This window comes from Mirounga leonina, unplaced genomic scaffold, assembly GCF_011800145.1.
Source record: "Mirounga leonina isolate KUSES-001 unplaced genomic scaffold, KU_Mleo_1.0 Mir_101609, whole genome shotgun sequence".
NCBI classification, from domain to species: domain Eukaryota; kingdom Metazoa; phylum Chordata; class Mammalia; order Carnivora; family Phocidae; genus Mirounga; species Mirounga leonina.
Window position 1 is genome coordinate 473,395 of NW_023270164.1, and position 72,089 is coordinate 545,483.

Consider the following 72,089-nt stretch of genomic DNA (forward strand, 5'->3'; position numbering starts at 1 on the left):
TAAATTGTAAATCTAAAAATGCTCCAGTTCCAAAATAGATAATATGTAAACCCTTCTAAGCATATAAATGCATGAAATTTGTACATATTTATAATAATAAATCAAAACCAGCCTTAGTTTAGGAAAATAGCATATTACATGTGTTTTCCCTGTCCGAACAGCACAATAGTCAAAGAAACCTAACTGAAGCCAAACAGTGCTTTTGGTTTGAATGGGCATAAGAAGTCTTAGTGGTTGCCTCAACTTCTAGAACATTTCTAATTCAAAAATGCTATGCAGTCATTGACAGCAGGAGGTTGGATCCTGGTGTGTAGGATCATACCTGAACTTGCTAAAGCTCAAAGACCTGGCTAAATATGTACTAATATTTATTGACTTTTGATACAGATAGGGAAAAAATAATTTTATACAGGCCTGAAGAAATGGGAGAAGGTAACTCAAAGTACTCCATGTCTTGAAAATTGGCTAGAAAGATGTGCTAAATATTGAGGCTTGCACAGAAATACCCTGAGAATAGATTTTTCCAAAATTCTGCTTCATTAAGCAGCATTTAAAAATATCAAGGTCTTCAGAAAATATAACTGGAAATTTTATGTGAAACCTTATACCTCCATAAGGATTTCTATATTATGTCAAATTTATGCCAAATTTGTTCCAACAGTGAACAGCATTCAGAGGGTGGAGTTGAAAGAGAAACAATTTTCATTATCATAAGTGTTAAATGTTTTATTATTTAGGGGAGCAAAATTTGCCTCCTCAAAATGTGTCTTTTGGCCTGTGGATTACTTTAGGCTGATTGTTTTTAAGAAACAGATGACTCAAGGAGTTTTTCTTTTTTGCTTCTTCCATAACTGCCTGAAAGGATTTAGATAGAGGATCTGCTCCAGGGGAGAGCTATCACCACAGATAACTATAGTATAATATGAACTGGGTGCAGTGGACAGGGAGGAAACTAGCAAGTCCTGTTTGATCCAAATCCTCTGTGTCCCATTGTTTCTGGAATGCTCAGCAAATATTGTTTACCAAACACTGATTTTTTCATATTCCTGGGAATTGCCTTCCTTCCCTTTGTAGGCCCAGACCCCTACCCACTTCTCCTTAGCTCAACTGCCTGACTGCCTGTGGGCCTCATAATCTTATAGAGTCCCCATATGTACATAATTAAATTTGATTTTTTCCTGTTTATCTGTCTCATATCAATTTAATTCTTAAGACTAGCCAAAAAACAAAAACCAAAAACTTGAATGGTAGAGGAAAATTTTTCCTTCCCAATGATTACAATTTCTCATTTTGCTTCTTTCAGACACATCACTATGCAAATAATTAACACAACCATAATAGCTAGATAATGCTTAAGAAGAATCACCTAAATGTTAAATATTGGAAAATTGTTCTTGACATCAGGAGTTGCCACATTCCCACTGAGCAGTGATATAGCCACAAAGGGGTACTTAGTCTCCAAAAACACTTCGATAGAGAAGTTTGTGTGTGGGAGAGTTTCCCAAGCATAAGAGCATTATGTTTTTTTAGTTAACACATGGTATCAAAGAGTTAACACGAGGTATCGGTTAACACAAGGTATCTCCTCCATTTATCCCTTAACAGTGTAATCCCTCATTCATAATAATTTCATCTGTTCAGACTTAAAACAATTTCTTGGAACCTTTCTTGTGAACGATATTTAAAAAAAAATAGGCTGTTTATTTCTTATTTTACCTTTATAATGATAAATTCAAAGCAGCCAAGGAGCAGTCTTCAGTACCACCATCACATGTATGTAATGTGTAATTATTATTATATATAATTAGTATATATGTTTATTAGTATATGTTTAGATACTATTTTCTTCATTAATTCTTGTCACATGCAGAAATTGAAGTATTCAAGGTTTTTGTTGGTTTGATGACATGATTTTCCAGTACTCGTTCCAAGTTTCTTTTATAATTATTATTCCTATGAAGTCATTCAACTTGGAAATAATTGCTTGCCAAAATGGAGTTTCTCTGGTGAACCACTCAACACAGCTTTAGTTTTATAAAGAACACCATTCTTTGTGTACTGTTAATCTTGGCTTTGAAACACCACATATTATTCTTCCCACTTGAACAGTTCAGCTCCTGTTCTCTTAGTTATACTTTGGAACCATTAGACTTACTGCTGGAATATAAATGTCTGAGTCACCCAGCTGGTGACTCTTTGAAAACAGATTTTCCAAGTATAGATATATGGACTCTCTGCTCATAGCAACACGTAGTTGTTAGAAATCTGAGGACTTCTCGAATAGTCTGAAGACCTGCCTCATACAAGAAAAATTGTTGGCATTTTATTAGATGGCATTTTGTTACTTAGTCTGATCTTAACTTTAGCATTCAGTAGCTATGATACCACATTCCAATAGTTGACACAGAAGTTAAGTTATTCAAATAAATTAGTGCTTCCAGTGAAAATACTAAGCACATCATCCTAATTTTTATTTGCTCCTTTAATCCCATTTAAGGTTGCACTTCTGAAAAGCTATTAACAGGTTATAAGAATTTGATAAATCAGAAATTCAGGTATTCAGTGGATTATTCTACAGAACAGAAAATAATTTCACTACCAATTTATTTTCTAACCCAGACGACTTAAAAACCTTCAAAATGGGACACTGTGTTGACATAGGATGGACCCGACTTAATAAAAGAAACTGCTAACAGGCTATATGGCCATTATGGCAGAGCAAATTGAAAACACTTTCCTGTTTCATGTTCACAATGAAATCTCTGAAGGCCAAGGATTTTTCCTTGTCAAATCAGAGTGAAGTTATGTCTCCATGTCTTCCAAATTCAGAGAAAGTGGGTCATGGATAATTATCAGGCAGGACATGTTTGTAAGTGTTTTGCTCATGAGAATTCTGTATACAAATGAAAGTACTTTATACTGAAAACGTAATACATCAAATGAATGATGCTACCCCCATCAAATTAGAATATAGTAAGGCCGTTGGAAAGGAAAATCTCCAAAATGATAGAAAATGTTGAATTTATAGCTGTCAAATATGCATACTTCTGGAAGTTTGACATTAAATATAGCATAGAGTTGCAGATGATTTACAGTATTTTTTTGGCAGAAAAGAGTTCTGTGAACCTTTCAAGACTGAAGGGTTCGTATGAGACATGAAAGGATATCCTAACAAAAATATGTACTTCATGTTCAAACTGATTTTAGCAACACAAGAAAGTTTATTCGATTACATGTGGTTCTATTTATATCTTCAAGAAAAATTTCTGGCAACCATACAAGTGCATTTTATTGCCTCATTTAGATTTCTTTCCAAGTACACTCACCATTTATATACACAAAGGTGATGCGAAATTTCGACTTTAATTTTATGGATTTGTTCACATGCGCATGCGCGTGTGCACGGAAAATGAAGCATGCCTCTGTAATTAAAAGTGAGAAATAATGCAGGAGGGGCTGTTTTAACTTACCTTGCAAACACCGAAAACTAAACAAAAGCCAAAACAGAGTATCGACCCTTTTGCTACTCCTGTTTCTAATTGTGTCATTAGAGTAGGAAGACCAGTAGCCTGCGCTGTATCTCCTTCCTGTGCATTTCAAAATAAAGTTTAAAGAGACATTTAACATTCTTTCTCTTAGTGTTTATATAACTCAACTGCAGGGGACAGAAAGAATCTTGGGAGAGAATATGAAACAAAACTAGTTTTAAAAGTTTTACATAAAATGAGCATGCCATGGCAGGTTCTGTTTTCTAGGTAATATATATTATAAAGGAGAACATGAACTTGCAGACGTGTAATTTGGGAACCTGTTAATGGGTCTACACAGCAGAGAAGACACAAGTCAAACCACATCAGTGAAACCACTTTTATTTTTATTTTTTCCACATAGATAACTTCATGTCAGCTACAAAAATCAGGAAATGAAGAACCGATCGCGAAACTGCAAACTCAAAACCACTGGAGTGATAAACAGGTTTCCCCCAGAGGACTGTTAGAAAAAATAACCAGAATACCATGGATTCATATTTAAGTAGTAAACATGTCATATATTTAAAAATAATAAATATAGAACAGCAGTAGAGAAACTATAGCATAAACAGCATGAAGTATAATTTTATTTTTTAAGACAGATGAAATTTCTAGGCACAGTTTTAGGCATTAAAGAGGACACAGAGGCATAGGTTAGTGTGCGCTGCTCTGTACAAAAATACAGTCTGAATAAATTACATTGCTAGCCATACAATTAGACGTCACTTACCAGTCAGTTCATTGCATGTTTAATAATATACAGGTACATGCTAATCCATATATATCATTTATATTTCAAACACATAGGTCTCTCTATATTTGTCTTTAAAATTTACATGTTGAACTTACAAAAAGCTAAATAGTTGTGCAAGAAATCCAAGTAACTAGCCCTGATGAGTACTTTATGCTCTATGTGTGTATGCGTATATATCGCTCTAAGATAAACAATGGATTTATAGTCAACAGTTTTGCTTGTAAGAAAACATCAAACAAACCTAAAGCTGCAAAGACGTAATGTAGGTGAAAATTCACATGTGTTCATTCTGATAGACAAAAAGTATTTCGGATAAGCAACAATTTTCGTGTTGTACTGAGCTTGTTAGTCATGAAATACTTTCAAATATTAGTGATGGTAGAAATACAACATAGGGCTCTTCACTGGGAAGGGGAGAAAACTTATATAAGAAATCTACCTTTGAGTGTACTGCAAATATGTGTGCCTTAGCCTATAACATAGTCTGTCATTTTCCAGCCTGTCATACTGACAGAGAATGAAAACTTGGTACGACTCGAGATGTGATACCGGTCTAACAGCACACTGCATCCTCTGCTAGGACTAAGAAAAGTGCCTCACTGATGTCAGCCCCAAAGTACTGTTCTCCCATTATTCAGGAATAAAGAGACTCTCTCACAATAGAGAGTGTTGAGTAGCCAAAATCCCTATCCAACAAATACTGTATTTCTCATGCTGCTCTGACAATATGCAATTAACTGCAAGACAGTCTGGCCCAGATTTCACTATTTTTCAAGAAAATTGCTTCAGAAGATTCTATGATACTAATATCCTTCTGGAAAACTTCCACCCATAGTTTCTTATGAGTCTATAGAGAATCATATACTTTTATAAAGGTTTCTCTCTAGGATGCATTTATTTTTTTTTTTAAAGATTTTATTTATTTATTTGAGAGAGAGAATGAGATAGAGAGCATGAGAGGGGGGAGGGTCAGAGGGAGAAGCAGACTCCCTGCTGAGCAGGGAGCCCGATATGGGACTCGATCCCGGGACTCCAGGATCATGACCTGAGCCGAAGGCAGTCGCTTAACCAACTGAGCCACCCAGGTGCCCCTCTAGGATGCATTTAATTACTTTTGTCTGTCATTGCTAAAGTAAGATCAAGCCTGGTTCTTCATATTTACTTTGTGATTCTATAGAGAAGTCAAAAGATGGAAGGGTTTTTTTTTTTTAAGCGTTTGAATAATAAAATAGATTTTTTTCCCCTGTTGTTCTGGCAACAGTTCTTAAGACAAGCTGAAAGCAGAACTCTGCTCTGGGAGGTAAAGCAAATTATTAAATACTATTGATGTGGTCCTGCTCTTAACGGATTTTGCAATACAATAGAACATAAGTAGGTTTTAAATGATTTTTTCCAATGCTTCTTTCTGCAAAAGGGCCAAAACCAGGACATACTGTTTTAGTGTCTTTGTTAACAAAAATAACTATCTATAACTTTTATATTAGAACTGTATTATTTGATATAAAAATATGTTTATAATTAAACTATCCAAATTTGTGTATTAAACAGGATTAATGCAAGTTTGCAGTGTGAGATTAGTTGCAAACTTATTCCCTATCATTGATATTTCCTTCCTTCCATTTGAACAGCCAACAAATGATTCCCTTAACATAAATCCATCATAATTGTGTGCAGAAATCAGCCCATTAGTTAACTTCAGAGGACCAGGTGATAACCAGATGAATTCTACTCCTCTACTGAGACATTTAGACATTTCTATAAATCTATCACTATTCTTTTATTTTTTAATAAAGACATTTAAAGTACTTGAAAAAAAGCAGCCTTCTATTTTACTGAACTTTTAACAAAATGATCATTCTAATTGCTACTCTCTTTTGAACTACAGTGCTTGCAGAAGAATCATGAATTTTCAGATTAACACCATTTCAATTTTTCTTCTTATACAATTCTATTAAAACTTTCCAGTGAAACAGTAGAGAACACAGAGCAAAAGCTTTAAGGTATATGTACTTTTGTACAGTAAATAAGTGTGAATACCAATCTAAGCCTCTTAACGTGTACAAGGTTAGTGTTCAAATCACTTCACTAGAGCAAATATTACTTTTATATGTAATAGGCAAATGCATGTATTGGAGTAGGGAACAACTTATTACCATTTATACTAATGGTTCACCTTCTATAAAAATATTTAAGCTTGTTACATATGCACAATTATTTGCAGTAATGTTTGGTAAATGATTTAAAGGGTACTTCGGACAAAAGCAACTCATGCATATTTCTTTCTAGTTGCCCCAGGGAAAGCAGAGACTCTCAATTTTCCTCATTCTAGATATGGCTGAGGCACAATTGCTAGCCGCACAATGAAAAGCACATGCCTCCAAGTCTTGACTCCCTTCCTGGGGAGAAGCTGATTGCCAAAGCATTGCCTATATAGACCCTTCACTTGTCAAGAAAAATGACATGAACATATTGGAAGTTTGCAGCATTTGCCTATGTCTAATCAGCTCTCTTAATTTGTGCAGGTCCCTAAAATGGATGTGAACGCTGGTTATGATGTTGACAGCCAAAAGGCAAAAGATATTAAATCAACTGAGGAAACTGCTTGATGCTCCACATGTGTTTTAGAAAACAGTGAGTTAGAAAAGATAACAGACGTAATCCTTTTGTTGGATGGTTGGTTGTTTTTTAAAATGTGAGACTGTTGGTTCTAGTAGTAGTCTTCGTAGTTCTTAGGGTTCAGGCAATAAAGGATGGCACCCCCAAATGAAAATATAGTTGCACCCCAGGCCAGGCCATAACCCCAGTTGAACTCATGGTAAATTTTCAAGCTCACAGTTTCAATGAACTTGATTGGGTAAAGGACCAGGCTGCAAACCTGTAAAACAACTGAAAGAAAAGCAAATAGAAATTAGGAAAGTGTTCTTTGCAGGAAATAAAAGGATACAACATATAAATATATATGTATGAGAATTGCTTTGTAATCAAACATAAAAGCCAAAAAATTTGAAGCATTGCTTATTCCAGATGGTATACCTTAAAACATTAGCAATTTTGTCTTTAACACTGTTTCACAATATAGTAAGAATTACTCTACTAGCAATTAGTAACTCCCCATAATAGTACTTGATGAAATAATTAGTGCAATAATTTACAAGAGCATACAAAGTAGTGATTCTCACTTTATAGACATACATATATAAGCATCACTATTATGCAAGTAGTACTATAAGCTCAACAAAACAAAACCTGTAAATAGTTCCCCGAGAACAGTGACCGCAAATACCCGAAACCCTCGCTATTTATTTATGCTCTTGAGGAACTGAGGAATTCAAATTCATTTGTACTGATGAAAGTGGTCAAGCTGTGATTTAAGACGTGCTTTTCTTGCTGCTACTTCTCCATACCACGTAACTCAGCCAATGATTCTAGCAACTCCTACCATGATGCCTTTGCTTATATTCCTCTGATCAAAAACGATTTTCATTCCTTTCCTCTCATCCTTCAAAAGGGGCTCAAAAGTCATCTTTGTCAAGAAGCCACATCCAATTAAACCTTTGTGTTAGATATAACAGATGACATTTATATATTTATTCTTCACCTACTTTCAAAAAAGAATGAAATCAATGAAGGCATAGGAGCTAATGGTACTGAAAACATCAGCTAATGTTAGCTACTACCATCAAGACAAAACTCAGCTCTTTGTTCTCAGCTAACTCTCGGTTCTTAAGTCAGTTGTCAGTCAGGGCTAAAAGGGAACTGTGATGAGTCATACCTGATTTAAAAAAAAAAAAAATTCATCAGGAAAGGGAAGGGTTGTTGTTTTTTCTTATATATCTAAAATTAAAGTGGTCCTTATCCTGTTGATATCTCTATATGGGAGACACTGGATTACACAAAAGATGATGTCTTCCATTCAAAATCATAACTGCATATTGCATGTATTGTATAATTTCTACTTTATTTCAATCAACTTAACTAGAATTTATGGGATGCATCTGCCTCATTCTCTACTATAGGACAGCTTCTACCCTCAAGAAACAATCTTAAAAAATCTGGGTACTATGTACTATGGGGCAGGGGTTGGCAAACTACCAAATCTGGTCCGCTGTTTGTTTTTGAAAATAAGTTTTCTTGGAACACAGCCAGGCTCGTTCATGTACTGTCCACGTTACAACAGCAGAGCTTGGATAGTTGCAAGAAAAACCATGCAGCTCACGAAGCCGGAAGTGCTTACTATCTGGCCCTTTATAAAAAAAAGTTTGCCAACCCGCTACATAAAGTAAATGTTTAGTCAAAATGATTATTATTTAACTCATCTTAAAAATACTGTAAATTCCAAATGTACAACAACAAACACATGAACAATTACGGAGACAAGAATAAAATTTTATATAGTAAAAAAAGATACAGTTTATTACCTTTTTTAGAAAGAGCAGTAGGATGGATAGCGTATTTAATTAAACTGGAGTTTTGTGCTTTAAAGTCTATGCTCATCTATTCTCAGTACCTATAAAAGATCCTTATTGCCAATATGATTAATGTTCCCAGAAAGTCTACATTAATGGTCCTCTCTCTAGCGTAAAATTGATGAACTCCAGAAAATTCATGAGGGTGTGATTCCACAAAATCATTCCATTCTGTAAGGTTCTGACTAGGGGGTCAAGTAACCTTTCTGGAGCCAGATATAAGAATTTGAAACATTTTTGCCATGTAGCTCAACACTGCGCCTACCACACTTCCATAGTATAGAGAGTGGATGGATAAATAGGTCCATATAAAAGGAGAATCTCTTGGCATCCAAAATGAACATCACATCTTGTTTATAGTTTAAAGGTCTTAGAAAAGGTTTTAAGTCATTGTTAGGACAACTGACAGCTCATTATATAACCCATACTTCCTCTACTTCCAGCAAGTGCTAAATGTGTATTAATTAAAAAAATAAAGTCAGCTGGCTCTGTGACTTTGTGAGGGAAAGGGTGGTTTCATGTATTAAATGTCTTAAAACTAACAAGAAGTCAATTACTATCAACCATGAACTACAGAAAAACATTGCAAAGTTAGTAAGTTTAAAAGATAAAAAGGCAATTTCTCCTCAGGCTCCTATACTCTGGTCACTAGTCAAAGCATGACTGATCTTGCCAGTAGGTGATTGAAATACAAATGTGAAGTAGGAATAGTCATTCATTTACTCATTCGACAAATTCATTCATTCAATAAAAGTTTGAACCAAATTGTACAGTTTAAGGCATGGGTAACAAAAGTCGCTACCCTCATGGGGAGGCCGTCCATTAAGAAACAGACACAGAACATGGCAGGTATTGCCAAGAGACGTGAAAAATACAAGAACGCCAGAAAACCAGATAGAGGGATGCAGGCTGCTCTTTCAGATCAAAAGCTGGGGAAAGCCTCTTTAGGGGAGGAGGAGTCATTTGAGGACAGACCTGAATGAAGTGAGGGGGGGCAGGTCAATCAAATGGGGAGTGAGCAATCTGGGTGGGGCAAGACATGAGACGTGAGACGGAAGAGAGAAGCAGGGGCCCATCCGGGGATGGACCTGTGAACCACGGGCGGGAGTCTGGATTTTCTTCTTAGTGTGATGGACAGCTGATAAAGGAGTTTGAGCAGAGAAGTAATAACTGATCTGAATTCTATTCTAGAAGGATTATATGGGTTCTTTTGTGAAAGAGCCAGTCCCTAGGGTGAGTTGTTTACCTAGGCTGCTTTTAATATTCATTTCAATGTGTTTTATTTAGCAAATACTTGGCCTCCTTGGTATAATACAATGACATAATTTCCCTCTAGTGGAAAAGTGGAAATACAACTCCATTAGGCTCCACTGGCATATTCTCCTGAGCAGCTTTCTTAGAGATAAAGCTTTATTGTGTTGTAGCCAGATGAAAATTACCCTAAAACGCTTTATGCCTCTGCATTATTTTACTCTCTTTAGAATCACTGAGAGAAATGCATGTAATAGCAAAACTGAGAAAAAAACATATATAAGCCTGCATTTGTAAATAACTTTTTCCATTTAATAAAAATACACAGAGGCAGGTAAAAATGCCTCCTTGCCTTTTGTAGATGCTGTGAAGGGAAAAACAAATACATACACAAACCAAGTCCAGAACTCAAGAAAACGTCATCACACTTACATTTCTACTTTACCACCAATCAGTGAAACATAATAGGCATCGGCTGTGGTATTCTCTATGCTCTACCTCAGGGGCAACATTAGTGAAGTTGTGTAGCATTTTAGAATTTAAAGGGAATTTGAAGTTCATTTTATACCTCTCTCCACTCTTTTGAAAAGAGGCAACGAAACTAGTAACCATGAAATTGTGTGGAGAGAGGCATGACAAGAACTTAGAGGTACTAATTTTTGTCTTATGTCTAGTTTTAAGGGGCTATTTTTCAGTGCTTTCAATGCTGAACCATTGAAAACATTCAATATTGAAATATCCAATACTTTCATTTAAGGGGATATTTCAACAAAAACTTATTGGATGTTGACCATGTGGCAGGTGAAAGGGATCAGACAGACAGGACATGGCCCTTGACCGGTCATATTTCATACTCTATGGTGAAAACAGACACATAGATAATTACAAATGAATGTGTTCAACAGTAAGAGCAGAGGCATGTTCACTGATCCATTCATTACACATTTTCTGAACTCTAACGATATCCCAAACACCATTTCTGCCTGGACAAAGAAGGGAGGGCTTCCGAGAGGAAGCACCATTTGAATTGGTTCTCAAAGGATGGACAGGACTTCGTCAGAAGACAAAAATGAAAAGACCTCTGGGAAAAAGCAGCAGCTTGTATAGAGCTTAGCAGTATAAGAGGGTGTACCTATAGAAAAGTCAGGAGGTTGGAATAAAGGGTACATTCCCATGGAAAGGTTTGGTTCAGACTATAAAAGGCTTATGTGTCATAAAAATAAGAGACCAGTTTCTACAGGGAGACATCTCAGAGGTTATCTGAATTGTAGATGCTGTTGGTGCCCTACCCATATGCTCTCATCTTCATCACTCCAATACTTGTCAGCCTGACTTCCAACGGTCTGCAACACCTGCACTTCTTTGCCTGACTTCTCCTCTGGCCACGAAAGCTACTTTGCCTGATTGTGGGGCAGGCCTGGTGCTCTGGGAAATGAACGCTGCCGGCTCCCCTGCCATCACCTCAGCCCTTACCAGTGACTCTCAGATTCTGGCTTCTAAATACCCCACTTCCCTAGTCCTTCCAATGAAATAACTCTGAGGTGTGTGTTGTAAACCGGTTTCCAGAATTTTTCCAGGAAGTTTAAGCTCCAGCTGCCTTCAGCAACAACTGGTTTGATAATGTCCTCTTTCTTGCCTGCCTACCCTTCTCTGTCTCACTTTTCCGTATCCGTGCTTTTGCCTCCCAGACTAAGTACTTGCACTTGTTTCCTTGTCTTACGTTCTGCCTCTGGAGAAACCAAAGGGACAAGTGGCAAGACCAAATGTGTATTTGAGAACAACACCTCATGGGTTTGTGTGCAAGACAGACTGTAAGCAGGAGGGACTAGAGACGGGAGGCTCCTAGGAAGGAGGCTAGTCAATGCATGGATACCTGTATGCAGTGATGACTGAGATTCCACCAGCAGGAAAGAAAGAGGAGAGAAGGTGAAGAAAAGATAAAAGAAAAACGCAGTAACTGGATTCTAGGAAAGGGAAAGGAAGGAGTCACGTAGATATTTTAAGTCGGATATTACCATCAAAAAATAAAGTAGGGGAAGTTCCAATCGGGGAACGGAGGTGTTCCACTATGCCCTCAACTAAGGCAGTAATGGTGGGTCATGAAAAGAAGCTACAGACTTAGAAGATAATTTAGAGACAGAATTGATAGGACTTACCAGCCAAGTCTCTAAATAGAGAATGTTTACAAAAAGAAAATGGTAATCTGGAGAATTCTGAAAACATTTGCCCATGAAGGGTCAATATGAAGCGATCTTCTTTTCCTTTTTATTTTTTTTTTTTAAAGATTTTACTTATTTATTTGGGAGAGAGAGGGAGAGAGAGCACGAGCAGGGGGAGGGGCAGAATGAGAGGGAGGGAGAGAGTAGCAGACTCCCCGCTGATCCCAGGACCCTGAGATCATGACCTGAGCTGAAGGCAGATGCTTCACCGACTGAGCCACCTAGGCGCCCCCTTCTTTTCCTTTTTAAATTTAATCTGTAACTACCAAGAGTTGTAGTACATATGAAATTAATTATTGGCATTGATACGATAAATTGTTCTAGCCAAAGGGTAGTTCGATACTGATAAAGATCTGTGAATAGAATTCCTTTTTAGTTTGAAATCTAAGGTGGACACTGGTTTTTCTGCCAAAATCTAGACTCAAAATACCTCCAGTATTGTAAAGAGGGCTGCAAAATTCAAGCCTCTAATCAGAGAGAGCTCAGAGGTGGAAAGCAGTTGCAGGACCCTGGGGGAAAAACAATCACCATTCTGTACAAACATTCATTTACAGAAGGCTTTTTGCAGAAAGAACAGAAAGGAAGTATCATTAATAAAATTAGTGGGGATTCTGTTATTTAAAATCTGAATTAGAAGACTGAGAATCTTCTGCAATTTGTACTAACAGCCTTTAAAAAATGGAAAAAATCATCCTAAGTCCCAGTGGGGCATACAAAAGATCTGCAAAACCAGACAATACAAGAGGACCTAGAAAGAGGCAGCCCCTTTAATTTCACCAACTCTTTAGTGAGAGCTAGATGCCAGTTACAATCCCATCATATTTTACCTATCGTTGTCAGTTATGCAATAAGAAACATGCTATAGTCCTCTGTATTGGAAAAATGCACACTCTCATGATGCGCTATGATTCAGTCATGTTGCACTGATCAATGTGTGGTCTTTATGGCCTCTCAAGTTGCTTATTTCTTTCAGGTGTTGCCCCAAGAGATGGAATAAATGGAGTTACAGGATGGACTCCAACTGCAGTACACAGTTGGCAGCTGATTTCAAAATTCAAGGCTGATTCTGCTCTTGTTTTTCTATGTGTTATACATACCCAAGTGAAGATGGACTGAAACCCTGCCCTGCAACTGACCAGCTGGATAACCCTGGGGAGTCACTTAACCTTTCTGAACTTATTTCTTCAGTGATAACATGGGGAAAATAAATACCCAATCTCAAGATTGCTATATCAGAAATAGTATATGCTAAGTGTCTAGCAGTGTTACATGTGGTAGGTGCTCGATTAATTATTGTTGTCAACCTTTTTATTACAGATAGTATCTTATTCTGAAGTACGGACTTCTAAGACCAGTGAGTGAGAGAGTTGTGGAACATGGGACAATGTTTTAGACGGGCTGCAGTGATGACAAGCTCTTAGCCATTCTACTAACTATTCAGGTGGGTAACAAGCCTTCCCCCCCCCCCCCCCAAATTAGGGACTTCAGGGATAAAGGGAAGATGCAAAACCTTTAAAATATGTTTGGCTGCCTTTATGAGATTTGATCATCAGCTTTTAGTAAATACCCTTGGAGTATATAATCTAACACCAAGGCAGTATACCTACATACTAGAGGTGCCCCACGTTTATTTGTTAAATAAGTGAATGAAAACAATAAATGAAAAAAAATCATTTTTATAACTATCAATTTCTTGAGCTGTTTTGGTTGGAGCTTTGTGCTCACATGAAACTTGCTGCTTCATAAACTGTCAAAAGAGAAATGGTTTAAGAAAAATTATGCTAGAGTTAGCTAGTTGTTTACATGCCTGTTTCTCCCTGTCAAGTTACAAGCCAGGCATAGCACATGGTGCTGAATTAATTAATTATGTAGTCCGGTGTAGAGATGTTTCCAAGTGGTAATGCTATGTTTGTTTTGATTTTATGTACTGCATGTTTCAGCAGAAGAAAAGATTATTTCTTTGCTAAAATACATAACATTCTCTGTGTGTCAACACCAAGATAAGGCTGGGTATTATTTGAAAAAAACATTTTGAGAAAAGAAGAGAAACACAGACTATTTTCAAGCAGACCAACATGAGCAAAAAGGGGAAATGGCTCCAAATACACATTTAGAAAGAATCACTAAACTGAATTACAAGTGAGACAGGCCAACCAAGAGAATAAGTATGTTTACTATGAAGCAAGCAAAATAAACAGCCATGATTTTCACTAGCATTGTTTCAAGTGGGCAGATTTTCCAAATTTGTTTATCTTATGCCCAAATCAATAATGGATTATTATGTGTAATGAGTATCTTTTCCAGAAATCGGCGACAGGCAACTCTTTAATGGGTTTTGAGATGGGAGAGAGAAACCTTTTCATGACATGTTTCAAATAATAAGTTTTTACCTTGCTTATAAGCAAAATGAACACTAAACTAATGGTTATTTCAAAAAAAGCTTCCATAAGCACAGTGTCAAAAGAGAGTAAGTAAAATTAAATCTCAGCACATGTACATTTTAAAAATGTAGCAGTATAATGCTTGCTTTAGGTCTCAGCAGGTAGAATATGAATATATGACTATTACTGTAGGGATTCCTCTCATTATTTTATACTTTACTAATACTTGTAGTAGCTAGAGCTAAATTGGAATCTTTATTTTGACCAAATCCATTACCTCTAACTTATGTTCATTTACAATATGTTTTCTGTTACAACCAGTACTTATTTTCACATTTTCATAAATTTTCCTATACTTGGGAAAACATACAGAGCTTTTTTAGAAAGAACTAGAAACTCCTAGTTATTTTTCTAAGGATGTTTAAAATAGGTGCTATAAACAATGGATTTCTTTATAGATTCTACACATGCTATTATGTGGTAAGTTAAAATCTAAATGAGACAGTAACTAGGTAGCACCATAATACTGGATATTTATAAGAGAATGTCTAGAGTACCTCTATACCTTTGTAAAATCAGAAATATCTGAGTATTTTAAAGATTATTCAAAACATAATTCCAGTTTTAAGGAATGGTATATAATTTCAGAACAATTTATCAAAAAATTTTATTACAATTAATTATCTTATCACTATGTTAATAAATCCTCGCTGCAAAGACAAATTTATACTAAAATTAAAATACCTAAGTTATTTCATTCTAAGAATAGAAAGATCCATGATAAATCCATGAACCAAGATATAAACTAGAGAACTGTGATGGAATCTTTAGGAGAATCTTCATGTTGTACTAAATGATTCACAATAGAGATCTTTATTACACAGATCAACAGAAAAATGAATAGTATGGCCACTGCCTAAGATTTCAAACTATTTTTTGTAATAGTGTTTTCTATTCTATTAGAAAGTATCTGTGGTGCTATTTAGCTGGTTTCGTGGGTCTCTTAATGCCATGTTCAGTCTGTAAGAGGCACCTAATGAACAGCTGAATGAATGAATGAGTCAGTAGCGAATGAACCACTAGTTCAAAATTCAGTAGCCTCCCAGCCCTGGCTCTGCTGGTAACTACTATAGAATTTTGAGCAAGTCACTTGAGAGATTTGACTTAGATGTACTTCAGCCCTCTGGACCTTCCTTTTCATGACACCTACATTCCAGTCAGTCTTCTTGGGTATAAAAAATGAACACAAACAGCAGGGGGCAGCAGACTACTTCTGATCTTATATTTTTAGATCAAACTACACTTCAAATCCTGAGAAATTTCATCCGTTCCCATCTTTAAACAGCTATAAAAAAAAAAAAAAAAATCCATCTAATCTGAGATGGTTCTGTCAGTGTCTTCATTATTGACAATCACAGAGGCTTATTTTGCAGTCTTCAAATCAGATGTGACAGGGTAAATTGAAGGCACCACAAGAATATTTCAGTTGGAATCAAAAAAAACAATATATTCAAGGCTATTCTTATAGATGAAAATTAAAATACATTAAATAATGGACTGGGCTTTTAGTCTTATAAACCCCCTTTCTAAACAGTTCCCTGATTTTAGCAAAACCTCCACCTTACCTTGCTTCATGTTTTCATCCCAGCTGTGCGTGCTTCCTAGAACGATGGCTGTTAGATTAACGACTATGCCACTGACCGCATACAACTGAATTGTCTGATGGTTCAAGTTATACATTATCATTTTTCATTATAAGCGTGTTTGTTTCCAAACAGATTTAGACCTTTCAGCCTACATATATTCGAATTTTTTCCAGTTTCACGTCAGAAAAAAATACTGTTGCCTTAAGGTCACCAAGGGGGCAATAAAAGGAGGGGAAAAAAGCTGAATGTGAAGACAGTTGGTAAACACATCTGCTGCAATTCGTAAGGCAATAGCCCTGTCAAGAACTATTACTTACTCATGTTTTAGTTAGAAGTTTAGAAATTGCCACTCTGCTCTGTGAAATGCTTAACATACTGAAAACCTGTAATAAGACAAACCCTTAGTCAGTTTACCTTAAAATATATCAAATGTCTCTCAATTTGTAGGTAATGCAGCAACCTCATACTGCTTCTGCATGTGAAGGGAGGGATGGTAGAAAGGTTGCTGCAACTTGAATACCAGCTCGAACATAATAAATACACATTTACCTGCTGCAAAAAGCATGACAGCAACAGGTCGGTAGAAGCGCCTTCGAGATCCCACGCAGATAGAAATCAAACCCACCAGGAATGCAATAAGAATGATGGCAGCACCGCCCAAGAGTAAAGCCAGAGTAGCAATCTGCCAATCTGTAAAGAAAAACAAGAAAGTATTGCTTTTAAGCAGTCAGTCCTCAAAGAATCAACAGAATGATGTTCAGCAGCCTGCATCTAGCTGCAGCTAAATACACGGGATCTTACTGCATGCTAATCATCCTTTGGGAACTGAAGTGTTTTGCAACAAAAATTACTATAAACGTCCTAATTCAGAAAAGTCTCTTAGGCTAAGCTCAGCAGTGTTTTTAAGATTTTATTTATTTGTTTGACAGAGAGAGAATGAGAGAGCACATGAGAGGGGGGAGGGTCAGAGGGAGAAGCAGACTCCCTGCCGAGCAGGGAGCCCGATGCGGGACTCGATCCAGGGACTCCAGGATCATGACCTGAGCCGAAGGCAGTCACCCAACCAACTGAGCCACCCAGGCACCCCCTAAACACAGCAGTGTTTTTAGACCAGGGGTTTGCCACGCTTTCCAAGGACTCTACTAAGCCTTCATGGTAAATTGGGTATCCTTTCCATAACCTATTTTCATTATTATTGTTTTTTTCTATTGAGCTATAAAGTTCACAAACCTTAAATATGAAAGTCGAGAATATGATGAACTTTTATATATATTCATACTCCCATATAACCACCAACCACATTAAGATATCGAACATTTTCGTCACCGGGGTTCCCTCGTGCCCCTCCCCAGTCAATAATCACCCTCTCACCCAGGCTAGTAAGGGACATCTATCACTGCGGATTCATTTTTGCCTGTTCTTAAACTTTATGTAAATGGTCTGAACTCTTTTGTGTCTGGCTTTTAAGTCTGTGATATTGATTTTGTGTCTGGCTTTATGTCTCTGATAGCTACCCATGTTGTGTGGCAGTAACACATTCTTTCATTTTTTTTTTTTTTTCCGGTCCTTTCTTATAAAGCCTTCCTTCTCCGTACTGCACCCCCCAAAGGAACCAAGTTTTTATTTGCCAGTCTTTCCCTCCCCTTCTCTAAAACAACTCCCCCAGCAAAATGGCATCAGGAAAATTTGTTACTGTTTGTTTTTCCCTCCTCTCTTTCATTTCATTCTAATCTCACTGTGGTATTTACCACAAGGATGGTCTGTGAAATTAAGTATTCCCAGGGAGCCAGAATGTACTCTAAATAGCTGCTGGCCCCCTTTCTTCATTCATACGTGGAAACAGCAAGCATATATTGACCACATGCTATGTACCAGTCTCTGTACATGGATACTTTGAGTCTCCTATGTGCTGAGTGAAATGTAAACCTCACTGAAATGCATCTGTCACTTCCTATAAAGATACAGAAGTAGCATGACAGAAAATTGGCCATTTCCCATCCCATAAGAAGAGGAGAATGTTCTCTAAGAAGCAGCAAAGTGAATATATGAAAGCACTATCCAGTTTAGAAAGCATCACAAAAAATGATACTGTGCAGAACATTCTTCATTGGGGGTCCTTTGGAAGTCCCAGACTGTCTCTTCTGGCCCTCACTTTAATGTATGTGCAGAAAATGAAAATAGACTTTAATCCATGGTTAAACTGCAATGTAGTCTTATCCAAAGTTAAGAACTCATGATATTTTGATGCTGCACTTTGAAATTACCCCTCCAGAAAGCTTCCAAAGTGCACTCTTTTACCACTCTAGGATGAGGGATGAATGGAGGAACCTATAAAACCCTCGGGTTTTCTTCTCTTCTTTATACTTATATATCTCTGCCTCAAGTGTCCTCTTCCACATCCTTGCCTTCTAATAAATTCTGGATTTATAACTGGCACTGAACCAGAACTTGCACTGCATTCAGGAAACAAACAAACAAGGGGAAAACAGAAAAAATCCACACTTTTAAAATATAAAGGTGAATCCCAAGAAAGTGGAGAGCATTTTTTATGCCATCTATTTGTAACAAAGCCATATAACTTCAAACAAAAGTATATCTGGCTTTCAACTAGAGTTTAAAAGGATAGTCATACTATGGATTTTTTATTCCATAACAGCATGTAGCTTTGAATTTAAAAAAACCAAAAGAATAATCTTTACATTTGGAAGTCTCTAAATTTCTTTGAAAAAGTTTATACATAGCACAATTATTTTTCACTTTACCATAATAGAAATTCTTCTAAAAACTTTCAAGTTGAAATTTCTGAATAAGTAAAATTTTCATTGTATCAAAGTGGGGTGCAAAAAAAAAAATCCATCCATTCATCCATCAAATTCTTTAATAGAGACTATGTTGAATACTTTCTAGTTGGACCATTATTTTTATAAAATGATTACTTTTAGCAACTTTCTCCAAATTAAACAAGAATTTTTACAGAATCGATTTTAAGTCAATATACAACTATTCACTCACTTAAAAAAATAACTTAAAAGATTGCTTTTCTGATAAGCTTTCACACAGCCCAATATATATGCATAATGATTTGCCCAGATTTGTGTATTTCCACAGCCCAATATATATGCCACAGATTTGACTATTTCCACTTTTAACCCAAAATAAAAAAATTTTGATCACTTTTCTCTATTTTAAATATCCTCAAAGAATAGCTAAAATACAAGTATTTATTTGCATTTTGTAAAAACAAACTAAGACAAAAAAAATTGGCAAAATTTTCCCTTAAAGGGCAAGACAGTAAATATTTTCAGCTTTGTGGGTCATGGTCTATGTTGCAACTACTCAACCTCTGCTGTGTAGTGTGAAAACAGCCATGGACAATATGTAAATGAATGAGCATGGCTGTGTCCCAATAAAACTTTACAAAAGGGCTGGTTTTGACCCTCTGGCTAAAATTTATTGACCCCTGGTTTGTACTTTATGTACCATTTAACAATGCTGAACTTTTTTCTATGTAAAGGTCTCTCAGACAATAATAATTTCATAATAAAGTCAGTTTGATAAATGAGTAATAAAGGAGTGCAAAGTGATGCTTATCCAATTTAGCAATTGAAAAGTACAGAAAACCCAAATCTCCTTAAATTAGGAGATTTCCTTAAAATAGTAATACTTCATGTCATATGGAAAACCAATAAAATGCAATAGAAACCACAAGCAGAATAACACTTACTAAAAGGGACTAGAACCTAATTAGGAAGGGAACCTCTTACAGCATAGGAAGTAGTTCTAAAAAGTAAGTGAATACAACCAGTCTGATTTTCTTCTTTTTTTTTTTTTTTAAGATTTACTTATTTATTTGAGGTGGGGGGCAGAGGGAGAGGGTGAGATGGTCTCAAGCAGACCCCGTGCTGAGCATGGAGCCTAGTGCGGGGCTCTATCTCACAACCCTGAGATCATGACCTGAGTCGAAACCAAGAGTCGGACGCTCAACCGACTGACCCACCCAGGCACTCCCCTATTTTCTTCTAAAAGTCCTGTATCTATTTTTAGTACTGAGGGTTGTGGCTAATGAAAGTCATCCTAGACATAAAGTAAAAAAGGCAGGTTACCAATATCACACTGTAATGTTGCTACCCTTCCCTTTGGTCCTTAACCATAGATAATGCCTGTTCACACAGAGAAGCCATTTTATTTTATGAAAGTCTAGAATTGGGCCATGTCTGCCACTGTCCTGGCCAGAAGCTGGGGCTTAGACTGAAGTATTGAGCCCATATCTCTGGTAGACTGTGCCAAGTTTTGAGATTGCTGTCATTATATCCATTTGGAATGACTGACTCAGGCAGGTTGCCCAGGACCAAAGCTTTAACTCGTTGATCAGTTGAACAATCAGGAAGCCAAAAAAGTGGTTCGATAAGGCTACCATAGTCAGTGAGACCCAGGGCACTTTTCACGGTTCTGAAGCTGAGAACAGTGCTTGTGGCATCATGCCTCTTGCAGGAAAGAGTTAGAATCCACTGTCCAGACATTAGGGCCTGCCTGCCTTACGGGCAAGCTAAAGTCAGGAACCATGTAGATCAGCCTGATACCATTTCCTCTTCCTTGATGAACAAGACTAGAATACGGAGAATTTTTAAAAAGTGAAAAATAGTTTTACAGATACCTAGTAATAGCCATTAAAACAATATACGCTGGGCTTCATGTATACACATATACTTCCTTATCTACCAAATGTACATTTAACAAAATATACATATAAAATGTTTTGTTATATACTATAGAACTTGAACAATTTTATGGTAATATTACAATAAATGACCAGAAAACTTGTCTCTACACTAATGGTTTTTTCATTAGAAAGTCTGCATGCCACAAATACTCGCTATCCCATATGCAGTGTTTGCAAAACAAATTAAAATGTCATAAAATTCTCAATTTTCAGCCCCACTTCTTAAAATAAAATAATCTATTTTAAGTTCTCATAATTGGTTAATTTCTACATCAATCTTAGTTCCACAGTTTTATAGCCCTCACAGTATTTAGTCAGATGAAGTGGTAAGAGTCCTTAGAGATTTATTACTCTGCATTAGTTTTACACATTTCTATAAATGATAAACTGACACCATAGCAGAGCAGTGAACATAAACCAGCTCTGCAGAACATCAATGGCCATGGTGCTATTTTACAAACTGCAGTGCTCTGCACAATTAAAACTGGCCATTGTTCAATGTCAGGCCAGTTGATTTGAAATTTGAGTTTGGTTTCCAAGAGCTCTGAAAACAAGTGATAATCAGTCTTGATGAAAAAATGTACATCCTTGGTCCATGAGCCAGGGAGGACTCAAATGGGCTGCAAAGAATGTTTTGGATCTGGAACTCACACGTGAAATGAGGCTGCTGTAGTATATGGCAGATTCTGCTTAAGAGTATAGCAGTCCCCCCTTATCTGCAGTTTCGCTTTCCATGCTTTCAGTTACCTGCGATCAAACGCAGTCCAGTCTGGAAGCAAATGATCCTCCTGACGGATCACCAGAAGGTCAATAGTAGTAGCCTAAGGCTTCGTCACAATGCCTCTATCAGTCACCTCACTTTGTTTCATCATGTAGGCATTTGATCATCTCACATCATCCCAAGAAGAATTAGTATAGCACAATACAATATTCCAAGAAAGAGATCACATTTATGTAACTTTTATTATAGTATATTGTTATAACTCTTCTATTTTATATTCTTATTGTTGTTAATCTCTTACTGTGCCTAATTTAAAAATTAAACTTTATCACAGGTATGTGTGAATAGGAAAATAGTATATATAGGTTTCGGTACTACCCACAGTTTCAGGCATCCACTGGGGGGTCTTGGAATATATCCCTCACAGATATGGTGGGGGGGGGCACTGTATTTTGGCAGAACTGACACAGTGGCACACAGAAGGCACTGAAAGTGCACCTATGGAAGCCAAGGCTCAAGATAAGTGTGTGCTTCTCTATCTACTAGTGCTTTCTCTAAGAAAAAAAAAAAAAAAACAGGAATGAATATAATGAATATACATAATGTTATACTTTCCCCTGCAGTTACAGAATCAAAATTGGGCAGTCTTTATATCATAACATCAAGTCCATCATTAATATGCAACTCAGGAACTAAATTCAAGTCCTCTTTCAAGGTATTTTTATTAGCTGGCGCCAGAGTTTCCAATGTCTATAAATGCTTTAGTAATCTGCAGAATTGTGCTGACTTACTTTACAGTCTAATACATGAGACTGGTCTGAAATTGCCACTGCATTACGAAAATTCTATGAGCCACATCATAATTGCCAAATTGGAAATTCACATTCCTTTAGGGAATTCGTGGTCAAAGTTAACTTCCAATTTTCAGGAAAGGCAAAATCTTAATGACAATACACTTTCCACACTTTTAAGCCAAGGTCAAATGCACCACATCAGTGCCTAAAGCTTTCCTCCACCCACCTCATTTCAAAACCTTTAATTTGTCAAACACTGTCTAATTTATTTACCTCTGTAGGTACTGTTTATACACTGAAATTAGTTCTACTGTATGTAAATCCCTGAGCACACAATTGCCACTTCTTCTAGGAAATTAGATAAAATTAAAAAGCAATGAAGAAACAGATTTTTAGCCTTAGAAATTCAACTCCCACAATTTGGGTGGGTAGTATTTTCCTAAATGTATTTTAATGTTTTAATACGAGAGTATCACTGTTCTAGAATTCTCATCACAAAGTAAAATATTGATTTTTAATTAACTTTTATAATCACATTCAAATTTGCCGGTCACTTTTATTTTCACCTTTGAAGTCCCTAAAAGACAGCTATATTAACCAAAATGATATCCATAACTGCAATTAAAATCATTTACTGTTCCACCTTGAAGAGGTGACAGGGTAAAGAGGTTTCCTATCATCCTGACACCACCTCACAGGTCATCCATAAATCCTCCCTAACTCACCCACATAAGCTGGATCATTTCACTCATCCCCAGAACACCTTCAGTTCTTCTAAATACTTTTATTCACTTGTTGGGCATATGTAGAGCAAAACACTTAAATTTATTTTAATTATATTGGTAAGAACTCAGAAAGCGAACTCAGTATTGCCAATTCCATTTTATCATCAGGAATGGGAAATACTGGGATGGTTTATATTTGTTGAGGGAAGAACAAGCTCCAGTTACAGAATAACTTTTCAAACCCAAATTCTCCAACACATCCACCTCTTCACAGAAGACCGTGCCTTTTTACTGCCTAGCTCATTTCATTAGAAATTATGGCATTGAATTATTTTCATCAACTGTAATTTAGGAATTTGAGATGAATGCTACATACTTCTGGATTTGGACAGTAAGTCCATATCCTCATGTATGAAGAATGAATCAAAATGGTGCTGTTATTTTGTGTAAAAGGAAGGTAACTGTAGACTTAATAGCCAAAATATTTCCAGAGGTATCAAATGATACACTTCACTTTTTTAATCTGCATGTGACAAATGAAGTGGAAAACTGAAACCATTACTGAGGGAGTTTAAATTTTGTTTTCTTGGCTAAGTTGCATTCTGATCTAAATCCGTCAGTGTTGCATTAATCTTCCACTATTCCATGAGATATAGACACAAAGACAGGCAAAAGAAGAATTCCGATTCTGATTTCAATAGTTAAAATGACCACGTCTTTTCAATCAACTAATATCAAATCTAACATTCTTCATGTGCAAACAAATATTTAAAGCAAATAACTATGTGTCTTTTACAAAATGACAATATAGACACTGACACTGTGCTGCACAAAGTGAAATGGAATATTAGAGAAGCACCCACCTTGTTAATCAAGTTGCAATGATACAACTTAAAAGTCCTACTCTTCAGGCCAATTTATGGATAAAAAATGTGTCAAAAGTGCAGTGCCGACCTGCCTTTAAGCACATATATGATACTAGGAAACCATGCAAATAAGTGATGCAACAACTCTAATAACCAAAATGTAGGTCAATTTTGCCAAAATTCTAGAACATTCTGGTTGTCCAAAAGTACCAGACAGGTTACTAATTTTCAATCCATGACAATTTCATTCCAGCCTTTTGAATTATTTTGTGTGGTGTTAGAAGAATACGCATCTCTTTTTCTTTAACAAATCAAGGGGTGTTTTACCTGCTTCACAGGATTCTATCTTAGAAAATTTGGTGAAAATGCAATTTATCATCCAAATACCATAACATATGGTATCTTCGCCTCCAAATAAGACCGTTATATACAGTGCTTAGCAAAGAGCCCTGCTTTTAAAGCATGTTGCAGAACTTAGACAAAAAAAAAAAAAAAGACACACCATCACTGCTAATGACGGCTGTTTCCTACCACGCACTATGTTAGAAAGCTTTCGTTAGCATTTGATGGTAACTAATATTATCTAAAGGGTACAGGTATTTCTCAGTAGTAATTTCTAATCATACTATTTCCATAAAGTTGTGATGAGTTTGTTACACTGAACATTGTTTCTTCCCCACTCTTAGGGAAAAAAACTAAGGTTACAATTTAGAAAACGTGGTTATCTGGAAAAGCAGGAAGAAGAAAACCCACACCAGGACTAGGAGTGGGTGACCTTCCTCTATTCAACTACAAATCTTCTGTGATGGGTTTAGAGTAGCTAATAATAATCAAAGGGTAGACGGAAGACAGCCAGTCACCCACGATCTGTATTGAGATACCCTCTTAGTAAATATGGGGGGGGGGGGATAAAACTGGCAAGATAGCAGTTCCCTGTTAGCAAACTTCTTTAGACGAGATTATTCTATCCCCCTGCAGAATTTAAACTTTTATTTCCTCCTTTACATTACTTTGTACATTTATATGATTTCATTGTTTAAAAGCAAGTGTTTCATTCATCACCTTGCTGTCCCTAACTAGGACAGTGCTGGCACGCAAACTGGCTAATTCTGTACCAGGATAATGCCTACGCCCTGCTATGAGGTCAGTGAATATGTTTTAATGAAGTTAACTCCTTGGGCACACGTGAGAAGACAGGAAAGGGGAAAGGTCATTTCTCTCTTTAAGTCACCTAGTGGTACTAGGAATAGACACCAGGTCGCATTCACAAAGTACTATGGCAACATTTTGATGAACTTTTGGTTTAGGAACCTTAAAACACGAGAGCAATAAAACCCCCTTTGATGGAAATTTGAGTTCTTTTGTGGGTGTGCCTTTTTACACATTGATGATATGTCACTCATGGGTCCCAGCTTCTACGTTTAAACATCTTTTTGCTAATAAACATATATTTTGGAAAGAGAATCAATAGGTGACATTATGTTGAAACATGGCTCATTAAACTATCATTTAAAAATCTCCCAATAGTTTAAAAAAAAAAAAAAAAAGAAACACAAAAATCTCCCAATAGTTAATATAAGCTGCTAGAGACAAAAAGACTCTAGGTATTTTTCCTTGGTTCTTTGGGAACCATGGATGCCTCGTTTTTTATTTTTGCTTTGTTTTGTTTTTTTTTAATGGGAGTCTTTAGGCAAGAAGACTACAACAGAATAGAAAATTGATGGTCTACTAGTGTCTCAAAATCCCAGACAAATATAGAAGCAAAAAGGGCAAGGAAAGGTGTCCTTGTCTAATTTTCAAGGGAGATGATCCAATACTTTGAAAAGACTGGTAAGATTTAACTGCCAGTACCTTTGACATATAAGGATGAAATTCTGTTTAAGGAAACATCAGTCTCTTTTGATAAATAAATGTAATTAAAAAAAAAGCCAGGATGCAGTAATAACTTGATCTAGTGAAATTTATATTCATTTAATCAATTTAAAAAACTTAAATGGATGCCTTCCACATACTTGCAATTATGATTCAACTTAAAATTAAACATGTTTTAAAGCATCCTATCATGGCAAAACTTAAAGAAGTTTTGTTGATTTTTAAGGACTAGTCATGCCAACAATGTAGATTTGATGATAGAAAACATCTAAAACTTCACAGACTTACTGACATATGAGTCTATCTGAAGATCGTAAATTCTATGTGAAATCAAATCTTGGATGATTATAAAAAAGTAGACATCTATTTCATGTGTAGTACTTAACCTCTGCATCCAAAGTTCCATACATGAGAGTACTCAACAAACCTTCAAACACCAAAAGATAGTTACCTGCAATGTGACAGGAAAGCTTGAAAACGCACCCTGCAAAAATAGTTCAGCCAAGTACAATTCCTATTGAGTCACTACCATTGCATCTTCCTCATTTTTTCTTATCCATGCAAGAAATTTGCCTGGGCAGGAATACTTTTATAATCTTTTCTACCCCAAATGTGCTATGATTCTGCAATTCAATATATGGGCAATTGTCAGGAAAAGAATTTTGTTATTAAGGGAAAAATAAGCAAACAAAAAATAATTCTGCAACTCCAACACCTTTCTAGCGCTACAAAACATGGCTCCTGTCTGAAATTTTAACATTTTAGTGATCGTGTACAAAGCATCTATCTCCTCAGACTCACACAGAACTTTCTTAAAAAAAAAAAACTAAAATTTTATCAGCAACACGAAGTAGCAGATTAGACCCCAGATTCTTAATCAGTTTGAGCCTTGGTCATTTGAGACTACAAACCAAAATGGCTTAAGGTCACCTACAGAGAGTGGCAGAAGTTCTCTATTTGTAGACAGGTTAGGTTTTTGAGTTCATTTGATTCCAAATCCAAAGTAACCCCATAAAAGTGACCAATCATTAAAGCCATGTGTTAAGGGCAGTTTGTGCCCAAGCCAAATTTTATACTTATATAATTGACTCAAAGTTCTTTTTTTTTTTAATTAAGATTTTATTTATTTCTTTATCTGAGAGAGAGAGTGAGCAAGCACAAGCAGGGGGAGCAGCAGAGGGAGAGGGAGAAGGAGAAGCAGGCTCCTGGCCTAGCAGGGAGCCCGACGCGATGGGAGGGGGGGGGCCCTCCTCGTTCCCAGGACCCTGGGATCATGACTTGAGCCGAAGGCACCCAGGTGCCCCTGATTCAAAATTCTTAAAGAAAGTAGCTATGTAGTTGTCTTTGTTCTTCAGAGGCAATAAAGTAAGAATGCAGACTGGCAGCTAGACTCCAGTGTCAGACTCTAGGCCTCAAAAGTGGCCCAACAGCATCTCCCATCCTACATGTTCTTCTATAATGGGACCTTGCTGTTCCTCCATCAAGAGGTGGAGTCCAAATTCCTCCCCTGGAATCTGAGCTTCCATATGGCTCCTCTGTGATTTTCCAGGCTAGTTAAGACAGAGACTGGTTCTCTTAGGACCCTTTCTGGGAAAACCGCTCATTCTGTAATAAGTTCGACTACCCTGGGACCACCATTCCAGTAAGGCCGGTCCCAGCGGATTCCAGTCTCCCAGCCATTTCCACCAAGGTGCCAAACCCAGTGAAACCATTTGGAAGAAGATCCTGCAGTTCCAGATGTTCCAGTCCCCAGCCATTCAAGTCACCCTCAGCTATGTCCCCCAGACATCCTGGAGCCCCAGATAAACCATCCTCATTATGCCCTATCTGAATTCTTGACCCACAGAAGTCATGAGCATAATAAAATGATTGTTGTTTTGTACCACTAACTTTTGAAGTGGTTTGTTTCCCAGCATTACTAACTGGTACTCTCTTGGAAAAAATGTCTCTACCAACGACTGAAAACTTGGCAAACTTATAAAACGCCTGGTCTCTTCAGTAACATATAGGGATAACATTAGCTACCTTGCAAGTTTACTGTGACATTGGGAATAATGGAGACGTCTGCCCTGTAATAGTACTAACAAAAAGGGTAGCTATTAGATAATAGTTTTGTGATCCTGATCTACCAAGAGCATAGTTAAATGCTTGGTAATGCATAGCAAAATTTAAATTTGAAACTCACAGCATACTTCATTATTCAATGCAAAGAGTTTACCTTTTAAGGGGGTGGGGGGAGTCCTCAATTATCCAAAAAAAAATCACTTTGGGCTTGTTTTAATGAATATATAATAAGGAAGAAACACAACCCTAATGAGCAGGTATTTTTATATATTTAATTTTAATGACAAACCATTTGAAGCCATTAAATTGTATGAGGTCACATGAATGGTAAGTGGCCAAGTTCAGGGCAGTTTGAATCTAAAGCCTCCTGTATTCTCAACACTACTCTGCCCTCCTACAGGTTTACATTATAATTTAGCATAGTTCATATAGAAATTTACTGTGGTATTTAGATAATGTATTCCAGGGACTTATTTTGAAGCATCTACAGTCCTTTTCACTAATACATCTAGTAGTACTGGATGTATCTTTGGTCCCACTAAGTAGTCTTACCATTAACAGAAACTTGAAAGAAATTCCTATATTTGGTAATATATACCAAATATATTCCTGACAGCAGGCAAAATCTATTGACTAAGATATGCTTTTGTTTGCTTTGGTTTTATTGTGAAATGTTTTATGAAAGACCAGGCTTCTCACACACCCATCAAATCCCTTTGCTGACAAAAGACTGATCTAAATGGTTCCCTGGAGATTACAATCATTCTATAAATGTGAGCAAAAGAGGAATTATATCTGTCCACAAATTAAAACATCCTTTGTAGAAGTCAATCTTGGGAGCTTGAAAATCTTAGGAGATGGTAAAAGAAAAGATCGTGAAATAAGTTATACTTGGTTTTCTCCAACTTATTGAGAAAGTTTTGGTGCTGAGTGCTACTCTTTGTATAATTTTCCACCCACCTATGCTGTGTAGGTTAAATAAAACTGCATTTGTTCTACTTACGTTCTTTTTCAGGAAGCCAGAAGAGGGTCTAACTGTCTGACCTCCAGGCCTGCAGAACTATTTGTAAACACGCATCAATATCAACTCATTTCGAGCAAGAAGCTGAACCTTTCCTGGAGTAAATCACACTGTGAGGTTTCCCAATGCAATTCTGTTTCCCTATGAAGTATGGATTCAAATTATGCACGAAGGACGTACACCTGAATTCAGAATCACTAAACCTCAGATTTTCTAAGATTTGCAGTTATTTAGGCAGTTTGGTTTATCTTAAACTACAACCCAAGGTGGGTTTTCTTACAAAGCCTGTTAAAGCGGAATTTTCTACTAGTTTTAGGAAAATGAGCTACATAGAAAGCACTCTTAAGAGAACCTCTTGTCAACTGAAAATAATAATATTCACCTGTTATTAGCATACGGTGCGCACTGCCATTTCAAAACTGCCAGTGACTCATGTTACAAATGAAGCTATTTTTAGGACAGTGCACGAATGATGTTAACAATATTCCTTGAAAAAGGCACTATTTGATCAAGTATTTCATGGATGGAAAAGATGCATAGATTCTATAGATGGAAAGATGGATAAATGCACTTGTTATATCCTAAAATTACTCTTAGTAAAACGCGTTCATTTGGCTATCTGCATGTCCTTGCTTTTTGCTCGGTCAATAAATCACATGGACGTCAAAAAAGGAATCTGCCTTATATGAAACAGCTACATATTTATAAATTTTAAAGCCACCCTAGAGGTTATACAGCACATTTTATGTCAAGTTTAGGGCATCAGCATTCTCTATCCACTTGAGCAATCCTATTTGCACTAAGGATTCTTTTGCAATGGCTACGAAATTTTAACAACTATATTCTAAACAAAAGTTATCAAAACTAAATGTGAGTAAGCAAAAGCCAAAAACACGACTACCATTTAAAATAAGCTGATTAAAGATTTATTAAGAGGCTGCACAAATCAGTAGTGGGGAAACTATCCTTAGAAATTCTGTGGCCGGCAGCCATGGGAGCACCACCTATTCGAAACTTCCTAACAAGCATACTTTATTATTATTATTATTATTATCATTTTGTTTCCACCGCGAATGACACAGTCTATTGGCCATTTTTCTCATTTGTCTTTTTGGGAAAACTTATAGCTTTAGATGAATGCCTGGACTGTCCCCCTACACTGAACTGGGACACCAGAGAAAAGCATTACAGTTGACTGACACCCGGATTACTGGTTCGTACTAGAAGTGCTGACGCAACCTTCAATACACCAGGACACAAAAGGCATGGTTCTGCTTTCGCTTAAAACCATAAAGCAGGTTATAAGCAGCAAACAACGCATATTTGGTACCAAAATTAAAATGCAGCTTTAAAAATAATGGCTGAGGGGAAAGTTTCCGTAGGAACTGGGCCTAATTAGGACATGCTGTCGTCAGTAGAAACATTCCTGAAATTTCCCTTCTGTAAATACAAGCTCATCTCTTCATAGCAGTTTTAATTCTAATTAAGACAAAGGTTTTTAATTAAGCCCCGAAGATCCTGGGGAAGGGCCTTCAGTAAAACTGTCCTTGGTGGCTCCTCCCGAGGTAATTCATTTCAAGAGACAATGAAGTGGATCTCTTAAAATCTTCAGAGAAGACATTTCCCTCTCTGCTTTCTGCTACTCCACACAGCAAACAGACTGAGAAAAGCTGCCTGCCCTCTGGAACAGGCAAGAGAAGCATTGCTCGCTTCAATTCAAGCTTCCCTCTTCATTTCAAAACATTTGTGGATAGAAGCTTCAAGTTCACAGAACATTTTAAGAAAGCACATTTTGTGAAGTGGGGGAGATAGAGCAATTTTCCATATTTTGTTTCCTTTCCTCCTGCACCCCCCACCCACCGCCTTGGAGAGGAAAAATGAACTGCTACTACATAAAGAAAGTCAAGAACTTGTTCCAGTTAGCCTCAAACAAAACCATCTCTATGCCTCCCACGTCATTTGCTCACCAACTACACTTTTTTCTGGGATGAAAACTATCTTAAGCAAAACAGAACTGAAGCTGATTTTCAGGAACCCAAATAGAAATAAATGCTGTGGTTATGAGTTTCAGCAGAAGGGTAGGATAACGGGCTTGGGGGAAAAAAAAATCAAACTGTCCCTGCCTCCAATTTCTACCTCGTAGAGACCTCTTATCACTACATTTGCATGAAGCTTGAGTCTCCCTATTTCCTTGCCTGGGGGGGGGGGTGCGGGGGAAGCTGAGATAAATGGGTATGGAGGCAATTAAGGAGAGATTAGCAAACACTGCGCACTGCTCAACAAACTCGGGTTGGCTTCTCCCCATTCCCCACATTCCTGGCCAAGAGAAAAGGATACGGGTCTGAAAAGAAAAGAGGAGTAGAGGCTGGTTTCTCTAACCTATCTGAAAAGTCTTTATGCAATCAGGGGGCTATTATTTCAGGAGACAGGAGAAAGGGGCAAAAGATTCCCGTTGCTAAGGAGACAAGCTGAAGCTGGCATTCCTACATAAATTTCCATTTCTATTGGAGAGGGGAAAGAAAAGATATTTTCTCCAAAGTTTATTTGGATCCCCTGGTTACTGAAGAAAGGCATTTTACCAATTTATTTTATCTTTAGTTGTAAACAACCAACCCTGAAAGAATTAAAAGACCTAAATGTTGACCTCCTGCTGCCAACCAGTCCCCTCCACAGTGAATTAAGCAACAAAGACGAACCCCGTCAATGGGAATTTTGAAGTAAAATCAAAGAAGAGGCCTTTTGTAAACAGAAAATCAAATTTATGAAAGAAACTTAATCAAGTGAACTAATCTTTCTTGAAACAAGAAACCAAGACAAAAGTAAATCAGGTTTGTGTGGCATTTGTGCTATTTCAACTTTCTTGGAACTTGAAACGTCTCCAGTAAAGCTTCATAAATAGTCCCAGAGAAGACAAACTGTCACGAAGGAATTTAATCAGTTTCTTAGGGGTACGCGTGGGTAAGTGTAAAATCACGGGCAGGTCCTCTCCCTTTATTCCCCTTTCTCTGCACTGACACCAGCAGCTGAATAATCAAGATTAGCGAGGAAAAGGGTTTACTGCAAGAAATCGGAAATTGGCAGATTTCTGCTAACGGCGTAACTGGGACGCAGGGGAAGGCAACTGGGGGTCAAGGAGAGAGTAAAGCCCCCCCTTGGGGCTGGGTAGCCCCAGTGACTACCTTCTTCTCCACCCTCCACCCCATCCGTTTGCAGCTTCCAGTGCTAGCTGAATAAGCCACAACTTTCCAGGCATCTGTGAGTAAGTAGCTCATGGAGAAAGGAAAGGTCTGAAGGAGAGAGGAGGTATTTGGAGAGGAAGAGAAAGAAGGGCAACTCACAACCAACGACGTGTCACCAAAAAAGGAAAGGAAATTACTCCTGTCTCTGTTCCAACTCTCCAGATCCCTCAAAAATTTAAGGAAATAAAACCCAAACCGCAACTCCCCGGGGAAAACCGAGACAAAGTGGAGTAGAGCAGGCAGAAACGTGGGCACCAAGAGGTAAACTCAGGCAAATTCCTCCTTGAGAGAGGAGGGAGAAGAGAGCGGGGAAGACCGAGCAGAGGACCCGGGGCGTCTTGGTGGAGTTGGGGCGGTTTTGCCTCTTTCTTAACGTGAGTGGGGAAGGCGTTGCGTTTTTAACACAGCCCCACGGCTCTCGCCTCGAAGGGTATCAATTAGCCCAAACAGCATACGTGTTACTCCAGAGCCCGAGGAATGGCCCCGGGAGGACGGAGAGGGCGCGGGGCGTCGCACTGGGTCTGCGACCAGGACCGGGGAGAGACGCGGGCCGGCTATCAGGGAGGCGGCTGCAGCGCAAGGGTCCGCGAAGGGCCAGATGGAGCGGCGCGGCCGAGGGCAGGCGCACAGAAGGCGGGGAGAGAGGCGGTGGCCGTCCGGGCGGCGGGGCACCGGGCCGTCCGGGGCGGGGGCGGGAGTCGCGGCGCGCCGGGCTCTCACCGCTGCTGAGCGTGGAATCGCAGTGCCAGCTGTCCAAGCTGGCGGGCTTCCGGCAGGACTCCCACAGGGACAGGTAGTACTGGTGGTCGGCCGTGACCCAGGCCGGGCTCAGCACGGCCCCCAGGTCCAGACACAGCGCCAGGAAGATGCACACCAGCCCGACCAGCTTCAGCGGGGTCAGCACCGACACGCGCACCTCCTCCATGCCGCTGCCCGCCGAAGCCATGCCCCGGGCGCCGCAGCCGCCCGCCCCGCCGGAGGCGAGGTCGCCAGGCGGGTCCGGAGAGCGGGGAGCCGGACCTCCTTTGGAGGGAAGCAGCGGAGCCGCCGCGCGCCGCGAAGGTAGGTCTGCGGGGACTACCGGCCGGGGTGGCGGGAGGGAGGGGGTCTTCGGCAGCCGCAGCGACGCCTATCCCGCCGGGGACCTTCGCTGCCAGCCCCGCGCCGCGCTATGCCGGCGCCTGCTCCGCCCCGGCGCGGCCAGGCTAGCTCCGCCCCGGCCCCTCCCCGGGCTGCGGGAGGCGGTGCCGAGCGGGGAGGGGCGGTGGGTCCGCACCCGGGCGGTGTCAAGCTCCGGCTCCCGCTGCGAGAGGCTAGCGCCGCCCCGCCCCTTGCTAGTGCGCGAAGCGGGTCTCTCTTCTCTGAACCCCGTGCGTGGCGCGCTCGGAACGAGTTGTCTCCTCCACAGTGTCCGGCACGCGCGGAGCCCAGAGCGAGCCTTTCGCCCCGGACGGGCTGCGCGGGGCAGTTCCTTGTAGCAGCTTGGTCTCCGGCCCCTGCCTCTGGCCTCTCTCGCTCCGGGGTCGCCTCGCTTCCCACCCCCACCCTCCGGTGTCACGTGGGTTTCCTTTTCTTAGCGAGCCTGGGTGGGTCCTTTTCTGGAAGGCGTCAGCTGTAGATTCATAGGTTTCTTGGGCTGTGGCCGTTCTAGCAAAGAGCAGTACTCTCTGTGGGTCTCTCTGATGTAAACCCTCCCCCCCCCCCCCCCCCCCCAGCCAATTTCTCCTCCCGGGGGATTTGGAGGAAGAAGAGTGACAAAAGGCATAGTCCTCTTTTCAAACCCAGGACGGACTCAGTCTCGGACCCAGGAATCCCGCAGTTTTTCCTATTTCCCAGCTTTCCCCCAATCCTGCCGTCGCTTCTATTCTCTGTGCTCGCCTCCTTTTGCGCCCCCTATAAAGGGCAATCCAGGGAACGCAAGCGCTAAAATGGGTATGAGAGCTCCTGCAAAATGTGAAGTAAACCTTACTTGGCTTCTCTGGGGCTCTGTTCTTTGATAGCGCGTTGACTTAAACCTTTATTCATTCGGCTTTGCGCTATGCCAAGTTAGATCTGAATTCCTCCCAGGGCATTAACTTATTCTTGTGCCCTCCAAGACCTAGCCCAGGGCCTGGCATAGGAAATGTGGCATATTTTTAAGTAATTAATCTACACACATTTATTGAGCACCTACTGTGCACTCCAAGCTGAAGATTCAGCCCAATATGACCTAGCGTTTGTTCTTAAGGAGATTCACTCACTCTTTTGTTTGTTTTCCTATCTGTGAGGTATAAACACCCCTTGAAATTGACTTTGTGGTTCTGTAATTGACTAGTGCAGCTTGCGCTTGGCGGGTTGTCTATTGTATCTCTTTGACGACTTTCCATTTTTCCTATAAAAGAAGCAATTTATTGAATAGATCATTGAGGATGGGGACGTTCCCAGATCTTTCACCATCTGGAAAATTTGGTAGAAACCCAAAATAGTGGTTCAGATCTGAAAAATGAAAGAAATGCCTCCTCTTTTTTATGGAAACACTGTCCTCGGCACTGTAGGATTTCATACTTTTTGTTGATAACAACTTCTTTCCTTGTAACCACATCTTTCCATAGAGCTGGCCACATTTTGACCAAAGCAACATTTTGAATGGAAGAAACAATCCAGTTAGCGTCAAATGACTTGAGAATAATAATCAACCCAATGTGAAATAAAAACCCATGGTTTTTTTACATTTGGAAATTAGAAAATTGGCAACTTCCCCCTTACCTCTCAATTATGATATGTACTGCCCTTACAAAGGAATACCTAGACCACTCTGAGCTCCTTAACCTCTAACTTCCAATAAGCTTCTTGGTCTCCCAACTTTCCAAGGAGAAAGAAGCCTAAGCACTTCCCTGTGAAAACGAATGGAACACTGAAAAATTAAAAACCGGGATGATTAACAGGGACGACCAGGACTGTGATATTTTTCTTTTACCTGGATTTATGTTCGTGGGTTTAAAATGTACATTTGAAAATAACATTTAAGAAAATTTCTTGACTATGCCTCAAAGTTATAATCTTTTTTCTCCAAGTTTTATAACTGCCTTTAATAAGTTTTATTTCCAGTCAGCCAATATTTTTCTTTATCTTTGTTTCCTCTAATTTGAGTTTCCTTCCTTCTCCACTTCCACCCTAGCTGCTCTGTGCACCCCCACCCCCACCCCACACACACTCATTTTGCTTCGTTTTTCTGGCTTGTTTTCAACTGCTTACTTGAGTGAATCCATCTTTCTTTATCCTACCTACAGAATTTTCTCTGTACTGTGTCCAAAATTAGAAAAATAAGCCATTTTTAACTACAAGCTCCCGAATTCTCCTGAAATACTCCATTCCTCTGTTAATTATTTTTAGAATTTGCACAACATAATATAGATCTACCATCCTTAATCCTCACTTTTAAAATATGAAAACTTTCAAGACAAAGTATTTTGTTGTCGTTGTTCTCATAAGTTTGTAGCAAGCTCATTTGGTGGAAAAAACAATTCCAGACTGATGTGAGGCTATTTATGGTTTTGGTTTATCTCCACTTAGCATGAATAAATATGCAGCCATGAATAAATATGGGTATTGCCTAAATTTACAGTATATTCACCAGAGTATCCTTTTTTAAAAAACAGGTTTTATTGGGCGCCTGGGTGGCTCAGTTGGTTAAGCGACTGCCTTCGGCTCAGGTCATGATCCTGGAGTCCCGGGATCGAGTCCCACGTTGGGCTCCCTGCTCAGCAGGGAGTCTGCCTCTCTCTCTGACCCTCCCCCCTCTCATGCTCTCTATCTCATTCTCTCTCTCAAATAAATAAATAAAATCTTAAAAAAACCACAGATTTTATTTATTTATTTATTTATTTATTTATTTGACACACAGAGAGAGAGAGAGGGAGAGCAAGCACAAGCAGGCAGAGTGGAAGGCAGAGGGAGAGGGAGAAGCAGACTCCCCGCTGAGCAGGGAGCTGGATGTAGGGCAGGACCCTAGGATCATGACCTGAGCTGGAGGCAGTTGCTTAACCGACTGACCCACCTAGGCACCCCTGCACTAGAGTAGAGCTACCCTATGACCCAGCAATTGCACTATGGGTATTTATCCCAAAGATACAGATGTAGTGAAAAGAAGGGGCACATGCACCCCAATGTTCATAGCAGCAAAGCCATAATAGCCAAATTGTGAAAAGAGCTGAGATCCCCTTCGACAGATGAATGGATAAAGAAGATGTGGTCCATATATACAATGGAATATTATTCAGCCATCAGAAAGGATGAATACCCACCATTTGCATCGACATGGGTGGAACTGGAGGGAATTATGCTAAGTGAAGCAAGTCAAGAAGAGAAAGACAATTATCGTGTGGTTTCACTCATACGTGGAATATAAGGAATAGCATGGAGGACATTAGGAGAAGGAAGGGAAAAATGAAGGGGGGGAAATCAGAGGGGGAGACGAACCATGAGAGACTATGGACTCCGAGAAACAAACTGAGGGTTTCAGAGGGGAGGGGGTGGGGGGATGGGTTAACCCAGTGATGGGTATTAAGGAGAGCACATACTGCATGGAGCACTGGGTGTTATACAAAAACAATGAATCGTGGAGCACTACATCAAAAACTAATGATGGGGGTGCCTGGGTGGCTCAGTCGTTAAGCGTCTGCCTTCGGCTCAGGTCATGATCCCAGGCTCCTGGGATCAAGCCCCGCATCGGGCTCCCTGCTCTGCAGGGAACCTGCTTCTCCCTCTCCCACTCTCCCTGCTTGTGTTCCCTCTCTCGCTGTGTCTCTCTCTGTCAAATAAATAAATAAAATCTTTTAAAAAAAAAAGAAACTAATGATGTATGGTGACTAACATAATTTAAAAAAATAAAAGAGTATCCTTTAAAAATTTGAAAAAGTCTGACTTCCTCAACACAGCTAGCCCAAAAAGTTTTACATAAGGAATGGTGGACTTACATTTACCCTAAAGATGGAAAAAGTAGTGTGGAGGATTCCAACAATTAGTAAACATTGAATGAAAACTACAAAAAACAAGTTAACTGACAAAGTGGGATAGGAAATGACAACTAAGGAGTGTGTGTGTTTGTGTGTGTGTATAGGAGGGAGGTAGAAATGAGGATTGAAATGGACTTATATCTGAGAAATGATATGGACCTACATTGAACTGTGAAGAAAGTTAGAGTTCCTAGCTCAAAAGAATTTACTTGAAATCTCTTAAAAGCAATGACTTAGTTGGCCCTGTACTATATAGTGTCATACAAAGGCCAGAGGTCCCCTCTTTTCCCTGAGCCTAGCCTGGGACACCATGGCACTGTGGTCACCCCTCTCCCTGGGCCTCAGGGGGGCAAAGACTAGAGGCCCTAACTCCATCCCATGGTATAGGAGCTCCATGAAAATTGGAGTCACAGAACTCCGATGTGTGACTCTGTGTGAGAGGTATAGCCAGGGAAAGGCAGGGAGGAGTCATTCCCTAGGCCCTGAAGTAAAAGAAAAGATGAGCCTCATGCTTGAATCAGGCCAGAAAAATGAGGCAGCAATGTGAGAGGTGAGGTCAGATGGAAGAGATTGGGAAGTTCATCAGAAAAATAGAAAAGTATCATGGTGGGAGGTAGAGGGTATGGAAGAGATGGGGAGGAGGAACACATTCCAGATGTTAAAGGTGTCTTAAGAGAATAAAGAGGAATAAATGTCATGTTGTCTGCTCGGTCTGTCAGCAAAGGCACATCTCTGCATTTGCTTGGCATTTGAAATGTACAACTACTAATGTGCAGCTACTAAGGCTCTTTTGGCACTGGGATCACATCAAGATGTGGCATACCGGTTAGACCTATTTGCTCTGAGAGAGGAAGAAATAGAAAGGAGGGGAAAGTGATGAAGCAATCATTAAAAGATTAGAAATACACACCAACTCTTTTTCCAGTGTCACAGAAAATAATGTTGGCAAAATATTTTAAAAATCAGAAACAAAGGGTACTTTGGTGGTTTATTTGCTTTACTCTAATGCCATTCTTGACTTCCATGCCAGAAGGATTCTGATGGGAGTGAAACCATGATATAATGAGGCCCGCCTGCTATTTATGATAATTAATAAGGTCCAAGAGAGTTCCAGGTTATGGTGTATTCTGTATTGCATTATTGAGATTTCTTGTTGCATTGCGGCAAAGTTCTTGGCTTAGAGTTATCACAAAAAGTTGTTACTAATAATTGCTCTTTCTGCTTTTATAAAAAACAACATTGATGAAGATAAAGAATTGCACATCCCCCAAACCTAAATTCCATCATTTGCTAATGTCTTTTCCAATTTAAAAATGTATGATATTGTTGAATCAGTTAGCTTTAAGTCAATAATAACGCATTCGCTATTCACATTATGTGTTGATGTTTTGATTTCAAGTTAATTGTTGTTTCATAGTGGTACCTGTGACCATAATAATTTACTCGTCCCCAGATAAGGGAAATACATCTTGGAAGTGAAAACACAAGAGGCCATTGGAGTTGAAGGATGATTAGTTTTAAAATAAATGTTTGTTGTAATGAAAGAAGCATGAATCAGATGCCCAGGAGGTAGGAATACATGGAAAATTAGAATATTCCCAGTGGGACTACGTCTAAATGCCTTTTCCATCTTTTTCAAGCATTTCTTTCCTTAACAGCAATCACTTATAGGCACAAAACTTCCTCCATATTTATATTTTATTTGTATTCACTTTTAGCTTTATGGATAAATGAACAGGTGTAAGCACTTCAAGCACCTCATGACTGCATTTTTATAGGTTTTGTTTCTTTCTTTGTTTCTACAACTACCAGTTGAAGCTTTTGGTTGCCCTAAAGCAAGAAACAAGTGCATGCCTACCAACATATTCTCGTTCTGGCGGAATTTCATTTATCCTTGGCCACCACCAACATGGTACATCAATTCTACATCTCTCCTGGCATGCCCCGTGCTGGAGGACTAAATTGAAAATGGAACCCTGGAAGCCTCAGAGGTGGTTTCCCTGAATAGTTGAATACTTTGGTAAGCCGAGCAGGTTTAGCATATGCTTGGCGGAACTTGAAGGGAATGAGTGTTGAATTATGATTTTGGTGTTGGCTTAAATGCAAGCCAAGTGAAGTTAGAGTAGAGATGGAATCATTATCATCAGGAATCACTCTGGGAAATTGCTCACCCTCTTTCCATTGCTCTCTTTGGAGGTTGTTAGCTGAGCTTCCTCTGTAACTTTAGATTTCGGGCTAAAGTCAACTCTGCGTGCTTTGGGATTTTTCATGGAGACCTTTTACCCTTGGACGTTTGAATGAAGACACTTGAGACTGATGGGAAAATTCTAAGAGATGCCTGCTTAGGAATCCCCCCTTCCCAAATTGGTCTGCAACAGTGTCAGTTTCTCATCTCAAAAATAGTTTCATCCATGATGATTTGCACTGTTGCGTTATTTGCCATGTGTTTATTTTTTGTAGTATAGACAGTCTCAAAATTGTAGCTAGGAGCCCTTCCCAAGTCTTCTCCTGATAGAGACTATATCTATAGTGTAAAAAAATTCTCTTTCATTAGAAAGTGCGGATCCCTCTTCTTCTTTGTGTCCTGAAGGACTCACATTTGCAATTGGGAAAAAAATGAACCCCACATTCATAAATCTCAAGTATAATGTTGGCTCAAAGTTAATTGAAGGTAAGGCTGAAATTTAAAAAAAGATTAAGTAGAAAGGGTACCTGGAGCAATTTATACTCATACTTCCAAGAAGAAGAATGCAACTAAGCTATTTCTCTCTGGAATTTCCAAAAGGTGGTCTTAAATGTCAGCAATGCTAGGGGATTGAGGCTAGTGGAAAACAGATCCTCTTAGGAATTGTATTTCAGTGTAGCTCTCACCTCTAGATTTCACCTTTTAAAATTTGTCTCTGAAGTGACTGAGTAGTACTGCATGATTTGTCAGCAGTCTGTCAAAATTCAAAATGTCAGCTCATTCAGGTTCAAACAAATATAGGTGGAGATATCAGAACAATATGAAGATCATTGCTTTTTGTCATTCTCTGAATCATTTTTTTCAACTTTTCCTTAGCCTACCTTTTTCAGTGCCCCCTCTCCGCCCCCCCTCCACTCCACCCCACATACACTCTTTTAAGTTTCTTGGTCTTCAGCAAGCAAGAATGGGAATTGCTTTTGATTTAGCCAGACCAAGGTTAAGATACTCACTCTAGAACCTACTGTCTATATGGATTTGGACATGCCATTAACCTCAGTTCCCTCTTTTATAAAATGGGGTGATACCTATGTCATTGAGTTGTTGTAAGAATTAATGAGGTGATTTATATAAATGTATAATGTCTGCCATATGGTAAGCACTAATCATAATTATTGTATTATTATAATCCAGATGTCAGCTAGGGCCTTCTGGTCCCTGGGAGATTTAGATAAACTTTATTTGAATCTCTAATTTTATGATCCTTTAGAGCTCCAAATCCTTTCCTCAGTCCTTGCTTCTGTTCTTCTCTGTATCTGGTTCTGCATCTAGTAGAATGCTTAATTATACCCCTAACCAAGCTAGTTGCAAATGCCAGCTTATTCACCAATCACCAGGAAAAATACATCAAATAGCACTACTGTATATAGTTTTGAATTATTAACCTTTTGGACTACTTGAGAAGTCACAAGTAAGTGGTGCTACACTGTGAAGAGTAAAGCCTTCCACATCTTGCTTGCCTCATCAGATCTGCATCTATCCCACATCTCTGTCGGTCCCATCCCTCCCTCTTCTCCTCATCTGTTCATTCAGTAGATTCCATCCCCAGTGCTCTCAATCCTTGCTACTCAAAGTGTGGTCCAAGGATGCCACCAGGGCTGGAATCACTGGGGAGTTCACTAGAAACGCAGAGCCCTGACCTCTCCCCAGACCTACTGAATCAGAGTCTGTAGTTTAATGGGATCCACAGTGATTTGTGTACAAGTTCAAGTTTGAGAAACATCTGATCTACATCATCTCAGGCCTCTCAGGGCTCAACTTCTACTACAAGCGGCGGTATCAAAGCAGCTGCTAAACAAATGAAAATTCACCACTTTATGCCCTACCCTTCAACACATTACCTGCTGCCCAGGTGAATGGTGTTTCTTTCATGTCCACTTCTCAGCAGGCTCTTATGGTCACTGAGTTTGGTGCCACTGGCAGTGATTAGTCAGCGTTGTGGACCTTAACTGGCATCAGTGTATTCTAGACTCAGTAGTTCTAAACCATGTTGTCTCACTTCCGAGACCTGTAATTCTCAGTTCGGTCCCAAGATTCTGATGATGTGTTAATTGACTAATGAAGATAGATGTTGGTCCCTCTTCAGGTACAACTTAAAAAACAACTTCTAAGACTGAGGAACACTAAGAGTGACCCCTGGCTTCTTGCGAATTCACTGAGACATTTATGCAGCTGCACGACACGTAAATAAATTGCTAGGCACCTAGAAGTAAAAAGCAGAAGTTCAATTATCCAAGTCATGTCAAAGTATAGCACGGAACAAAGTACAAAAGGGCAGCTAATCCCCACTGATAAAGACCATCAAGTACAGAGAGTCACAGGCCTGGAAATGATATCTCTAGGTAAAGTAAGAGGATGAAGCTGCATTGTTGTGGTTTTAAACTCTGGCCACTTTGACATTTGCTCTCCAGACTCCTTTTAAGTTCCTTATCTTTAGCCAACACAGTTATTAGATTTTAGAAACTCTCACCCCGTCTTCTTAATTGACAAATTGACAAACAAAAAATGGCGTGCCAGTGAATAGTGTTGAGAAAAGAAACCGCCCATGGAAGCAAAAGTAAGTGAAAGATGGCCTGTGCGAAACCTGATCCAGGGCACACGGTGTCTAGAGAGTGGGTACAGGATTTTCGGCATGCTTGAGAGAACGAAAGCAGCAGACAAGTAAAATTTACTTAAGAAATTATAAAAGCTCAATTATATATGAATAGTTGGCAGTTAGGAGAAAAAATAGAAAATAAAAGTTATTCATTACGAGAGTTGCCAATTATGACCGAAAGATGGGCTGGTAACCCTCACAGGGACCAATTTTTCATAGCTGGTGGAGAATCGGGGTGATTGACACCGCCATTCTGTGTTTTGACACCCTTGCCCTACCGTGAACTAAGTGAAGCTGTGATTTCTGATAACCCTGTATTATTTCTTGACAAGATATAACCAATTTTGATAAAGCAAGACAGATAAAGCAGATCGGTAGGCATAGTCAGAGGAGTACATTTTTCCAATATATTCTTCTATTCAATGTCTATTGCAAGTTTTCTCAAAATGTTTGGAATATCTTTACCAGTTCACTATCACTTTCATTTCAATCTCTGGACACTTCTTCGGTCATACGTTTTAATCCTTTGTGTGCGTCCAGGAGGGAGAGCATGTATTTTGCGTGCGTTGCGCCTGCTTTGGTGTTTCTTTCTTTCTTTCTTTTTTTTTTTAACTTTGACTCAACTGAAGTATGCTGCTGTTGTTCATGGCTTTTCTGGAGTACATTTCTCTCTAAGAGAAACAAGCTTCCTTTTAGAAGAAAAACCAAATCTGGTTTTCATTCTTTGCTCAAGTTTCTGAGGGCAAGATTAAGTAATATAAGAAAAAATAAATATATTAAATTTGTGCTTTGGAGTCAGCAAAACTAACATAGAAATTATCTTAAAGGGCGTGGTTTTAATTATTCATAGGCCTGCTGCAAAAGACTCTCAGCTATTCCATGCTTCTTCATTCTACTTTCATTATCCTATCCTTTTAAATTCATCGTGTTTTCCTGAGGATTTTCGATGTTTACTTCCATTCTCTAAATCCAGTGAAAGAAATAGAAAAAGAGAGAAGTAAAACAATCAAAAGACATTTCTAAAGTATGTGTACATGACTTGCTTTTTCCCGTTTAAAAAATCTTACTCCTCTTTATTCCTTCTTCTGCTGTTGTCATATTTAGTCTCTCACATGATCCACATCCTGACTTTTTTTTGGAATAAACAAGCAGTGAATCACATTGTCTGAAACCACACACACACACACACACACACACACGGACGCACACACAGCATGCATGGCTCATACTGTATTATTTATATGACATCCAATCCTTGTTAATATCCTTGTCTCTCCCCAGGAAATATGTAGAACTATCTTTCCCTGAAGTATAGTCAAATTTCACTTGGATATGAGCAATTTCACCAAACTGAAAACTCTGCATATTTGGGGATAATTTTCCTACTGCTGTTTTACTGAATATGGGGCTGTTTTTGCCATTACCAAGCCAGACTCATGCCAACCAACAAGTCATCAAATCCAAATTTAGGAGACAGGTAACTGTTTTAAAGGAACAACCAGCCAAAATATTACAAATCAGGAGTGTCCTGCAAAATCCAGACATGCGATTGCGGAATCTGTGGTACAAAATGTTCACTCTGTCCTTGATCTCTGTTCTTGTTCAGACTTTACTGTTTAAGCCAAGCATTTGAGTGGCTTTTTCACCGCTCCATTTTTCCTCCACTCTTCCGAATGGGAGTTTCTCATTATATCTGCTAATGTTGCAATGCTTAGTCTTGTAAGGTGTTTCTTGCCTTCCTATCATCCTTTCTGGGAACTATCAGAAGTGTAAGATAGTAGATTACATGCAGAAATGAAAATAGTTTTGGTGGCAATCATTAATAGTGCTTTAAACAGAAAGAAATCAGAAGTTGAGATATTAGTCTAGATTGGGTTAGAGTTGACTGTACTCTGAATAATTTTTTTGACAATGACTCCATTAGAAGAAAAAGTATGGAAAAGCATTATATAGAAAAAAAAATGCAAAGCCTGTTTGGAAACAGCTAAGATATGTGGATACTAAAGAATGAGAAGTTGGAAATGATTCCACCATTTATGGGTAACAGGACTGTTTGAAAAAACATGATTCAAAAGGCAATTTCCAGAAAGAAGAATGGTGGTTGCCAGGGGCTAGGGGGAAGGGAGGAATAGGGAGTTATTGTTTAATGGGTTTAGAGTTTCAGTTTTACAAGATGAAAAGAGTTTTGGAGATCAATAGTAGTTATGGTAGCACAACATTATAAATGCATTTAATTCCACTGAACTGTACACATAAAATGGTTAAAACAGTAAATTTTATGTTATGTGTTTTTTACCACAATAAAAAACACAGGAAGCAAAAAGGCAACTTAATTGTTTTCTTCCTCCAAGGTCTCTTTAAACATTTTTAGTGTGGGGTAATCTTCCTCCACTCTTTATTGATATCTCTTACAGAGCTCATGGGTGTCTGTTCACTTTCAGAGAGTCCCATTGTTACTTTAGGTGGCAAATACAATCTCAATTCAGTGATTATAATGTCCAGCTGCAGTATAGTAATTGAAACTCCAAATTTTAGTTAGCATTAAAACTTCTCTGTAGCTCAGGCTTAATTCAGGTTGGACATATAAAGCTACTCTTTTTTTTTTTTTTTTAAGGAATGCTGCGTCTATTATAGGTCTATTTTTATGTCATTGATCAGGCTGAGGGGTTTAAGAGATATGGAACTGGTCCTACTTTATATTCTTTGTAAATCTAGTAATTGGAAGAGGGAGTCTCTGTCACCCTCACTCCGGCATCCCAATATCTGTTCTCTTTGGCACCTTATTTAAATTTGAGGCAAGTTTAATTATAAGACCCTGTGACAATGTACTGTCATATTTGGCCAGAAGGTCGGGAAAGAGAAAGGATACTGTGGCTATGTCTCAAATGGCTGGTCCAGGACTGCCAGAGAATTGAATGTCGTGGCACACTTGTATTAATGACCCAGAGTATGAGAGATGTGAGTGGCTCTAAATCGGATTTCATTGCACATCATTTTTTTTTAAAGATTTTATTTATTTATTTGACAGAGACACAGCGAGAGAGGGAACACAAGCAGGGGGAGTGGGAGAGGGAGAAGCAGGCTCACCGCAGAGTGGGGAGACCGAAGCGGGGCTCGATCCCAGGACCCTGGGATCATGACCTGAGCCGAAGGCAGACGCTTAACAACTGAGCCACCCAGGCACCCCCATCATTTTGTTAATATTATTATTAGTTAGGCTTTATTGAGCGCCCACCAACCGCTAGCATTTTCTATGCGTTTTGCACGTGCTTTTTCATTACTGAGTAAATACAACCACACAGAAATAGGTGTGAGCACTGCTTTTCAGGTGAGGTAACCAAGTGGCGTAAAGATTGAGTTACTTACCTAAGGCCACACAATTAAGTAGTAAAGCTGAGGTTTCTATTTTATGTCATCTGAAAGTGATAGAACATCAAGATGGCTTCATTATTCCCAATTGATTTTTTTTTTTTTTTTTTACAAAGAGGCCTAAAACTCTGTTATGCCCAGGGAACAAGAGTTGAAAAGCACTATTAATTGCCTTTTGTTTTATTCCTGCTAGTAGACTTCAGCTCAGGACTGACCCTCCATTCACCCCTTTTCTTCCCCTGGCATTACTAATCGCCTTTCTTTCCACCTTGAGACTTAGTCTTTCAGACTAAGCAGTATTTATAAAAAACATCCACCACGCTCACTTTGTGTAAGCATGGTCTGAACTAACACAAACCAAAAAATTTTAAGACTACTATATGAACCAAAGATGAGTGAAGGCATCTTAAGCGAAAGATGATCAATGTAGGGAAACCTGTGTCTCCTAGTTCAGATTTCTTTTGTCCTGTCATACTTTATATATCATTTAATGTACCATGATTTCATGTAAGAAATCTATTTCTACTCAACCAACTACTCAAATTAACTAACACTCTCCACTGTCTCTGTAAAACAAGCCAACTGATGCCCAAGGCATACTCAAGACTCAGGGCTAGTAGGCTACTCTTTTATAGTCACACTCACCATGGAAATGAATGTTTACCAGGAACTATTTGTGTTTGTTATGATACCAGCTTACAGTGCTTGTGCATGATCTGGTAATCATCAAATTAACTGTGGGAGAAGCAATGATAAAAAATGGGAAATAATTAAACAAAAATCCAGATGCAGTCCAGATTCAGAATGTCTCCTAAGTGTCTAAGTTCTCTTTGTACTTAAAAAAACCAAAACAACAGAATAATCATTTATTCATGAAAGATATTAGGAGACTTTCATCAGTGCACTCTTATTCAAAAGATGTATCTTGGGCTTCTATCACAAAATTGGTAAATAGGTGCTCAGTCTCTGAGGAGGTCCCATTTTACTTTGAAGAACAAGGATTGAGAATATGAATGTGACATCAAGAACTGCCCCCTACCACACACACACAAAGGTAAAGTTGGATCCCTAGACTAGGATACCTCTGTATCCCATAAAGGATCCAAACTACCAGAAGCTTCACCCCAGCAGTGGATAAGCAACCATCAGAGAACCAGAGTCCAGCTGTGACTCCATATGGCAACAACACAATGATGTTAGAACCAGACTTTGTAATTCTCTACGTGGACAGATTTGGGGAGAATAATAGATTCTTTGAACCAAGTAAACTCTTTTTTTCTTGGTTAATGCTAGCTAAAGCCCTCAAAAAAGACAAATTGGCCATACTGCTAATAAGGACGTGAGGTTTTAAGCAATTTGAAAAATAGAAGCGATATGATATGGTTTACATCCCAACCTATTGAAAAAGGACATAAGCATTAAATCCCATCTTAGGAAATGTTGTTAGATTGAATATAAAATGATCTAGTTATCTTTCCAGGACAAGAAATAAATTTATGTAATATTTATTTGCAAGTGTAAAAAGTTACAGATTTAGAGAAACCATAATTTGTGTAAAAAGACATTATAATAGCTGCATTTATTTTTTTTTAAAGATTTTATTTATTTATTTGACAGAGACACACTGAGAGAGGGAACACAAGCAAGGGGAGTGGGAGAGGGAAAAGCAGGCTTCCCGCCGAGCAGGGAGCCCGAAGCGGGGCTCAATTCCAGGACCCTGGGATCAAGACCTGAGCAGAAGGCAGATGCTTACCTGACTGAGCCACCCAGGCACTCCTATAATATCTGCATTTAATTTAAGGTCATGACCTGAGCAGAAGGCAGACGCTTAACCGACTGAGCCACGTGGGCACTCCTATAATATCTGCATGTATTTTAAGGTTATTCTCTTGCTTTTGGTTCATCCAATAATTTCACTTACAGGGACATATCCTAGAAAAATTCTTTATAGTTTTTTATATTAACTTCACTGTTTTGATATTGCAGTTGGGCCAATATTTGCACTCAACTCCATCCAGGTTAGTTGTTTTTTGAATCACAAAAATCATGTGAATTTGCAGTTAAAACAACCAAAACCAAAGCAGGTAGATACTCCCTTTCCTCACTCATGAAAGAGTAGGGCAGATTTTGGCCTTGGACCAGAGCGTTACTTGTTCATGGGCAGTGCAATGAGCACAGATAATGGAAGAATGTAAGAAGCTGCATCCTGAGGAGAAGCCAGGTAGACCATGTAAACAGATTTTCAACCCTAAGGTGCCAGACCAAGAAGTGTAATTTAGGTATATGGCAACCAGATGGAACTGAGGGAATGAGATGATATCTAGGAGGTTTGCAATGGAGAGGGGAGAGTAGAATGTTCTCTGAGAAGCAGCAGTAGCTGCCATAGATCTTTACAAGACCTCCAAGGCCTTCCACTGTTTAAGAGGGAGCTTTCACAGGTTTTCCCATCGCCTGAAAGCCAGTGGGTAATTTATCAGCTGAAGACATATTTTTCAGTGTTCACTGGGTTTGCGTACACTCTTCTCACTTTGTGAAAACACCACCGGGCATGAGTGAGGTGGGGATGGGTATTGTACTGTGGTATAGGTAGGTCCTCAGAGGGAGTTATGTCCAAAGCACCATAAATAATGTACATCAGTTCCTGAACTCTAGAGAGACAAGTCCAGAGAAGCATCTGACACATTCTACCTCTAAGCAAATTGCCAACCCTAAAACCATTTTTCTCCACAGTCACATTTTTTTCACATTCAACTATTATTTTTATTATACTAACAAGCCAGTAATGAGTACATTAGAATATGGCAATGTGTGTCCATAAGACACCGCAGACTGTACCATGTACTAACTACTTATAATCATTTCTTGTCACTTAGAATGTACAGAGAGGAAAAGAAACACAATGTTAATTTATTTTAATGGTAATTTTTGAAAATAGAATGAATAATGGGAAAAAGATGCATTTGGATTTCAGGTCCTAATATAACAATAGTTTTTAAGAAATGTGTCTGTAAACATTTTATATTCAGCCCAATACTATGAGAACATCAGAACTTTTCATTCATTGTTCAGTTTTATATACAAGTCTGTTCATTTTAATTTTTAATTGAAGTATAGTTGATGTATAATATATTAACTTCAGATATACAACATAGTGATTTGGCAATTCTGTACATTACTCAGTGTTCACCACGATAAGTGTAGTCACCATCTGTCCCCATACAACATTATTCAATATTATTGACTATATTTCCAATGCTGCACTTTTCATCTCTGTGACTTTTTTTTATAACTGCAAGTTTATACCTAGGATCACATTTTTTATTATGCATATTTACAAAAGGGAGTTATATCGATTTAACCAATAACAATTAAATGAGGGCTCATGTATCCAACATGGAATTTAGAATAGAGAGTTAGCACCCAAAAGCCCCCTGCATGCTCCTCACGAATCTCCCTTTCCTTTCCTCCGTCTAGATGGATTCATAGTCCAAAAATTTATATTATTTTCTCTTATTTTATATTTTTACCCAATAATATCATGTTTAGCTTTATATCTTTTAGTGTGATACAAATAAAATCCTACAGCGTGTCTTTTTCTGTGACTCTTTTCTGAATTTCACAAACGCTGATGCATGTGGTTCTGTTTTTTTTTCCATTTTTTTCTGCTGTATAATATTCCAGGGCTTATTGGTACAATGAATGAATATTTGTTCATTGTCCTGTGGAAAGCCGTAACAGCTGATTCCATTTTTTACCTTTAAGAGCCATACTGTTCAGAACATTCTGGTAAGCATGGCTTAGTGCCTATGTGCAAGTGTTATGGACTAATGAGTGAAATTCTGAGTCATCCAGTCTGCTCTTGTTTACTTTTATTGGATGATACCAAATTATTTTCCAATTTATGCTTCCACCAGCAGTGCATGAATGTTGGAGGAGGTCATCTAGGAGACATGACCTCAAGTTGACCTGTGTGCTGGAGTAGGGCAATCAGAGGATCCTCACCACCCCACCTCCCCTCACCCTGTCTTTGGAATGTATATTCCACCTGCTGTTCCCATGCTAGAAGCTGTTCTAAGGCTGTAACCTTGAGAGGATAAGGTGTTATTGAGAACTTCTGGACGGGACACATGACCAAACCCTGTTAAAACCTATATATCAACCTTCAGATTCTGACAGGCAGGTGTGAAGATCTACTTGTCTTATGGCCACCCGAGACAAATCTGATTAATAAGTTCCTTTGCTTATTAAACCTGCCCCCTAGCAGTCTGGAGTGGCCTGCCTTTCTCTGGTCTTTCCTTGCCCTCTGGGTCCAGGGGCCATTTTGTGAGCCAACAAATATCGTTTCTGTTGCTCCATCTCTTCATGAACACTTGGAATTTCCGAAGAGCCTGAGGAAGAACATCTCAGAACTGTGTACCTGCAGGAGGAAGGAGGGAAGCACTGATGGATACATGGGCCCTTTTATCCTGTGGGCTGAGATAGACTCACGGGGTATTAACGACGCTGTATTTTTGGGTTTCACATGGGTGAGTGCAAGCAGGGTCATGCAGGTGACTCTTGCCAGCATGGTCCCAGGAAGGGAGAGGTATAGGATACAGCCCCAGGGGAGGGCGCTCCTGAAGGTAACTCTTGAGCAAAGTCGTTAAAAGCAGCATGGAAATGGTTGCTGCAGCAGGAGATGAAATAGGAGTTGATATACAACAGTGCTACTCAAGAAATTTTATAGTTTTTGTATTTTTTTTTTGTTTTTGTAGGTGTCCCTTTATCAAGCTAACAGCTCTTTTTTTAAAATTTTTGTCAGTTTTATTGAAGTAAAAGAAACAAAATAAACTTCACCAATTTTAAGTGTGCAATTCAATGATTTTTGACTAATGTATATAATTGTATAATCTCCACCATCATCATGAGCTACACTTCCATCACCCCAATAAGTTCCTTTGCAGTCAATCCCTCCTCACCCCACCCCACCCTACCCCCACTCCCAATAACTTTGCAATCAATCCCTCCTCAACCCACCGCCACTCCTGCCCCATCACCTAGATTTGGTAACTGCTGATCTGCCTTCCATAGTTAATGATAGAGATTAATGCTTCCCTTTTATATCTAGTTCTCTAAAAATTCTTAGTAGGAAAAAATGTTGAATTCTATTAAAAGTGTCTTCTTGATGTGTTTAATGATCATGTGTTTTTCCCTTCTATAGTCTCTTAATGTAGCGAATTTTATTGATATTTTTATTAATTTCAAAATAATTCCTGGGACAAATTTAAAATAATTCCTGGGATAATTACCAATTTGGTAATGATGATTTCTTTTTTTCAACGGGAATATATTCAGGTTTTGGTAGTTTGTGAGTAGTGCATCTGTAGTCATGAAATGTTTCTCTAACTTTCCAAACCATACTCTTTGAAAGGAAGTCATTATATAGTTCACAAATAAGGAGTGGAGACATCTTCTCCCTCCTTGAGGGAGAAGTATTTACATAAATTATTTGGAATTCTTCAGCATGGGAGACTTGTTTCTTCATCCTTAATTATTTGTTTATTTAATCATTTATTTATATCACCATGGTCTCATGGATATTTATTTTATACTTTGGGTTACAATTCAATACTATGTTATTTATTTTGTTACTCAAATGTTGGCTCCTATGTTTCTTTTGACATATCCAAATCATTGTGCTATATTGTTTTGTTTTGTTTTTTCAAACACTTCCTTTCTTTCTGTCATTGAAGGATGCTCCAAGCTCATTGTGTGTATTTTCAGCCCCAGTCCTAGAATCAATCAGCCATTTCTCCAAGGAGCCCAGTCCTATAACTTTTTAGTACACTAATTAAAAATTTTTTTGCTACTGTTATTATGTCATCATCAAATGAATTGGAAGAAATATTCCTTCTTTTTCTCTACTGGAAAATTTGGTTCGTTATTGGAACTTTTTGTTATTTCATGTTTTCTGGAACTTCCTGTAAAGCCATCTGATTCTAATGTGTATTTTTATGGGATAATTTAACTATTTATTCTGTGTTTTAATAGTTTTCTATTTTTTCTAATTGAACCAGTTTAAGTAGGTTGCAATTTTCTAGACATTTTTTCCCATTTCATCTAATATTTTTAATTTACTAACAAAATTATTTATAACATTTTATTTCTTTAATCACTATAATATCTGTACTTATGTCATCTCTTTCACTCCTAATATTGTCTATTTTGCCTTTTCTATTTTGTTTTATTTGTTAATATGGCCAGAGATTTGTGCAAGTTGTTAATCTCTTCAAATGTTTTTTGAGGTTTTGTGGGCCTCTTGTCTTTTGTTCCTGTTTCATTTATTCATGATCTTTATTATTTATTCCCTACTATTTGTGGGAAGTTTGTTATATTGTTCTTATTTTATTCTTAGGTTGGATGTCTGGCTAATTCTTTTTATTTTATTTTTTATTTTAATTTGTTTTTAAGATTTCATTTATTTATTTGAGAGAGAGAGAGAGGGAGAGAGAGTGGCAGAGAGAGAGGGAGAAGTGGAGCTCGATCCCAGGCCTCTGGGATCATGACCTGAGCCGAAGGCAGATGCTTAACAGCTGAGCCACCCAGGTGCCCCTGGCTAATTATTTTTAAATGATTCTTCTTTTCTAATATATATACTGAAGGCTATAAAGATTGCTCTAAGTACCACTTTAGTTATATCCTACAGTTTTGATATATATGATTTTGGTCATTTAGTTTAAAATATTTTATAATTTTATAATTTTATTATGATTTTTTCTCTGATTCAAAGTTTACATAAAAAAGTACTTTTAAGGGGCGCCTGGGTGGCTCAGTCGTTAGGCGTCTGCCTTCGGCTCAGGTCATGATCCCAGGGTCCTGGGATCGAGCCCCGCGTCGGGCTCCCTCCTCGGCGGGAAGCCTGCTTCTCCCTTTCCCACTCCCCCTGCTTGTGTTCCCTCTCTCGCTGTGTCTCTCTCTGTCAAATAAATAAATAAAAAATCTTAAAAAAAAAAAAGTACTTTTAAATTTCCAAATTCATTCTTTCTTTCTTTATTCAACCAGTATTTGTTACATAAAGATAAAATACCAGGGACTTCTGTAGTCACTAGTGATACAACACAAATAAAGCTGAATAAAAACTTTAGGTTCCAGTAGGTTGCATTCTAGTGAAGAGAAACAGGTCATAAAATTAATACTTGAGATGGTGTGAAATGATTTAGATAAAAACTAAATAAGGTAGAGGAATAAATAATGAGTTATGTATAGGGTGTTGAAGGCCTCAGTAATAAAGTAATATTTGTAAAATTACCTAAAAGAGATGAAGGAGTGAATGTTCAGATATCTACAGGAAGGATCCTGGCAGAAGAAATAGCAAGTGAAAAGTTTGGAGGTTGAGTGAGGCTTAATGTGTTAATGGGACAATGGAGGCCAGTGTACCTGGGGCACACTGAGTAAAGGAGAGGGAAGGAAATGAGATTGGAGAGACAAAACCAGCTGGAGGGGTAGGTGCGTTGCCCTTGTGGGCTATTATAATGACTATGGATTTGAGCTTTCACTTGTAGCATGATGTGAAGCCACTGGAGAAATCGGAAGAAAGATATGATTCATCCACGTTAGGTTTACCCATGATCACTCTGGTTGTGGAGTTGAGAATAGAGTCAATACGGATAAAGGGGAAGCAAGAAGACCAAAAAAAAAAAAAAAAAATGCATTGCCATTTACTTTGTATTAGAATATGGTCGATTTTCATAATGTTCCTCAAGTTCTTCCAGAAAACATAAATTCTTCATTCATTGTATGCAATGTTACACATACATTCATTAAGTCAAACTTTTCATTGTGGTGTTCAAATGTTCTGTATTCTTGCTAAATTCTTATCTGTTTGATCCATTAGTTACTACAGATATGTGTTAAACTCTCCCAGTGTGATAGTTTTTGTAATTTCCCATTTAATTTTGTCAGTTTGTGCTTTGTACCATTTGAAGCTATACTATTAAGCCCATATGAGGTAAGAATCATTATTATCTTCTGGCAAATTGAAACTTTGATCACTATGCAGCATTCTTTTTATCTTCAATGATTCATTGGTCTTAAAATCTGCTTGGGTTGTTACAAATATATTGACACTACCTTTGTTTTGGTTAGTGTTTTCCTGGTGTATCTTTCTAGTCTTTGATTTTCAGTCTTTCGGTATTTTGATAGTTGAGATAGGTCTCATGTAAACACCATATGGCTGGATTTTATTTTATTTTGTATATAGTCTGGGAAATCATGGTCTTTCAGGTTGAGTTTAGTCCATTTACATTGTTGTAGGATTACTGATAGACTAAAATTAATTTCTCATATCTTCACAGATTCATTTTGTACCCTCTATCCCTTATGTTAACATTCCTAGTTTTTCTTCTTGTTTATTATAGTTTTCCATTATATTTATATATAGTACACTATATGTCTGTTCCTTTTGATGTTTATCTTATTTATTTATTTATTTATTTATTTATTTAATTTATTTATTTATTAATATTTTTAATTTTTTTAGAGTGAGAGCGCACACACGAGAGCTCTGGGGAGGGTGGTTGGAGGGCTGGGGTGTGGGGCAGAGGGAGGAGAGAGAATCTTAAACAGGCTCCACACCTAGCACGGAGCCTGACGCAGGGCTTGATCTCAAGACGCTGAGATCATAACCTGAGCTGAAATCAAGAGTCAGAGGCTTAACTGACTGAACCACCCAGGCACCTCTCTAGCTATTTATATATGCATACTTTATTTAGTCTCTTTCACATTTTCCAACGCTCTGTCTCCCTGAACTTCTTTCCAGAGAGTTCTTTTGGATACATCTTTCATTTATTTCTTCTCTCTTCAGCTAATTTGCTATTTAACCCACTCTCAAAATTTTAACTTTAATTATTATGGTTTTAATTTCTATAAATTGTTTTGATTTTATTTCAGATCTGCATTTTAATTTTTTTATTGTTTCTTATTTCTTGTTTAAATTTTCAGACCTCTATTTCTTGTTTTGAAATATATAACCATGGTTATTATATATTCTGGTTCTGATGATTCCAGCATTGGAATTCTTTGCACAACAGATTCTGCTTCTTAGTTACGGTAACTGGGTTCTTGTGGCTTTGGTATTTTTTTCTGTGATCTCATGTCCCTTAGATTGTTATCTGTGGGAGTGATTTGAAGACTGGGTTATAGTTGTTTCCCTCAAGAATGATTTGTTTAATTCTGCCAGTCATCTAAGGGTCTAGAGAACTTATTTTAGACACTCCTCTTGAGGTTTCTGGTTATGTGACTTTGGGCTACAAATGTATGTGAGGACTGCTTGTGTTTAAATATTGTTAGGGGAGGTTGTATTCCCCTGCATACAAGGTGAGTGTCAAGACAGACCCGTTTTCTTATTGCCCCCTTAGTGTGCCAGGTTTATTTCTCATTTCCATTCTATGGAAGGTCTATCCCTTCTGGATCCTAGCTTCAACCTGGGAGCTGTATTAGACTTGAGCAAGCCCTAGGCTCATGCCCCTGTTCCTGTGCCTTTCATAGCAGCAGAGAATGCTCTGCTCAAGGTCACCAAGGTTTATAGATGCCCTGAGCATAAAACCTACCTTTAGTCCTCTTTTACATTCTGGGATTTTTGTTTTCCTTTTATTTGTTGTAATTTGTCCATTCTTTATTTCTTGCCAGGTCAGCGGTAACATTTAAAAACAGGTTTCTATTTCATGCAACTTTTTAATATTTTCCTTAGAAGGGATGTTCAATGTCTCAAGTCTCTGCTCTACTGCTTGAAATAAAAGCCACTTCACACACGCTCTCCTTCCCTTCATATGTATTACTTTCCTCTTTTATGTGTTTGGCCTCTGTGAATATGAAGTATATTGTTTTCACCTTGACCCTTTCCCAAAATATTACGTGCTGTGAAGAAAGAGGTAACTGTGATAATGAGTTAATCCTGATAATTTGAAAGTTATTGGTAAAAATTGGAGAAAACAATATTTTAGCATGTCTCAGGAAAATATCCAATTATATTATCACCCAAGTCTACTAGAAATCAGCAAAATATAAACCATAGTTATTAGTATACAATGTGGACAACCATTTTCCAAATTGGTAGTCTGAAAGCTAGAGGTAAAAACTGCTTGATTTAATCTCTATTTTAATGATGTGTTTCTTCACACATTCTCCAGCAATCCTAGGAAATCAGACAGGTGCTATGACAGAGAGATGGATAAAACACAATCTCTGAACTTCTGATTTCTCCCTAGTCATTGACTTCCTGGTAGCCATGGAATGGATACCTAAAAGCTCATGGAATTTGATCATAAATCATCAGAATCTTTTATAAAATACTGATAACATAAGCTCCTCCACAAGAGAAATGTATTTGCTATTAAGAGCTTGGATCAAAATAAGCAAGACATTATCTTTATGTATATTCAAGGAGCTCACTGGGTGGTATTTTAGCCTGACCAACAAAAACATAAATTGTATTGGTATAATTGATAGAGATTTATAGAAAGCATTATGAGATCACACAGGAAGACCTCTGATCCAGTATCATGGGGCTGAGGTGTTGAGCCATAGTGGACTTTGTAGGGAAATGGGAGATTAGGTAGGGGAGAGACAGCTGATGCTCACCAAATGATCCCATCTATGTTTTACAACTTGCTTTGCAGTTAGGTTAGGCCATGTAATGAGTTCTGGCCAATGGATAATGAGCAAAAGTAGCATAAGTCACTTAGCTAAGGCAGTCGAGAGTGGGAGTGCATCATCCATTCTGCTTTGCCTGCTGACATGACCTAGGAAACTGTGTGTTCTAGATGGTATGGCAACAACATGGAAAACTGACCAGTCTTCATTAGACTTCACGAAAGTCAGAAAACACATCGATTGTGTTTAGTTATGAGATGTTCTGACTATAGCTTCAGGCAGTGTTAATTACCTAGATTAATACAGTAAAGTCTTAGTTTTGAGATCCCCCAAAACAGACCCCAACAGTGGGATTTGAAAACAAGTCGTTTATTTGGGAGTGGACACCAGTACACACCAGAGAGGAAGTAAGACGGTGAAGAGATGATGGTGAATAAAAAGATTTTTTCATGCAGTTGCTGTGGAGAACTTGAGCTTGATCATGCTGGGGAATTCTGAGGGACAGTGTAGAATATACACTTCAGAGTTATTCCTAAGTGATTCCTAAGGGATGAGGGAGTGGGAGTTTTTATACACCAGCTCCTGTTGGTCATCGGTAGAGGGTTTCTCCTGGGAAGTGTTGATTTTCCAGCACTTTTTGCCAGCCATACAGGTGAGAAATTGGGCCTTTGTGGCCAGAGAATGTTATCAATTCAAGAAATGCAGGTGGGCACAACATGGTTTCACTTGTATAAAGACCCAATACAACATGACATACACTGGAACTATAAGTAGTTGATGGCTGTTGAAGTGTAATGTGAAAGGCTGGATGGAGTAAGAGAGGGCTGAAGAGATAATATGGCATCTAGTAATGAAGGCTCTTGTTGGCCATATTAGGACCTTTTATCTTTTGTATTGTTGGTGGCAGGAAGCTGCAGATGGATTATAAGTGCAGGAGTGATGGGGTCAGATTTGTACTCTAGACCGGTCACTCTTGAGGTTATTTGGAGGATGGAATTGAAGTGGACCAATTCAGTGATTGTTACAGCTCTTCAGTGATGAGGCCACAGGACTTGGAACTATGACAGTGATAATAGAGACAATCTTGAAAAAAGCTAATATTTGGAATCAGTATATGCTACATATATTATTAGTTTTTCTTTAAGATTTTATTTATTTGAGAGAGAGAGAATGGAAGCACAAGGGGGTGGAGGGGCAGAAGGAGAAGCAGACTCCCTGCTGGGCAGGGAGACTGATGTGGGGCTCAATCCGAGGACACTGGGATCATGACCTGAGCCTAAGGCAGAAGCTTAACTGACTGAGCCACTCAGGCGCCACTAGTTTTTTACATAAGAAGTCACTTAATACAACAACTATATCAATAGGAATTATTATTATAATACCCATTTTTAGGAAACTGTGGCCGAGAAAGTTTAAGAACATACTTTGCCAAATATCAGAGTTGAGAGGTAGATGAGCTTGGACACAAATCCAGATATGTTGTTTCATAGTCTACACTCTTAATAAGTCCAACACCAGCTGTTAGTCAAAAAGAATGGATTCATTAACATTATTTGGTAAAATGAGCAAACTGTGGTGATTTCTAAGGGAGAGGAAAGTGTGAAGAATGACTCCAACATTCTTACCATGGCTAAAATGTAAGATACACGTTTATAAGCAATTTTTTTTAAAAGAAAACTTTTTATTGCATAAAATGCTACTAAGAGACATTTATTTTAACAACAGCAAAAAAAGTGAAGTTTATTTTATCCCTACAGTTATAATAAAATAAATGAACCCTGAATTGCACTAATTTCTTCCAAGAAACTGGTACACATATTTGTGGCCAAAGAGCTAAACTATGAAATAGCTCAATGGCAGATAGTATTTTGTTTACTGGCAATTTGGCAGAAAGAGTCTGCTGGCCTAGGAATAAATAGCCCTTTCAGCAGGAGGGGCTGATTTTTGTCATGATGTGAAAAGCAAACCTAACCATGGATAAATAGTAGCATTATTTATGGTGGTCATTTTACATAGATTTAAATTTTTAGACATATCTCTTAGAGAAAGACGTGCTCTGGTTCAAGTATTCTTTCTCTAACAATGGCTGAAATTATGTGGAAAATGAACTCGAATGTTACTTTTGGTGGTACTGATAGCCAAATAATCACCATGGGTGTTGTTGTGGTTCTATTGTCTATACTGAGGGTGATCGTCATTAACTCTTCATTTGAAAATACATTTCCCAAGATCAAAGCTTTAGGAATATATTTCACACGCTAGGTGAGTGCCGTAGGTGAACCGTGTTAAATGTTGTTAGGAGCTGTAGTCTCTTAGAAGAGGATGCTTAGAATTGACAATATTCTTGTGGAGATGATCTGGGTATCATGATTTTTTTTTAAATTGTAACTTAAAAACACATAACATGAAATTTACCATCTTAATCATTCCTTGAGTAGATTTTAGTGGTGTGAAGTATATCCACCTTGTTCTCCAGAACTTTTTCATCTTGCAAATCTGAAACTCTGTACACATTAAACAATGATTTCCCTTGCCCACCTTCCCCCAGTCCCTGGTGACCACCCCTTTACTTCCTGTTTCCCTGAATTTGACTGCTTTAGATACTTTATATAAGTGAAATCACACAGTATTTATGTTTTTGTAACTGGATTAATTCCCTTAGCATTATGTCCGCAAACTTCATCCATGTTGTAGCATGTGACAAGATTTTCTTTCTTTTTTTTTTTTAAAGATTTTATTTATTTATTTGAGAGAGAGAGAATGAGAGAGAGCACATGAGAGGGGGGAGGGTCAGAGGGAGAAGCAGACTCCCTGCCGAGCAGGGAGCCCGATGCGGGACTCGATCCCGGGACTCCAGGATCATGACCTGAGCCGAAGGCAGTCGCTTAACCAACTGAGCCACCCAGGCGCCCCAAGATTTTCTTCCTTTTTAAGACCAAATAATATTTCATTGTATGAGTATACTGCATTTTATTTAGTTTTTAATTTGTCCAGGGCCCCTTAGGTAGCTTCCACCTCTCAGCTCTTATGAATAATGCTGCAATGAGCATGCGGGTGCAAATGTCTTTTTGATATCCTGCTATCAGTTTTTTTGGATATGGGATTGCTGGATTGTGGGGTAGTTCTATTTTTAATGTTTTGAGGAGCCTCCATGCTATGTTCCATAGCAGTTGCGCTATTTTACATTCCCACAAAAGTGCACAAGGCTTTCAATGTCTCCACATGCTTGCCTACGCTTGTTATTTTCTTTCTTTCTTTCTTTTCTTTTCTTTTTTTTGATAGTAGCCATCCTAATGGATGTGAGGTGATAGCTCATTGTGGTTTCAAATCGCATTACTTTGGTGATGAGTGATGTTCACCATCTTTTCATATGCTTGTTGGCCATTTATATATCATCTTTGGAAAAATGTCTATTAAGGTCCATTGCCATTTATTAATTGGGTTATTTTATTTTTTGTTGTCAAGTTGTAGGAGTTTTTTAAAAATGTATATTCTTTGATATCAATCCCATATCAGATACATGGTTTGTAATTATTTTCTCCCATTTTGGTAGGTTGCCTACTTACTTGGTTGAGTTTTTCTTCTGATGTACAAAAGTTTTCAAATTTGATATAGTCCCATTTGTCTATTTTTTTGCTTTTGTTTGTTCTTTTGGTGTCATATCCAAGAAATCATTGCAAGTCTAATATTAGGAAGTTTTTCTCCTACTTTTTCTTCTAGGACTTTTATAGTTTTAGTCTAACATATAGATCTTTAATCTATTTTTTAAAAAGATTTATTTATTTATTTGAGAGACAGAGAGAGAGAGAGAGAGAGAGCATGAGCAGGGGGAGAGGCAGAAGGAGAGGGAGGGGAAAAGAATCCCAGGCAGACTCCCCAGTGAGTGAGGAGCCCAACATGGGGTCTCTCATGACCCTGAGATCATGATATGAGCCGAAATCAACAGTCAAACACTTAACCGAGCCACCCAGCCTCTTTAATCCATTTTGATTAAGTTTTTGTATATGGTGTAAGATAAGGGTCAATTTTTCTTTTTTTTTTTCTCACGTGGATATCCAGTTTTTCCGGCACCATTTGTTGAAGAGAGTGTCTTTTCCCTATTGTGTGGTCTTGGCACTCTTGCTGAAGATCATATGACCATATGGGATCTCTGTTCTATTCCATTGGTGTATTTGTCTGCCTTTTTTCCCAGCACCACACTGGTTTTTTTTTTTTTAATTTTTAAAAATCTAATTCAATTAATTAACATATAATTATTATTGGTTTCCAGGGTACAGGTTTGTGATTCATCAGTCTTATATAATACCCAGTGCTCATTACATCACATGCCCTCCCCAATGCCCATCACCCAGTTACCCTATCCCCCCACCCACCTCCCCTCCAGCAGCCCTCAGTTTGTTTCCTATAGTTAAGAGTCTCTTATGGTTTGTCTCCCTCTCTGGTTTTGTCTTGTTTCATTTTTTCCTCTCTTCCCCTATGATCTTCTGCCTTCTTTCTTAAATTCCACATATCCGTGAGATCATACGATAATTGTCTTTCTCTGATTGACTTATTTTGCTTAATATAATACCCTCTAGTTCCATCCACATGGTTGCAAAGGGCAAGATTTCATTTTTTGATGGCTGTATAATATTCCAGTGTGTGTGTGTGTGTGTGTGTGTGTGTGTGTGTGTACACACCACATCTTCTTTATCCATTCATCTGTCAATGGACATCTGGGCTCTTTCCATAGTTTAGCTATTGTGGACATTGCTGCTATAAACATTGGGGTACAGGTGCCCCTTCTGATCACTAATTTTGTATCTTTGGGGGTAAATACCCAGTAGAGCAATTGCTGGGTTGTAGGATAGCTCTATTTTCAAATTTGTAAGGAACCTCCATACTGTTTTCCAGAGTGGCTGCACCAGCTTGCATTTCCACCAACAGGGTAGGAAGGTTCCCCTTTCTCCACATCCTCACCAACATCTGCCATTTCCTGACTTGTCAATTTTAGCCATTCTGACTGGTGTGAGGTGGTATCTCATTGTGGTTTTGATTTGTATTTCCCCAATGCTGAGTGATGTTGAGCATTTTTTTCATGTGTCTGTTGGCCATTTGGATGTCTTCTGTAGAGAGATGTCTTTCATGTCTTCTACCCATTTCTTGATTGGATTATTTGTTCTTTGGTTGTTGAGTTTGAGAAGTTCTTTATAGATTTTGGATACTAGCCCTTTATCTGATATGCCATTTGCAAATATCTTCTCCCATTCTGCTGGTAGTCTCATTGTTTTGTTGACTGTTTCCTTTGCTATGCAAAAGCTTTTTATCTTGATGAAATCCCAATAGTTCATTTTTGCCTTTGTTTCCCTTACCTTTGGAGACATGTCTAGCAATAAGTTGCTGTGGCCGAGGTTGCTGCTGGTGTTCTCCTCTAGGATTTTGATGGATTCTTGTCTCACATTTAAGTTTTTCATCCATTTTGAGTCTATTTTTGTGTGTGGTGTAAGGAAATGGTCCAGTTCCATTCTTCTACATGTGGCTGTCCAATTTTTCCAGCATCATTTGTTGAAAAGACTGTCTTTTTCCCATTGGATAGTATTTCCTGCTTTGTCAAAGATTAGTGGACCATAGAGTTGAGGGTCCATTTCTGGGGTCTCTATCCTGTTCCATTGATCTAGGTGTCTGTTTTTGTGCCAGTACCATGCTGTCTTGATGATTACAGCTTTGTAATAGAGCTCGAAGTCCAGCATTGTGATGCCACCAGTTTGGTTTTCTTTTTCAGTATTCCTTTGGCTATTTGGGGTCTTTTCTGGTTCTGTACAAATTTTAGGATTATTTGTTCCAGTTGTGTGAAAAAAGTTGATGGTATTTTGATAGGGATTGCACTGTGTAGATTGCTCTAGGTAGCCTAGACATTTTAACAATATTTGTTCTTCCAATTCATGAGCATGGAATGTTTTTCCATTTCTTTGTGTCTTCCTCAATTTCTTTCATGAGTGTTCTATAGTTTTATGAGTACAGATCCCTTGCCTCTTTGATTAGGTTCATTTGTAGACCACACTGTTTTTTATTACTGTAGCTTTGTAATATGTTTTGAAATCAGAAAGTGTAATACTTGTTTTTTTCTTCTTTCTTAAGATTGTTTTGACTGTCTAGGGTCCTTTGAGATCCCATATGAATTTTAGGATTTTTTTTCTGTACCTTCAAAAAATGCTGTTGAGATTTTGATAAAGATTGCATTGAATCTGTAAATCACTTTGGATAATATGGACATCTTAACAATATTAAATCTTCCAATCCATGAACACAGGATGTCTTTCCATTTATTTGTGTCTTCTTTAATTACTTTTAGCAGTGTTTCATAGTTTTTAGTGTGCAAGCTTTTCATCTCCTTGGTTAGGTTTATTCCTAAGTGTTTCATTCTTTTACATGCTATTGTAAATTAAATTGTTTTCGGGCGCCTGGGTGGCTCAGTTGGTTAAGCGACTGCCTTCGGCTCAGGTCATGATCCTGGAGTCCCGGGATCGAGTCCCGCATCGGGCTCCCTGCTCAGCGGGGAGCCCGCTTCTCCCTCTGACCCTACCCCCTCTCATGTGCTCTCTCTCTCTCTCTCATTCTCTCTGTCTCAAAAAAAAAAATCTAAAAAAATAAAGAATATATAATCTATTAAAAAAAATTAAATTGTTTTCTTAATTTCCTTTTCAAATTGTTCTTTGTTAGTGTATAGAAATGCAACTCATCTTTGTGTGTTGATTTTGTATCCTGCAACCTTGCTGAATTCATTTATTAGTTCTAACAGGTTTTTTTGTGGAATCTTTGGGGTTTTCATAGAATCATAGGGTTTTCATATCATCTGTGAAAAATAGATATAATAGTTTTGAAATGCCTATCAGGGGCCTGACACCACAACATTGGCTGTAAAATTGTATCTTAATCAATTGACAACGAAATGTTTTCTATTGTTCTGTCCAGGGAAAGAAGTACATTGAGCTTTAATTTCAATGCGTCAGAAGAACTGATATCAGACTGCATCCAAATAGAAATGAAGTGTCATTTTTATGCACTGATTCTAATTACTGACATTTCTATTTAGTGATGCAAAAGCATCACTAAATAGAAGTAAAGTTTAAGTTCCATATCCCCCAAAGATTTTTTTTTACAGCACTGTACATAGATAGGTATGTAGTATGGAGGGAAATGTCATCACTGCCTCAGAAAGGTATTTCTTTTAAAGACTTTACAAATGAGATTAATAGTCAACCAAGAGCAGTATCATCTCACGTTTGGAAAAAAAGTTTTGTTAGTACCATTCCTTTCATTCCCACAATACTGTCACAGAAATGGCTATTGTCATTTCCTTTTCCCAAGTTAATTTAAAATATTTTTGTTTTAATTATTCATTTAAGATTATTTTATATTTCCTAGTCTTTTCTACTTATAAAACAATTAAAAATACTCCTAGCTTGTGAATCTTTTTGAAACTCCCACCAATAGGAATTTGAGTCACTGGTTTCATGTGAGTCTTAGGAAACCATTATTATCTATCCAGAAAACAATCTACTGGTGATAAAAATAAGTACATAAGTAACCATTTGCAGATTATGAGGCAACTATCCATTGAATTCCACAAGCACCCAACAAAGAAACACCTGCTTGAAAAGCACAGCAGAGAAATAGGCAGCAGGTGCCATCCTCTTGGGATTCGCTCAGAGTAAAACAATCTCTGGTTCCATCGAGGCAGAAAGAGGGTGTTCATTCTTGTAGCTGTTATTGTTCTCTTCCCTAAAATTTCAGAGTTACATTTATAGTTTATTTATAAATGGATAGAAAATATGTCCACATTTCCAAACTGACACATTTTGAATACCTCTCAGTCTTTCCAGCTTGCTAAAATTGTTGCTTCTTTACTTACTGGATGACTGATCCCTTGTGAAACTACTTTTTTTTTCAGTCATCGAAGCTACTTTATTTTTGAAACTCATAATAAAAATAAGGTAATATTTACAGAATTATACGATTTGAATTGAAAATGACCATTTCAAGCTATGACTCTTCCATTAACTACCTGTAAGATCTTGAGTCAGGGCGTTAACCTCACAGTTTTGTTTCTTATGGGCAAAGTAGGGTTGCTCTGATTACTAAATGCATATGGTTCAAGGTATAATTGCTGAATGTATGTTAGCTGTTCTTTTATGCTAAAATACGTTAGAAATACGAGCTTCTGGGTAGCTCAGTTGGTTAAGTGTCTGCCTTCAGCTCAGGTCATGATCCCGGGCTCCCTGTTCAGCGGGGAGCCTGCTTCTCCCTCTCCCTCTGCCTCTCCCCACCCCCTGCCCCCTGCCACTGGTGCTCGCTCTCTCCCTCTTTCGTTCTCTCTCATGCTTGCTCTCCCTCTCTCTCTCAAATAAGTAAATAAAATCTTTTAAAAACATGAAATAAAATACCTTAGAAATACCAAGATATAATAAGCGAATTTGAAGGGTTCCTTAATGATCACCTATCCCAATCCTACATTTAACCGGTGAGGAAATTGAGTGAATTGCTGGTGATTACAAAATTAGTTAGTGGCAGAATTAAGGTTTGGATCTAGATTTCTTAATTGATGCCCTAATTTTCGTGAACATTTCTTAATTCTAGTTCTTAAAAAGAACATTTCTTAGTTTAAAAAAAGGAAAAGAAACAGTTAAAAGCAGTTGCTGACTACTCATGGCAATTTCTAGTTGTAATAGCACTTTCATGAATAAAGAATCCAATAAATAAATATTATAGTAACTCCGGATGTTCGATGTAGAACAAGATAAAGTGGCCAGATGGTTCGTTTCAATGTAAAAATATTTCTCTTGCCTATTTTAAGATGCTTTAAAAATCTAAAAGAAAGCACTTTCTTCTCTGATTTAGGAGGAGAAAAACCAGAACAGCAAAAGTGCAACTGTTGAGAGTGGCAAGGGTTGGGTTGGGCTAAGGCTGAACTCACCATCTCACAAAATCTTATCTTGTAACAAAGAGGGGATGGATCTATCCTGATTTTTCTATGGAGAAAGTAAACTCCAGCAGAATAAAAAGAGAGGATTTCTAATTATTTTGAAAAGTAATGCTTTCCATACTGCTATCGCAAGTACACACTTGCTATATTGATTAAAAATTCAATATTAAACTAGTTGTCATCCACAATACTGAGCGTATTACACATGTTGAGTTAATTTACTTTTAGAGTCATCCTATGAGGTATGTACCATCTCCACTTTCGGTTGTAGAAATTGAGGCTCAATGTGGTTATTTATTGAAATGACAGAATCACAGTTTTATTCTGGGTTTCTTTACAAAAAATATTGGGTTCTAATTCTGTGAGGTCCCTATGCCTTATTTATGCCACAGGATAGTCCAGCAGAAGCCCCCCACTCACTGCCACCGGCTGGGCCATGGATGAGAGCAGAACGAGGGCTGACGTTCAGCCAGTAAGAACCGATGCAAGTAAAATGATTGTTGCCATTTGGCAATACTCCTACACCACTTGGTGATAGCTGCTGCCACGAACTTCCATGTGGACCTCCCACCTGCTTCGTACCAGCCTGCCTGACACCTCCTCCCCTGGGAAGTTTTACATTTCCCCACAGTCCAGTAGGCAGGAAGCATAGGTGATGTAGCAGAAGGTTACTCTACCCTGCCCAGGGCTTTGCCCAGCAGCAGAGTGAGGGATAGGGAACTACCTACCTCCTGCTTTCTCATCCCATTGGCCAAAACCCACCTGGAAGCCAGAGAACAAAGGAGTCTAGGATAGGCAGTCTGTCGAGGCCAGCCTCCTGGGGCTCAGAACCAAGCAAGGTACAGGTGAGCATGGATCTGGTGGGGCCAATGGAATATAAGCAGCATGGCGGTGGGATGGGAGATCATTACAGGAATTAAAATGAGCTCTAAAGCAATAAATAAACCTGTAGTTTTGGCACAGCTGAGTTTTTGGCCCTATGTTCATGTCTGATATAGGAACCCTAAATTGAGAGGAGGAAAGCAGAGGATTTGGGTTTCAACTCTTTCCAGGGCTGGTCGGTTTATGCTGCTGTTGTTTCCTCTTCTGATCTAGAGGTTTCTGAAATACCCCTGGAAGGGTTATAGGGGTTATAGATTCTACAGGAATCTATGTAGATGCAGGGCCCGGAATTTGCCCATCATCCTTCAGCTGTTGGAAAATGTCAACTCTTACCTCAAATTTACTAATAGTCACCCTGTGAAGTGGGAGTATCTGCTGAAGAGATGCACTTATGATAATAATCCTTATAGTTAGACTGTGGGGCTACTGGCTTTTCAGAACCCTGGAAGGCTGAGACATGGGTATTTTTTTAGGGAAACCTATTTAGGAAGACCTTACTTTCTCTTGACAAATAAGTAATGTGAATATGCTCTTTTTCAGTTTTGTTCAAGAGACAAAATATCTAGTATTTACAAACATCTGTTAAATAGAAACATAGATTCTCATGTTAAGTCTTCTAGGAGGACGATGTAAGTGTGATTACAGAAGAGCAATAATATAAAAGCCTCAGTATAAAAGAGCAGGAACTTGAATGTTCTGCAATTCTGACAGAAATTTACTTGTGTTAGAGTATCACAGGAAGCTGTGTAGGATGGAGGAACTCAGAGTCTAGTGAGAAGTCATGTAACTGTGTGATACCCCCAAATGAACTGTGTTATCATCGTACTTCCATTAAGTTCTATATAGTTGGTTAATGAATCTGGAAATTACATTATTTCTGGAAATTACATTAGTTTTCTGGGGCTGCTATATCAAAATTCTACAAACTGGGTGGCTAAAACAAAAGAACTATGTATTTTCACAGTTCTGGAGAGTAGAACTGTTTAAGGTGTAGGTGGGTTTGGTTTCCTCTGAGGCCTCTCTCCTTGGCTTGCAGATGGCCACCTTCTTGCTGTGCCCTCACATGGTCATCCTTCTGTCTATGTTGTTTGTGTCCTAATTTCCTTTTCTTTTAGTGACATCAATTATATTGAATTATGGCCCACCATAATGACCACACTTTCACTTAATTATCTTTTAAAGACCATATCTCCAAATACAGTCTCCAAATACAGTCACGTTCTGAGTTACTGGGGGTTAGGGCCTCAACATATGAATTTGGGAGGGACTCAGTTCGGTCCTCAACACTCTTGTGAGGTCTCTTAACACTGATCCATGACCCTCTTGATGTGCTGTATGTCAATATGTACTGTGTGCAATATATATTGACACATTTTAGTTGGATGTCTATGCAATATCCATTTATCTCCTCCCCTTCTTCAGACTACCAAGATATTCCCTTAAGTACCCACCTGTTTATGTAAGTCAGTCAGCATATTCCATTCTCTTTATTTCTTTAAAGAGTTTATTTGAGAGAGAGAGAAAGAGAGAGAGAGCATGAGCTGGGGGAGGAGCAGAGGGAGAGAGGCAAGCAGACTCTATGCTGAGCATGGAACCCGACTTGGGGCTCCATCCCAGGACCCTGATATCATGACCTGAACCAAAATCAAGTCAGATGCTTAACTAACTGAGCCACCCAGGCACCCCCCCCCCCCCCAATTCTCTTTAGATAAGTTGGAATACTCCATTCTCTTTGGCCAGTGCCTGGTGCAGTGCTGGACATAGGATCTATGCCAACCCAGTTACTATAAACCTGTAGGTTTCTTTCTTTTATGTGGTAGGTAATTTTTTCTTCTGAATAGGGACAAGAAAGCTTGTAAACTTTGAATTTATTGGCAGCCATCTTGGGACCATGGAGGGGAGCCAGGTCTAAGATGATGCTGTAGAAGGAGAGAGATGGAAAGGATCAAGACTCTTGTAGAATCCATTGATCTTTTTAATCAAACCATCCTTGAAATTCACCCCACATCTGGACTTTCTCATTATGTAACCCAGTGAATTACCTTTATTGTGTGGGCCATATTCAGCTTATCTTTTTGCAGCTGAATGCATTCTGATACAAGACAGTGATACTTTGTGTTTTTCCATCTTTCAGAGACAACCTTCCAACAAATCAATAAATATTTATTGTTCATCTACTATGTATGTGCCAGTGACTCTACTAGGTGCAGGAGAGAGACTCTTATTTATTTATTTTTGCTTCTGCCAAATATGTTTAGTCCATGAGGAATATCTTCTAATTTATTATGTACCTCCTTTTGTAATTTTTTTATTCTCCAAAGATCATCATTTCTTGCCTTGCTAACCTATTCAGTTCTTTTTTTTATTTTTATTTTTTTATTATGTTATGTTAATCATCATACATTACATCATTAGTTTTTGATGTAGTGTCCCATGATTCCTTGTTTGCATGTAACACCCAGTGCTCCATTCAGTACATGCCCTCTTTAACATCCATCACCAGGCTAACCCATCCCCCTAGCTCCCTCCCTTCTAGAATGCTCAGTTTGTTTCTCAGACTCCATAGTCTCTCATGGTTCGTCTCCCCTCTGATTTCCCCCTCTTCATTTTTCCCTTCCTTTTTTTTTTTTTTAACATTTAATATATTATTTGTTTATGAGATACAGGTCTGTGATTCAACAGTCTTACACAGTTCACAGCGCTCACCATAGCACATACCCTCCCCAATGTCTACCACCCAGCCACCCCATCCTTCCCACCCCCCACCACTCCAGCAACCCTCAGTTTGTTTCCTGAGATTAAGAATTCCTCATATCAGTGAGATCATATGATACATGTCTTTCTCTGACTTATTTCGCTCAGCATAATACCCTCCAATTCCATCCACGTCGTTGCAAATGGCAAGATCTCATTCCTTTTGATGGCTGCATAATATTCCATTGTATATATATACCACCTCTTCTTTGTCCATTCATCTGTCGATGAACATCTTGGCTCTTTCCACAGTTTGGCTATTGTGGACATTGCTGCTATAAACATCGGGGTGCACGTACCCCTTCGCATCCCTACATTTGTATCTTTGGGCTAAATACCTAGTAGTGCAATTGCTGGGTCATATGGTAGCTCTACTTTCAACTTTTTGAGGAACCTCCATACTGTTTTCCAGAGTGACTGCACCAGCTTGCATTCCCACCAACAGTGTAGGAGGGTTCCCCTTTCTCCGCAACCCCGCCAACATCTGTCATTTCCTGACTTGTTAATTTTAGCCATTCTGACTGGTGTGAGGTGGTATCTCATTGAGGTTTTGATTTGGATTTCCCTGAAGCTGAGCGATGTTGAGCACTTTTTCATGTGTCTGTTGGCCATTTGGATGTCTTCTTTGGAAAAATGTCTGTTCATGTCTTCTGCCCATTTCTTGATTGGATCATTTGTTCTTTCGGGGTTGAGTTTCATATCTTCTTTATAGATTTTGGATACTAGCCCTTTATCTGATATGTCATTTGCAAATATCATCTCCCATTCTGTCGGTTGTCTTTTGGTTTTGTTGACTGTTTCTTTTGCTGTGCAAAAGCTTTTTATCTCAATGAAGTCCCAATAGTTCCTTTTTGCCCTTGCTTCCCTTGCCTTTGGCGATGTTTCTAGGAAGAAGTTGCTGCGACGCAGGTCGAAGAGGTTGCTGCCTGTGTTCTCCTCAAGGATTTTGATGGACTCCTGTCTCACATTGAGGTCTTTCAACCATCTGGAGTCTATTTTTGTGTGTGGTGTAAGGAAATGGTCCAGTTTCATTCTGCATGTGGCTGTCCAATTTTCCCAACACCATTTGTTGAAGAGACTGTCTTTTTTCCATTGGACATTCTTTCCTGCTTTGTCGAAGATGAGTTGACCATAGAGTTGAGGGTCGATTTCTGGGCTCTTGATTCTGTTCCATTGATCTATGTGTCTGTTTTTGTGCCAGTACCATACTGCCTTGATAATGACAGCTTTGTAATAGAGCTGGAAGTCCGGAATTGTGATGCCGCCGGCTTTGCTTTTCTTTTTCAACATTCCTCTGGCTATGTGGGGTCTTTTCTGGTTCCATACAAATTTTAGGATTATTTGTTCCATTTCTTTGAAAAAAGTGGATGGTATTTTGATAGGGATTGCATTAAATGTGTAGATTGCTCTAGGTAGCATTGACATCTTCACAATATTTGTTCTTCCAATCCATGAACATGGATGTTTTTCAATTTCGTTGTGTCTTCCTCAATTTCTTTCATGAGTATTTTATAGTCTTCTGAGTACAGATTCTTCTTCTCTTTGGCTAGATTTATTCCTAGGTATCTTATGGTTTTGCGTGCAATTGTAAATGGGATCGACTCCTTAATTTCTCTTTCTTCTGATTTGTTGTTGGTGTATGGGAATGTCACTGATTTCTGTGCATTGATTTTATATCCTGCCACTTGACTGAATTCCTGTATGAGTTCTAGCAGTTTTGGGGTGGAGTCTTTTGGGTTTTCCACATAAAGTAGCATATCATCTGCAAACAGTGAGAGTTTGACTACTTCTTTGCTGATTTGGATGCCTCTTATTTCTTTTTGTTGTCTGATTGCTGTGGCTAGGACTTCTAATACAATGTTGAATAGCAGTGGTGATAGTGGACATCCCTGCCGTGTTCTTGACCTTAGGGGGAAAGCTCTCAGTTTTTCCCCATTGAGAATGATACTTGCTGTGGGTTTCTCATAGATGGCTTTTATGATATTGAGGTATGCACCCTCTATCCCTATACTCTGAAGAGTTTTGATCAAGAAAGGATGCTGTACTTTGTCAAATGCTTTTTCTGCATCTATTGAGAGGGTCATATGGTTCTTGTTCTTCCTTTTATTAATGTATTGTATCACATTGATTGATTTGCGGATGTTGAACCAACCTTGCAGCCCAGGGATAAATCCCACTTGGTCGTGGTGACTAATCCCCTTAATGTACTGTTGGATCCGACTGGCTAGTATTTTGGTGAGAATTTTTGCATCCATGTTCATCAAGGATATTGGTCTGTAATTCTCCTTTTTGATGGGGTCTTTGTCTGGTTTGGGGATCAATTTAATGGTGGCCTCATAAAACGAGTTTGGAAGTTTTCCTTCCATTTCTATTTTTTGGAACATTTTCAGAAGAATAGGTATTAATTCTTCTTTAAATGTTTGGTAGAATTGCCCTGGGAAGCCATCTGGCCCTGGGTTTTTGTTTGTTGGGAGATTTTTGAAGACTGCTTCAATTTCCTTACTGGTTATAGGTCTGTTCAGGTTTTCTATTTCTTCTTGGTTCAGTTTTGGTAGTTTATACATCTCTAGGAATGCATCCATTTCTTCCAGATTATCGAAATTGCTGGCATACAGTTGCTCCTAATATGTTGTTATAATTGTTTGTATTTCTTTGGTGTTGGTTGTAATCTCTCCTCTTTCCTTCATGATTTTGTTTATTTGGGTCATTTCTCTTTTCTTTTTGAGAAGTCTGGCCAGGGATTTATCAATCTTGTTAATTCTTTCAAAGAACCAGCTCCTAGTTTCATTGATCTGTCTTACTGTTCTTTTGTTTTCTATTTCATTGATTTCTGCTCTGACCTTGATTATTTCTCTTCTCATGTTGGGTTTAGGCTTTATTTGCTGTCCTTCTCCAGCTCCTTTAGGTGTAGGGTTAGGTTGTGTACTTGAGACCTTTCTTGTTTCTTGGGAAAGGCTTGTATTGCTATGTACTTTCCTCTTAGGACTGCCTTTGCTGTATCCCAGAGATTTTGAACAGTTGTGTTTTAATTTTCATTTGTTTCCATGAGTTTTTTAAATTCTCCTTTAATTTCCTGGTTGACGCATTCATTCTTTAGTAGGATGCTCTTTAGCCTCCATGTATTTGAGTTCTTTCCAACTTTCCTCTTGTGTTTGAGTTCTAGTTTCAAAGCATTGTGGTCAAAGCATTTGAGTTCTAGTTTCAAAGCATAGGGAATGATCCCAATCTTTTTACCCGTTGAGACCTGATTTGTGACCTAGGATGTGATCTATTCTGGAGAATGTTCCATGGGCACTAGAGAAGAATGTGTATTCTGTTGCTTTGGGATGGAATGTTCTGAATATATCTGTGAAGTCCATTTGGTCCAGTGTCATTTAAAGTCTTTATTTCCT

At 38.5% G+C, this 72,089-nt stretch overlaps 1 protein-coding gene across 1 annotated transcript; it reads right to left on the reverse strand.

Annotated features, from left to right (window-relative positions):
- Positions 1-5,517: 5,517 nt before the first annotated feature.
- Positions 5,518-33,508, reverse strand: TMEM47 (transmembrane protein 47). Its single transcript, XM_035002913.1, has 3 exons — positions 32,990-33,508; positions 16,797-16,937; positions 5,518-7,170 (listed from the first exon to the last, which is right to left on the reverse strand). The coding sequence occupies exons 1-3, from the start codon at positions 33,213-33,215 to the stop codon at positions 6,992-6,994; spliced, it is 546 nt and encodes a 181-aa protein (XP_034858804.1). The 5' UTR covers positions 33,216-33,508; the 3' UTR covers positions 5,518-6,991.
- Between the last annotated feature and the right edge of the window lie 38,581 nt (positions 33,509-72,089).

What these genes read in the sequence shown, in the direction of transcription:
- TMEM47 (XM_035002913.1), bottom strand. Translation starts at nt 33,215, where the DNA reads ATGGCTTCGGCGGGCAGCGGCATGGAGGAGGTGCGCGTGTCGGTGCTG. An exon ending in CGATTCCACGCTCAGCAGCG is followed by an intron (nt 16,938 to 32,989) that starts GTGAGAGCCCGG and finishes TTTTCTTTACAG; the next exon opens with ATTGGCAGATTGCTACTCTG. An exon ending in TGTCATGCTTTTTGCAGCAG is followed by an intron (nt 7,171 to 16,796) that starts GTAAATGTGTAT and finishes CTTTTCTTTCAG; the next exon opens with TTGTTTTACAGGTTTGCAGC.